At 42.6% G+C, this 71463-nt stretch overlaps 4 protein-coding genes across 7 annotated transcripts in view; 1 reads left to right on the top strand and 3 right to left on the bottom strand.

The window, feature by feature from the left end:
- LOC147334088 (uncharacterized) overlaps positions 1-4487 on the top strand; it is a 12825-nt gene extending 8338 nt beyond the window's left edge. The window contains exons 5-6 of the mRNA XM_086286692.1: positions 2797-2883; positions 4144-4487. Of these exons, the coding sequence (XP_086142818.1) occupies positions 2797-2883; positions 4144-4187 (131 nt within the window). The 3' untranslated portion in view covers positions 4188-4487. The remainder of the gene's footprint in view (positions 1-2796; positions 2884-4143) is intronic.
- Positions 4488-21026: 16539 nt separating this feature from the next.
- On the bottom strand, positions 21027-27646 carry LOC147334087 (high affinity immunoglobulin gamma Fc receptor I-like). The gene is made up of 7 exons (XM_086286629.1): positions 27616-27646; positions 23683-23718; positions 23242-23502; positions 22917-23162; positions 22642-22830; positions 22028-22120; positions 21027-21169 (listed from the first exon to the last, which is right to left on the bottom strand). Exons 1-7 carry the CDS (start codon positions 27644-27646, stop codon positions 21027-21029), a joined length of 999 nt encoding a protein of 332 aa, XP_086142755.1.
- A 3194-nt stretch (positions 27647-30840) lies between these two features.
- LOC147334086 (Fc receptor-like protein 4) lies at positions 30841-53118 on the bottom strand. Of its 3 annotated transcripts, XM_086286621.1 has the most exons (7): positions 53057-53118; positions 52645-52680; positions 41270-41530; positions 40945-41190; positions 40637-40858; positions 40281-40382; positions 30841-31101 (listed from the first exon to the last, which is right to left on the bottom strand). In XM_086286621.1, the coding sequence occupies exons 1-7, from the start codon at positions 53085-53087 to the stop codon at positions 31058-31060; spliced, it is 942 nt and encodes a 313-aa protein (XP_086142747.1). In that variant the 5' UTR covers positions 53088-53118; the 3' UTR covers positions 30841-31057. The 3 variants fall into 3 exon arrangements, with proteins under 3 accessions (XP_086142747.1, XP_086142749.1, XP_086142748.1); XM_086286623.1 differs by lacking the exon at positions 40281-40382; XM_086286622.1 differs by lacking the exon at positions 52645-52680 and having other exon boundaries at positions 53057-53112.
- Positions 53119-57684: 4566 nt separating this feature from the next.
- On the bottom strand, positions 57685-64478 carry LOC147334085 (programmed cell death 1 ligand 1-like). Of its 2 annotated transcripts, none has more exons than XM_086286793.1 (3): positions 60802-60965; positions 59805-60143; positions 57685-58117 (listed from the first exon to the last, which is right to left on the bottom strand). In XM_086286793.1, exons 1-3 carry the CDS (start codon positions 60854-60856, stop codon positions 57987-57989), a joined length of 525 nt encoding a protein of 174 aa, XP_086142919.1. In that variant the 5' UTR covers positions 60857-60965; the 3' UTR covers positions 57685-57986. The 2 variants fall into 2 exon arrangements, 1 of the variants encoding a protein (XP_086142919.1); XR_015128417.1 differs by lacking the exons at positions 57685-58117; positions 60802-60965 and adding exons at positions 61526-61585; positions 63971-64478 and having other exon boundaries at positions 60004-60143.
- Positions 64479-71463: the final 6985 nt, after the last annotated feature.

Below are 71463 nucleotides of genomic sequence, written 5' to 3'. Positions count from 1 at the left end.
TTCTCCCCTTCTTTCCCCCAGTCAAGTCTGTCCCGTATTCAGTAAGTGAAAATAAAATAAACAATAAAAGGTGAATCAAATGGACCATTACGGCAAGGCTGGGATGGTCAGTTTGGTAAAGTAAATCCGTTGGGCATCTTTCTTTGCCTTTAGACAACAATTCTGATGGCAAAAGAGCCAAACGGGACAGGCCAAAAAAAAAAAAAAAAAAGAGTAGCCGTTCAGTGGAGTCGAACCCCCGACCTTCCGATCATGGGGGCACCACTCTACCTACTGAGCTATCCCTGCCCCTTCTCAACTTTCTCCGAAAGCAACCTTTTAATAAAGACATGTGAGCAGCATATGAGGTTAGTTATAGATTGTCTTTGAGGATAAATGATCAACAAACTTTTCTCTTGTTGGTCAACACCATAATCCCAGACATCCCCACCACCAAACTGGACCATCTCTACCCCCAACTGTCACTCAGCAACAGATCCCCACAGCGCTGCCTTCTCAGCCCCCTACTCTACACCCTGTACGACTATGACTGTACACCAACTCACCCAACCAACATCACTGTCAACTATGATGAAGATAAAACCGCACACAGGAGGTAGTGAACATCTCCTGGTGGTGCTCATGAATGAACCTCAAGCTGAATTCCCTTAAACACCCTGGTAAAGAAGGCCCAGCACTTCCTCCGTGTCTTGACGAAGAATAACCAGAAGCTGCTGCTGGCCTTCTACGCTCCTCAGTGGAGAGCCCGAGAGAACATGTTTGCTGGGGTGTTGTTTGAACACAGGTAGCTGTGCACTTACTGGACACTCAACTGTAGCTCTCATGCTGACACAGTGAACATTACCATTCAACAAGCATTAGACGACAGCTGTGCTTCATTTAGCTACATTAAAGCTCTACACAGTACAGAAACTTGCCCACTCAAGCTGACAAATAATGTTCATTTAAAAGCTGAAATGGGAGAAAAAGCAACTGTAATTCAATCAAAGTAAAACATGGACTGGCATCAGTGAGTTTTGGGGGTATTTTTTTCTTTCCTTTTAGGAAGAAACTTTTTGGTCACCATGGATTACTTCTCTTTATCTACAGCTCACACTGTCTGTGGTGCACCACAAGGTTCAACCTTAGGTCCTATTTTTCTTTCTATTTAAGTTCTTCCATTTAAAAACCCCCCCCACAACATCTCCTTTATTGTTACACCAGAGCCATACAGATATCACTTCCCAAAAGACCCAGCAGCTGTTTTAAATGATCTCAGTCACGTGACTGTAAATGTTGTCATAAAGCTGGCATCAGCTTAATACTACAGAGATGAGGCCGACTGAATCAGCTAAAAACACATTTATATAAAACTCATTTTGTGTGATTCCATTACTTAATCTGTATCAGTAGGATCGGACGTCTGTGGCTGTGGTAGAGTTGGGTCATACCAGTCAGAAGGTCAGCAGATCAACCCATGACTTCTCCCTGAAACATCGATCGGAGTGTGACTGAGTGTGTGAATGCCAGAATGCTTAGGCATAGATAAAAGTACTGTATGTGCTTGTGACTGGGTAAATTAGAGTTGGACAAAGAAGTCAAACTAACAACTGAACATCTGCCTAAAGAACAAATATCTGAACATACCTGTAGAGTCCTAGTTATAATTAGACCATTCAGGCCTGTGGTACAGCAAAAGTTTTCAGTGTTGACACAATTGTACAATTGTAACCATGCTCTCTGGTCTTTCTGGGCTATGGGTGTGTGGTGGGCTTTCTCTTAAAATTATATTTTATTTAAAACAAACAAACAAACAAAAACACCAACAGGGCAGGACGGTGTGCACTCAACCTTTTACTCTATCGTCTCCTCGACACACATGGCACACAGGATACGTTACTCTCCATAAAACAGTCCCTTTGTAACCACTAGGTAGGAACAAAAATTACCTCCTACAAGATGCCTTGTATGAAGTAGTTAAATATGTAAAACAAATATGTAAGCCGGCTCGTTTTCTGTCTGAGACACGAGTTATTCCCATCATAAAAACAGAAGACAGATGAAGTTAAAAAAAAGAAACAAAAAAATGGTCTCGGGATGGTTTCTTGTGAGGAAGGACGTAGTGTCTTTAGAAAATCTTGCTGACTCTTGCGATGCAGACAGGCAGCAGACTTTAGAGGTGGTTCCTGTTTTTACGTCTCACACCTCCGCCCATCTGTCAGGGTGGAAAAAAAGAGAGAAGTTGGAATCAACAAGTGTTTGACGTTTTAATGTGGCTTTTTGTTAATTTCATGGATGATTCAAGTAACAGTTAAAGTGTGGGCAGCATGGAAACTGTGATTTGTATCTGAAGTAGTTCCTAGGAGCTTCTCAAGCAGTCCTTTAATACGATTCATTAACTTATCTTTTTTTAAATTTGCATGTCAAACCACAGCAGCAACTTCCTCCTGTAGCCTGAGGCCAGCTGCAGTGCAGTTTGCTTTGGGTTGGCTAACAGCGGAGTGTTGCAATAAGATGTTTGCTTCATGCGCTGTGGGGAAAGTGTGGCAGTTTGCAGTAAAAGAGCACGGCGGTTTTGTGGATGTCACCTTTGTTTTTCTCATAAACACCTCACGCTTCTATCCACTCACTCATTGGCTTACAGCAGAGGTGTGAAGGGGAGAAGAGATGTGAAAACCCCTTTGGAGTTTAAAAAATACTCATCACTTGTATCACTTGTATTCTTCATGATGCAACATAACAAATAAAGTGTTTTGTAGTAGCTGTGGTGTTGCAGTTGTTGTACCTGCAGTAATTTAAATGTGTTTTATTTTACAGAGAGCGACAGCATGGCGGTCTACTCCTCAGTGAAAACTAAAGACCTCAGTTATGAACAAGTAGCCATCAGCCCAAAGAGAACCAGAGGTACAGCTGCTCTTTATCTCTCACTTTAAACAGAGCAAAGCTAGCAGTGTCATGCTAAGCTAAGCTAACCATGTTCTCACTCAAGCTCAGGATATCAACCTTCGCATCTTGAAAGGCGCAGGAACCAAACAACTTCCTCCTCGTCTTAGTGTGATGCATAAGCATACTACACTGATAACAAGTTTTCAAATGACTAAACCAGGGTGTTTTTAGACAGAAGACGAACCAATCAGCTCAAGGCCCAACGTAAGATAAAGAAGCATTTTTCTTTTTTGAGAACGAGTTTCAATTTCAAGTGCTGCACCAATTTGAGACAAATTTAAGAAAACTGACAAAATAAACAGCCAAAATCAACCCACACAAGAAGGAAATATCTCAGTGGTCACATTTTAGTGAAGGGCAGGGGTTAATGTGTGATTTGGCAGGTGGGGAAACCTTAAGATTGGCTGTAGTGGTGCAGCGTGGGGAAAAGAGTTACTTAAAAGTGAATCACATAGTAATGTATCATGTGGTAGACTTTACTGTGGGTACAGGCTGTGACTGATATTCACTGATCGTTGTGAACTGAGCCAGCTGATTTAATCACGTAAAAGCAGATGTTTCATGAGCTGTCATAAATTTTAAACCCCTGATAATAGACAGCTAATTTCAAAGGTAGAATTTACTGAGTGAACATCATCACCTTGAATTTAGATCGATGCCTACTGCCTTTGCTGCAACCTACATGAAAACCACAGCCTGCTGTGTACAGTGCAGCATAGAGTATATATGGATACTTAAGTCTGTTTGCAGGATATTTCATGAAAAACAAATCAACAACACACCTAGTTACCAGTGGACCATCCTGGTACATTGTAGACAACATGTAGCCTCAGCTTTTAGTGTCAAACTGCTAATTTTGTCACCACAGACCTACAGACTAAATAGGGACGTTGATCATTTGACGCTTAAAGTTTGTTTCAGTTGGTACAAAAGTTAAAGCAGGGTAAAACAGTAAAAAAAAAAAACCCAGCGATGCCTCAGATGATGGTGTGGAAACTATTTCTGTGTTTCATGTGAGGATTACACTGTTTCCTCTGAAAATCTTGCTGAGTTGCAAACAGGCGGCAGACTCTGGAGCTGGTTCCTGTTTTTAAGCGTCGCTGCTCGTCCTGTCTGATAAAATCTGTCAGTTTAAATTTAAATGTCATTCAGTGACGCTGATGAGCTCATTACTGATCATTAATCGTGTTTCCTGTTGTTTCAACTGTTTGTGTTCAGACTTTAAACCAGAGTCAGAGGTCGTCTACTCTTCACTGAAGTAGTCCACCAGTCCAACCACAGATGTCCAGCTGCTGGTCTCTAACTGGTTCCCCCAGCACCTCAGACCAGAGGACATCCACATGTTACAGATTTTATTAAATATATTTTGTCTTAATCTCCTGTTGTTGGACCCGTGATTCATAATTTGCATTTTGATGCAAAATCAGCAATGTGAAATATTTATATAAATAATGTAAAATAGGGATATTTGTATGTAACATTAAAAAGTTCCAGATGTTTTGTGGTATTTATTTACATTTGTCTTGCTCCTGTTCCCACGCAGCATGGGGTCGGGGGTATCTCTGTGGCATTGATTAAATTTTGCTCTCTCATGCTCCTCGTGTGGTTCTGTGGGTTTCAAACATGGGGGGAGATGGAAAACTTGATTTGCTCCACTTTTGTTGTGGCTTACCAATACAAGCCTGGCTTCAGTGCAGAAAACAAAACAAAAAGATGTATATTAAACCACAGCCACAGACTCAAAGCAGCAGGCACTGCAAACTGCACAGAGCAGCGTCAGCATGCTTGATGGAGGAAGAGGTTTACTGCTGTAGGCATCCAGAAACCACCTGCACAGCAGCTGGCATGGAAACACTTTTACATTTAAATCAATATGGTTTCTGGCAGCAGTTTCTCTCAGTTTTCTCTCAAACATGAACATGTTTTGGGGTCAACAATATAACAAACCTGAATAGTTAGTTTTCATCATAGTTGCCATTTTACAGTTATGTAGAGAATGAAAGAAGAACCCCCTGTGCTGTCAGTATGTGAACCATGTTTGATGGTTAATTATTTATTATTATTGTCACACTCAGTATTTTAGGATAAAACATGAAACTGAAACATTTTGGTGTCTAATAAAATGCACACTTATGACCACGTGACTCTGACTGGCTCCTGATCCAGCACAGAGCTCAAACAGTTACCTCTCAGTAAAGCTGAAAAGCAAAGGCAGATTTAAAGTCTGCTGCCCTCTACTGGTTAAACCTGGTGTTACAACAGACTGCTTTAAAAAACTGCTTTAAACTGCTTTAAAAATGACAGCACTTGAACCTCTACTAGAAGATGTCACATTTTAAATCAGTTATCTTATACTTTCAAATTAGGTACAACACATAGATAGAAAAAAATCAATGACGGTAAAAGGATCACCAGTGTGTGGATAGCAAATTTCCCACGTGTGGGACTAGTAAAGGTTTATCTAATCTAATCAGGAGGTTAGAGTCACTAACATGTGAGATTTTACTGTTTATCTCACCTGGTCTTAGAATAACTGGGAGTTGCTGGAATAAAGCCCGTCTGTCCCTGATCAGCCTGCTGCACATCATTCTTTTGAGTTTTCTTTAATAATACAGTAGAATCTGCACATTTTTTCTCCATCTGACTGTACAATGTAAATAGATCTAAATCTAAAGATATGAAAAGGATCACAGATATGTACTCATCCAGGTCTTTAAGACATCCTTGTAACTAACTGATTAGCATCGTCTGGCTTCATCGATAAAGATGGCTGGGTATCTCCATTGCAATGAAAATAGGTTTTCAATGCCTAAAGCAGGGGTGTCAAACTCAAATACACAGTGGGCCAAAATTCAAAACTGGAACAAAGTCACGGGCTAATGTTAATATTTATTGAAATATATTTATTCCTCCAGATATAAGAATGAATCTTTTCTTATGGACTCAAACACGTTTTGCTGAAAAACTGAATATGGAACAGCAAAGCTTAAGACTAAACAATATATATATTAGTCATCTTAAATTGGTCATGTGATTGGTTTACCATGGCTACTATATTCCTCAGCCAATCAGCAGCACTCATGTGCACTCGCGTTACTTTTAACGCTGTTATTCCCATCACCCTCTGACTACAGAGGGTAACAGTGAGCAGTGGTGCACAGGAGCAACTAGAACATAGGTGTCAAACTCTGGCCCGCGGGCCAAATTTGGCCTAATTACATTTGGCCCGCGAAGCCATACAAAATTACTGACTACGATGACCTGGATGACTGAGAACCTTCACAGACATACAAAAAAAAAGAAATACAAAATTACCATTAGAGCTGGCCTGCCAGTATTATACAGTGCATGTACTGCTAATACTACAATTCCCAGAATGCTCTGTTGGTGTTTTGGCATGTCAACTGCCAAGTGGGCTCATTTTGACCCCATCTTCCAACGATAACAGCAATCCAAAGAAGTATTTTCTTCTAGAAGTAAAGTAAAGTAAATAAAGTTCTTATTATTAAAGTTGTCATTGTAATTTTGAGCAAAAACCCTCTAGGCCAGGGGTGGGCAATCTCAGTCAACGAGGGCCGGTGTCCCTGCAGGTTTTAGATCTCACCTTGGGTCAACACACCTGAATCACATGATTAGTTTGTTACCAGGCCTCTGGAGAACTGCAGGACATGTTGAGGAGCTAATTTAGCCATTTCACTCAGCTGTGTTGGTTCGAGGACACATCTAAAACCTGCAGGGACTCTGGCACTCGTGAAATGAGACTGCCCACCCCTGCTCTAGGCTCTATGCTGGCCATTTGGGCACCCCTGTTGCTCTGCACAGCCAGCAACCTGCCTGGTTCTCCACATAATCATGATCCGATCTCCTCCATCTCAGCAGCATTCAGTCCTGCAGTGATTATCTAACATCTAACTACAGTCCCAGATATATTTGTCTACTGGTCACATCTAGCTAGTTATGGTGCATGCTATAGCAGCCTAAAACGCAGCAGATATTCAGCTTTAAACTGATTTCTTTCTGACATTAGAAGTTTGATATCTTGAGTCAGGCTGGCTTAGCTTAGTTTAGCATAAAGACCAAGTAACTTTTAACTCTTTTCAAAGTTAAAGAGTAGCTGTACCTCTGGATGTCTTTGATCTGACGAGCGCAGTACAAAGTAACACATTTCACCACAGGGGACAAAGAAAACATGTTCTCACAACAAGAATACTATTCTTAGCCAAACCAAAAAACATGGCTTCTAACTGTAGGTAAGTAGAACCAACATGGTGGCTTATTCAGCAATGACAAGCCGCATCTTGTCTAATCATTCTTTGTGTATCTGTAACAGTGACACATTCTAATAACTTGATTTAGAATAAATAAAAACTTGTCCTTAACCACATACTGTAAGCTTTACATGAGTGGCTGGTGAATGTAAAATGAACTTCTTACGTGTCATGCCATGTTTTAGGTCTTTCAAGTATCGGGGATATTTATTTTTCACTATTTTTGGGCACCAAATCTTTTAATTCTTCTGAAGTACAATAAAAAAGTTAGTTAACTAAAGCTGTTTCATTGTGTTTGAGTTCTAATTCAACAGAATTACTTTTGACTGAGTTTCTAACTTTTTGACTCCTAATATTAAATATTAATTAATATTTAATATTTAATTAATATTAAGTGATTATAAATGGAGGTTTTAATCTAAACACTCATGAATCTTATCAGCTGCTAAACCACGGACCTTCTTAATATCATCATATTTAAGCAACACATTTCCAGTGGGGAAACACTGGCCCTTGAAACAACTGAATTTTTGTCAAAAGTTATGCCAACTATTTGACCTACAGTAATTATTATAGATTTTTCTTTAACGTCTGGATCTGTTCTTCTTTTAAAAATAGAAAACCTAGATGCTGCTGTTCAAGGAAGATTTGACTGGACCATGTTCTGTATCTCCATTGCTAAGTTGGCTGTTCCCTTGGAGGCTTTGAGACCTTGGAATAACTCAAGACACAGTGGAAAGATAATTTCTCTGGGAGAGATTATGTCTCTCAGCTGTCTTGGCAAGTCATTGGAATTCCCTTACAAGAGTTAAAGAAGATATCTCAGGAGGGAGAGGTCTGGGCATCTTTGCAGCCCAAACTAAGATGAACAGGAGAAAATCGATGGATGCAAATAAATGGTTGCATGGTAGAAGAGATGGGATGGGACTTTTTGCCCAGATTGTTTAATACAATCTTGGGGTAAGAGGATGCCTGAAGAATGAAGAAGTCTAGTGGTACTGAGTTTCAAGAACAAGGCTGATGTACAGAGCTGCAGTAACAACAGAGGGATAAAATTGATAAGCCACACCATGAAGCAACATGAAAGAGTTGTTGAAGGTAGGTTAAGTAAAGAGGTGATGATCAGTGAGCAGCAAAATGGCATTGGAGGCAAAGTTAAAGAGGCAAGGCTGGGAGAATTTGGACATGTGCTGAGGAGGAGTGGTGGTTAGGTTGGACAAAGGAGGTTGAAGATGGAGCTGCCAGGCAGAAGGAAAGAAGAAAGACAACAGAAAAGGTTAACAGATGTATTGCAAAGTGTTGGTGTGACAGAGGAGGATAGGGATATGGTGAGATGAAGGCAGAGGATCCACTGTGGTGACCGCTGTACGAGATCATTTTAAATAAATCATATTTCTACTGACACAGAGATTGGGATATACCTGTTAATAAATTATGCTTCTCTTTTGAAACAGTCCTGTGTTTAAATGACTGAAGGTGAATCTTTTTAACAGGAAACAGGAAGATGGACAACTGCAAAGCTGTTTGTTTCTGTTAACCAAAGCAAACAAAACACACAGTCCAGCACACCAATAACAATGGTCAACACACAACTTTAAAGAAAAACACTATAATCTGATTAGGATGATGACACAGTTAAATTGTAAAGTATGAAAGTAAACTCTATCAAAGTAATAACTGTGATTTCAGGGTTAAGCTTAAATATAACATCTGTAAAAAAGTGTTTTTTGTTTACACTCAGTTGTACACTTCTGATCATCTCTCACATGTTCCATGATGTTTTCAGATAAATCAATCATAATCATAGACAGAACCAAACTAAAACCAAACTTATAGCGACTAAAACCAAGTAAGCCTCTTGGAAAGGTAAATAGCAGAGAACATGTCCTCATAGTGATAAAGCCAGATTCCAAAAATATTTGGAACAACAAATACTCAGCAGTTATACATGTTCCATCTATGGGGCAGATGGTCTAAGCTCCAGTCTACATGAAACGAGGAATAACTTGAAATGGAAGATGAAAGCTGTATGATAGAATTACCACTAACCTCTTAATAAAAAGATGACTTTGTTCCAAAACAAGGTTTAAAAACAAGTTTGACCTTACATAAATATATATCTATTATGTCACAAGTTCCATTGCAATCCCAAATGCAATGACAATAAAGGCTTTAAACTGAATTGAAGAAATGTTAAATGGTCACTTGAGACTCCAAATGTGAGCCTCATTGCCTTTGATGTTAAGATGTCCAGGTTTACTGGCTCTTATAAAGTGGTTTTCTACTTTACTAGAGTAGAAAAGTAGCATTGCTGTTGCCCGATGGGGTCAAAATGATCACCCTTTGGCAGTTGTATTGTTAAATGTATTACCTCCTGAGCTACAGCCACCTTTAAATGTCTTGACACATTCTCAGTCAGCCAGGTAAGGAAATCTCAGAAAGATTTTAAGTCTTGCCTGCTAAAATTGCATTAAGGCTTAAAGTTTGCATTATTAGGGGCGTGGCCTTTTTGAGTGGCAGGTGGGGCCATCTGTAGCTGCTAGCTTAGTCTTCAACTCAGCTCAGTATCCTTAAACTGAACCCCTGGGACTGGAGCCATGACCATGACTGGAAATGACCACCTAATGCTGTTTCACTTTGCCATGCAAAGTACTTTGACACTCTGGAGAAGGCCTTTCCTCTGTATCATTGTTGTTGCCATTTGCATGTGAGAGCTTAGACTATGGGGAAGATTAAAGATGAACAAAGGGTGGTGGGAGAACAGTGAAGTGAGGATACACAGTGTAGAATAGAATAGAATAGAATTCAACTTTATTGTCATTGCACATGCACAGGTACAGGGCAACGAAATGCAGTTTGCATCCATCCAGAAGTGCTTTAGTGATATAGATATATTGCAATAAATATTAGCAATAATATAGATATGTGAGTATATTACAGAAATGGGTCTATTATGGTATGTTATAATGTACACGGTATGAAGTATGTTGTGAATATTCTATAACTATAAGTATGTACAGGCTGTAGTGAGTACAAGCTATGTACAGGCTATGAACAGGATATAAATATGAAAAACTATACAGAATATGAAATAAACAACTTTACAGAAATCTGAGATATACAGCTATACAGAAATGGGAACTATGCAAGTTGTAAACAGTTGTAGGATTAAAGATTATCGAATGTACAGAATGATTATTTACACAGAGCTATACAGTAGTGCAGTTAAGATAAGTGAGATATAATTCCTACAGAGGCTATATAAAGTGCTAGTGGTTGTGAGTGGTGGTTCAGTCAAGGTTCAAGGTTCAAGGTACTTTATTTGTCACATGCATAGTTATACAAGTATAACACACAGTGAAATGTAGTCTGACACGCTCCTCGACATGTGCAAAAATTGGGGGGGGGGGGTGTAGAGGAAGAACATTATATATATATATACATACATATAGTATATACACTGGGTGAATGTGCAGTAGTAGCAACTAGCAGGTGAATTCTGTACATTAATATGAATAGACATCTGACTATTTTACAGGATAGACAATATAAACATATTTAAAGTTAAAGGAATTGAAATGTACATTGTGCCTTGGTTTAGAGTGTCTGGAAGAGTCCTGTCTCAGTCAATTATAGATGATGTGAGCGGGCGGGTGTGTGTGTTTAGGGCACGGATGGCTTGGGGATAGAAGCTCCTCTTGAGTCTCTCTGTCCTTGCCCGGAAGATGCGGAACCTTCTACCTGATTGCAGAAGTTGGAACAGTTTGTTGCCAGGATGGGACGGGTCCTTCAGTATCTGCGCTGCTCTAGTCCGGCATCTCCTGGTGTAGGTGTCCTGAAGCGGGGGGAGAGCAATCCTGCAGCAGCGTTCTGCTGTACGGATCACTCTCTGGAGAGCTTTTTGGTCCTTCACACAGCTGTTCCCAAACCACGATGTCATGTTCTGTGTGAGGATGCTCTCCACAGCGCCTGTATAGAAAATTCTGAGGATCTTTGGAGAGACCCTGAACTTCCTCAGTTGTCGTAGGTGATACAGGCGCTGCCTAGCTTTTTTGGTCTGGACCTGAATGTGGGCAGCCCATGTCAGGTCTGAGGAGATGTGAACACCACTTGAAGGACTGCACCCTCTCCACTGGAGCTCCATTGATGATAATGGGCTTGTAGTCTCTGTGCTGACCCCTTCTGAAGTCCACCACCAGCTCCTTGGTCTTGCTGACGTTCAGCTGGAGGTGGTTGTCCTGGCACCACGATGCCAGATTCTTCACTTCATCCATGTAGGCCGCCTCATCGTTGTTGGAGATGGCACCCAACACCACTGTGTCGTCAGCAAACTTCACAATGGTGTTGGAGCCATGGGTGGCCACACAGTCTGAAGTGTAGAGGGAGTAGAGCAGTGGCGAGAGGACACATCCCTGAGGTGCTCCTGTGTTGATGGTGATGCTGTTGGAGAAGCACCTGCCCACCCTCACCACCTGAGTTCTGCCAGTGAGGAAGTCCAACACCCATGCACACAGACGGCTGTTAAGACCCAGATCCCTCAGCTTTGTGAACAGTCTGCAGGGCACTATTGTGTTAAACGCTGAACTGTAATCAACAAACAGCATTCGCACATAGTTACCCTGTTTCTTGTCCACATGGCTGAGAGTGGTGTGTAGGACGTGGGCGATGGCATCCTCTGTGGATCTGTTGGATCTGTAGGCGAACTGCAGCGGATCTGTGGTGTCTGGGATGGAGGAGGAGATGATGTTCTTCAGCAACCTCTCAAACACCTTCATTACTACCGAGGTCAGTGCAACTGGCCGGTAATCGTTCAGGGATGAGGATTTGCTGTTCTTGGGCACAGGGATGATGGTGGATCTTTTGAAGCATGTGGGGACCACAGACTTCGCCAGGGACTCGTTGAAGATGTAAGTGAACACACCTGCTAGCTGGTCAGCACAGCAGCGCAGCAGACGGCCGGTGATGCCGTCTGGCCCCGCCGCTTTCCTTGTGTTCACTCTCCTCAGTGCCGCTCGGACGTCATGCTCCGCGATGCTGGTCACCGGTCTCTCGCTGATGACGTCACTGTCCTCGGTAGTCAGGCGGTAGATAGCATTAGCCGCCTGGCTAACCTCGAAACGGGCGTAGAACCGATTCAGCTCGTTGGTGAATGCAGAGTCGGCGTTGATCGGCGCAGTGTCCCTGGCTTTGTAGTCCGTAATGGTGCGTAGTCCATGCCACATACTCCGTGTGTCGCCCTGGTGGAAGCGGGACTCCACACGTTCCCGGTACCGGCGTTTGGCATCTCTCACCGTGCGCCGCACGCCGTATGAGGCCGCTTTGTAGGCGCTCATATCGCCAGTGGCGAGACCCGCGTTGTAGGAGGCGGTCCTGGCGTTTACTGCAGTGCGGATCGATCTGTCCATCCACGGTTTCTGGTTTGGGAATGTGGTGACTCTCGCAGTGGGGATAATCTCCTCCGCTAGCATATTGACGAAGCATACTGCTACTTCCGTAAACTCGCTGATGTCGACTGCGCATGCTCTGAACATGTCCCAGTCTACGTCGTTGAGTGCGTCCTGTAGCGTAGCTTCTGATTGGGCAGTCCACCGTTTTACCTCCCTCTTGGTCACGTCTTCCCTCCGTATGCTTTGTTTATACTGGGGAATGAGGAAGATGGCGTTGTGGTCAGACTTCCCAAAAGCCGGGTGTGAGACAGCTTTGTAGCCCTGCTTGTATGGCGTGTAGCAGTGATCCAAAATTCGATCCCCTCTCGTTGGACACGAGACATGCTGGTAAAAGTTTGGCATGACTTGTCTGAGGTTCGCTTTGTTAAAGTCTCCTGCTACAATGAGGGCTGCGCCCGGGTCCTTGTTTTGAAGCGAGCTCAGCACATCATGTAATTCGGACAAAGCCATACCTGTGTCCGCTTGGGGTGGGATGTAGACCGCCGTGGCGATGACTGAGGTGAACTCACGGGGCAGATAGAAAGAGCGGCACTTAATGCTCAGGAACTCCAGATGTGGCGAGCAGCCGCTGGAGACAGTAGAAATGCTCCTGGCATCACACCACTTTCTGTTTACCATGAAACACACTCCTCCACCTTTGGTTTTGTTCGACTCTGCCGTTCTGTCCGCGCGGAGCACAAAGAATGAATCCGACGGAGTTACGGCCTGGTCCGGCACGGTGGGGGTCAGCCATGTCTCCGTGAAGCACAGAATGTTGCAGTCCCTCATGTCACGTTGGAAGGTGACCCTTGCTCTTAGGTCATCGAGCTTGCTCTTCCTGGGATCTTCCTTTCTAATGTACGCTCACTCGGGAATAAGATTGACGAACTGGCCCTGATGAGAAGCATGAACAGAGACTTTGCCTCCTCCTGTGTCTTATGTTTTACGGAGTCGTGGCTCAGTGAGAACATCCCAGACTGCGCGCTCAAGCTGGAGGGCTTCCATCTGCTGCGCGCGGACCGGCAGGCCGCTCTCTCTGGTAAGTCCAAAGGTGGAGGTGTCTGCTTCTACATCAATAGTGGCTGGTGCACAGATGTGACAGTGATTGCTCAGCACTGCTCTTCCTCTCTGGAATATCTTTTTATTCACTGCAAACCGTTTTATTCTCCGCGGGAGTTTGCTTCATTTATCCTGGCCGCTGTTTACATACCGCCAGACGCGGATGCGCAGGCAGCTCAGTGCGCACTCGCGGAGCAGATACTGCACATGGAGCGGACATTCCCAGACTCTCTCATCATTGCTCTTGGGGACTTTAACAAAGCCAATCTGAGCCATGAGCTTCCGAAATATAAGCAGTATATTAAATGCCCGACCAGAGAGGAGAGGACATTAGACCACTGCTACAGCACGATCAGCGGGGCCTATCGCGCGGTGCCCCGCGCTTCACTCGGACTTTCTGACCACGTCATGATCCACCTAATCCCCGCGTACAGACAGAGGCTGAAGCTCTCCAAACCTGTCGTGAGGACTAAAAAACTGTGGAGCAACGAGGCTGTGGAGGAGCTTCGCACGTGTTTGGAGTCTACAGACTGGGACACAATGAAGGCTGCTTCTAACAGCTTGGACGAGTTTACGGACACTGTCACCTCCTATATCCACTTCTGTGAGGACAGCATTGTGCCATCACGCACCAGGGTGAGTTATAACAATGACAAACCCTGGTTTACTGCTAAACTCAAAAAGCTGTGGCTGGAAAAGAGAAAGGCGTTCAGAAGCGGAGACAGGGACTGCTACAGAGAGGCCAAGTACAGGTTCACTAAAGAAGTGGACATTGCTAAACATCAGCACTCTGAGAAGATGCAGCAGCAGATCTCAGAGAATGACTCGGCCTCTGTGTGGAAAGGTTTTAGGAATATCACCAACTACAAGCCTAAAACCCCCCACTCCACTGATGACTTGCTCTTGGCCAACACCCTTAACGACTTCTACTGTCGTTTTGACGAGCCATCAGCCAGCCTTCACACCTCCAACGGCCCCAACAATAGAGGCACTTTGGACACTAATTCCCCCACCTCTCCCCCCTCCATAGAGCCATCACCACCTTCAAACTGTTCACCTACAACACCCCCCTCCTCACCCCACACAAAAGAGGATTTCACACCACCTCCTCCCACCACAACTCTTCATATTCATGAAGCAGATGTGAGGAAGCAGTTTAAGAATCTGAATGCTCGGAAAGCTCCCGGCCCAGACGGCGTGTCTCCTGCCACCCTCAGACACTGTGCAAACGAGCTGGCCCCAGTGTTTTCTGGCATTTTCAACTCCTCACTGCAGGCATGTCATGTGCCTGCCTGCTTCAAGTCCTCTACCATAATCCCTGTCCCCAAGAAACCTAGGATCACTGGACTAAATGACTACAGACCCGTGGCTCTGACATCTGTGGTCATGAAGTCATTTGAACGCCTAGTTCTCTCCCATCTCAAGACCCTCACGGCCCCCCTCCTGGACCCCCTGCAGTTTGCATATAGAGCCAACAGGTCTGTAGACGACGCCATCAACATGGCCCTACACTTCATCCTGCAGCATCTGGACTCCCCAGGAACCTACGCCAGGATCCTGTTTGTGGACTTCAGCTCTGCCTTCAACACCATCCTTCCAGACCATCTCCGAGGCAAGCTTTCCCAGATGAATGTGCCTGATCCCATCTGCCGGTGGATCACTGACTTCCTGACGGACAGGAAGCAGCATGTGAGGCTGGGAAAGAATGTCTCGGACTCCCGGACCATCAGCACCGGCTCCCCTCAGGGCTGTGTTCTTTCTCCTCTGCTCTTCTCCCTGTACACCAACTGCTGCACCTCCACCCACCAGTCTGTCAAGCTAATCAAGTTTGCAGATGACACCACCGTTATTGGGCTCATCTCGGACGGGGATGAGTCTGCCTACAGGAGGGAGGCTGAACGTCTGGTGTCCTGGTGCAGCCACAACAACCTGGTGCTGAATGCCCAGAAGACAGTGGAGATTATTGTGGACTTCAGGAAGCACACAGCCCCACTCCCCCCCATCATCCTGACTGACACCCCCATCACCTCTGTGGACTCATTCCGCTTCCTGGGTACCACCATCACCCAGGACCTGAAGTGGGAGCCCACCATCACCTCCGTCATCAAGAAAGCCCAGCAGAGGATGTACTTCCTGAGGCAGCTGAAGAAATTCAACCTGCCAACACGGACGATGATGCAATTCTACACTGCAATCATCGAGTCCATCCTCACCTCCTCCATCACCGTGTGGTACGCTGGAGCCACTATCAGGGACAAACAGAGACTGCAGCGTGTTGTGCGCTCTGCTGAGAAGGTGATTGGCTGCAGACTCCCAGCTCTGCAGGACCTGTACACCTCCAGGACACTGGGGCGTGCAGCTCGGATCTCAGCTGACCCTTCTCACCCCGGTCACAGTCTGTTTGACCTGCTCCCCTCAGGCAGGAGGCTCCGGTCCATTCGCACCAGAACCTCTCGCCATAAGAACAGTTTCTTCCCCTCTGCTGTCGGACACATGAACAATAACCGTATGACTGTTCCCACCACTAACACATGACCCTACGCTGTGTTCACTGCCTCATTCCATGTTTGGCACTGATCACCACCTGCACTCATGTATATATCATGTATATATCTATCTACTTAGCACTTTTAATTCTTATTCTTATTTTTATTTTTCTATGACAGTATGTTTGCACTGAAGCACCACAGCAATTTCCTAATGTTGTAAACCTGCTCAACATTTGGCAATAAAACCCTTTCTGATTCTGATTCTGAAAAAGGAAAGTTTTAAGCCTAATCTTGAAAGTAGAGATAGTGTCTGTCTCCCGAATCCAAACTGGAAGCTGGTTCCACAGAAGAGGGGCCTGAAAACTGAAGGCTCTCCCTCCCATTCTACTTTTAAATACTCTAGGAAAATGAAAGTAGTATCAATCCTTTCCTCTGAAAAAATTATCACTTATCTTTTTTACTTTTATATATAAATTTTTTTTGCTTGACCCACCACAAAATTTAGCAGCTTCCACTTTGAAGCCTCTTTTTTTTTGTATAGCCAGCACCAAAGAGAAATGCCAATGGAGACCAACCCACTCCACAATTTTCAAAGACAGACTCTAACATAACAAACAGTGGTTCAAGGTGTTTACATTCAAGAAACATGTGAAAAATGGTTTCTGTTTCCTGACTAAATGGATACAATTCACTTGCACCTTTTTTAACCTTGGACACAAAACTATTAGCAGCAATGGCCCCGTGCAAAATCCTCCATTGTAGATCACCTGACCTCTTATTCAAAGGGGGTTTATAAAAGAAGCACCATAGAGGTTTTTTACTATCCTCAACTTTTAACTTCTCTCCATACAGTATCTGTTCTTCCACTCAATTTCCTTTTATTTAACCATTGCACAGACAATTTATATAACAGTTTTCCACTCAACATGTGAAAATCTGAGTCTTTTTGGTTCACAAGCATTGGTCCTGCCATGCCTGTAAAATCAATATTCAATCCCAATCCTGGAAAAGGATCCCTTTCATCAGGAATCTCCAATCCACTGAAATAGTCCAACAGCATTTCCTTTTCAAATGCAGTTAACCGTCTAAGCCACAAGTCCAGAATACACCTGATAATCCGATTAGATGTCACACCAACCAAAGACGCTGCTGCTTCTGTGTTCTGAAGGTCTGGTCCTCCACAATTTGTCTTAGTTTGAAAACCTTTGACTCAAGCAGTCTTTTTGCAAAAGAAAGCCCTGTTCCATCATGTGCATCCAGCCGGGCTCCAAACAACAACGGTTCCTCTAGAAGCCAAAACAATGAAGAAGTAGGTTCCAGTCTTTTCCATGTGAAAATGGTCCAAACTTTGAAAAGTCCCTTATAAAACAGTGGCATGTCAAAAGAACATATCAAATTACAATTTAATAGAAACATTGAAGCATCCAAGCCCAACTCTCCTATTCGTCTTAAAATAACACTAGTTACTGGTTTCCAGAAAACATCTTCTTCCCTTCCCATCAAGTACTTCTGAATAAACTGCAATCTGAAAGCAGCAGTTCTGCTCTCCAGGTGAACCAGCCCGTGTCCACCTTCCTCTTTGGGAAAAAAAGCACAGCCTGGGGTATCCAGTGTCGGTTATCCCCCCAAAATAATTGGTCAACAAAGATTGAAGTTTAGACCATAAGCCAGGGGGTGGCTCCAGACAAGCTAATCAATGCCACAATACAGAAGCAACTAAGTTGTTTAATAATAATGGATTGGATTTATATAGCGCTTTTCAAGGCACCCAAAGTGCTTTACAATGCCACTACTCATTCACTCTCACACTGGTGGAGGCAAGCTACAGTTGTAGCCACAGCTGCCCTGGGGCAGACTAACAGAAGCGAGGCTGCCATATCGCACCATCGGCCCCTCTGGCCAACACCAGTAGGGTAAAGTGTCTTGCCCAAGGACACAACAACCAGGACAGAGAACCCAGGGATCGAACCGGCGACGTTCCGGTTACAGATACGCTTCCCAACCCCCTGAGCCATGGTCGCCCCAGCCATGGTAGTTTATAATCTAAACCCTCCCTCTATATGACATCTGGGGTAATAACCATCTCCACTTCCCTAATTTCCCCTCAACTGTCCCCAACACCCCTTCCCAGTTTCTGTTTACCATATCCTCATCCCCCAAGTACACACCCAAATACTTTAGACCACCCCTTTTCCACTTCAAACCACCTGGAAGTTGCGGGAGTCCAGTGCGCCAACCCCCTATTGCAAGAGCTTCGCTCTAAGAAAAACAATAACATCATCAGCATATGCAGATAGGTTAAAAAGCATGTTAAAACCTGCTAAACTCATACCAGCAATAGAACACCTAACATTATGTAACATCGGTTCAATAGACAGAGCATACAACATACCAGAGAGCGGACAACCTTGCCTGATTCCTCTGGTAACTTTAAAAGGTTTACACAAACAACTGTTTATTTTCAGTACACTTTCAATGTCTTTGTACAACACCATAATCTTGGCAATTAAGTCAGTGCCGAGACCAAACCTCTCCAACACACTCCAGAGGTAACGGTGCTCAACTCTGTCAAAAGCCTTTTCTTGGTGTAGCCCTGTCTGCAATTATTCGGGCTTGCAGTATAAAGGAAAAAAAGTACTGTTATAAAAAAATGGTTAAAATATAAATAGTTGATCAAAGGTTTAAAAATTATATGCTTTGGTACAAATGCAATTTCATTTACAGTTAAGAGTCCAATAAATAAAAGGGTTTTATGATTTAGAGTTCATTTTCTGTGCAGAATCAATATGTTTGGATGTAACCTAAGTTTATTTACCCATCTAATGTCAGTTATCTTAATGTTGTATTGTCATTGGTTGTTGTGCTGACGAGCCAGTCAATGTCACTCTGCTCTGCTATGGGGGCGGGACGAGTGGTAAGGTTTGTGTGAATCTGTGGGAGCGGACACAGAAGCTAAGTCCGAAGAGAGAGATGTCGTAAGGCAAACGTGGTGTGGATTTTACATCTAAGTGTATCATTGAGGTCGACTCAGGTCCTGATATTACTTATTTGTGATCTGCAAGAGGTAAATGAGACTGTGTGCCTTGACATTTGTACTGTAACTATTCGTTATAGTGGTAAAATGGCATGGTATGTGATGCTAACTAGCGGCTTGCTAATTAGCGCAGCTTATCGCGTTATGTGCTGTGATGCCATGCTGTAATTTTAGCTCTGTGATTTTCAGTCAAATTATGCTAATGCTAAATTGTTAAGCGATAGCATTTGGTATTGTAGCTCAAGTGTTTTAATATGTTTAGAAGCCGAGGGACGCTCTGAAAGGAGAGAGAGATTTCTGCCCGGATGGACCCTTCTGTTTTCTCGCCCCTGACTGTCTTCACTACTGGTGAACTAACTGCCTGTTTCTGATTGCCCCACTAACAAACTCATTGGACTCGTGAGTACTAACTGGAACTAAAGTGCACATATTTTGTTTATTGCTCAGCTTGAGTGAAGCGGCCAACAGTTTTAAGCCTCACCGCACCCGAACTTCGAATCAGGCCTGCAACAAGCACTGTGCTACCGGTGTAGTGTGGACAGGTTAAATATTCAAATGTACACTGTCTCCTGACTGTGCGCAACAAGCTTGGTTCCTTTTAGAGTTTTTCTTTGACTTTTAACTTTATGACTGTTGTGTTGTGTTTTTTTATTAAAGTGCACTGAGGACACACCAGTAGCCGTGGGACCTTTGGTGGTGGTTATTTTCCACACTTCCTTTGCTGTACAGCACCTGGGGTGTAAACTTAATTTTTGTGTGGTTTTCAGCTACTGGTAAGTCCAGTTCAATGTATGGTTTTATGTAATCCAGGACACTGTTAAAGAATAGGCTGTGCCACAGTCAGATTTCATCTTTTTTATTTGTTGTTTAATTGTGATAAATACAAATAAATGACATATTAATATTGGAGCCAATCTGCCTCGGTGTTGAGTCCTTAAACCTGTATCTTTTCTAGTTTTTAAGGAGATTTTATATTAACTGGGGGTGAAATACCCCTTGGTGGCATTGTCATTGTATTATTTTGATATAACCCTTGTTGACCACTTGGTCACATATACTTGTGGCCACACCACCATGAGCACACCTGATCTCGATGTTATGTTTTTTAAATACCATCCCCATGTTGCATAAATGTTCCCACTGTAAACCTTCACCAAAGTCCACAGAAGCAAATTTAACCACTCAGCAGCCAAACTGGTAATACCTGTCTTAAATATGGGCTACCAAACAGAAACTGGCTGTGTGCAGGCAGGCAGGGAGAAAGGACCCAAAATCTAGGACTCGGAGGCAAAAGTAAACTCAACAAGACTTTATTGCTGATAGCAACAGAACAGGAACTTCACTAAACTGAGAATCCAAAACCGAACTAAGCAGGCAGACAGATCACAGTTAACGTGAGAGTACGATGCGACACTGAGCAAAGGCAAAATAAAACAGGAAACAATACACAAAGACGGAGACTAAGAAACATGGACTTTAAACGGGCAGAACTAAACCTAAACCAGAATAAGCTGGAACATACTAAATAATACTAATCATCGTCATCATCATCATCTCCTGACAATAGATCAAGAAAATAACTAAAAATACAAAATCAAACCAAAACATGAGAACTCGAAATGTTGGGTCAATTTGACCCAGAACCGTGACACTGCCAGAGCCAAAAAATGAACTGGAAAAAAAAGTGCAATTACTCTAATGTCCACTTGAGGCTCCAAAAGCGAATTGGTTCCCACAGACAACCACGTTGTCCAGTGCAGTAAAACAACAAGTACACGGACCATCATCTTTACTATGATAACAATGAGCTGAAACTGTCTGACCCTCATCTTTGACCTCCCCACCCCCATGAAGAAAACACAACATTACCTGTGCTTCGTCTGTCTGGTTGTTTTTGATGACTGGATGCTTTGATGTTGTACTTGACATGAGTCAGGATGTCATCTTCTCCAGTTTCCTCTTGATCTGCTGAAATGATCCAACATAAAAAAAACTGTTCAATTAAATATCTAAACAGAGATTACATTTAAGAAAGCACAGACACTGTGCTCCATCCCCGCAATTTGGACATCACAGAGTTACTCGATAAACTGAGATTTTCATCGAGCATGGTGCTCAGACTTAGCCAGCATGTACTGTACATGTTTGGTTGTAAGATTGTAACCCCTTTGTAGTGGAGACCTGTGTTTGGACATTGAGAAGAGGTAATTTCTACATCTCTTAGTACTGTTTTGCCTGCGTTCTGCCTCTCTCTGTATGACCCACACACAGAGGGATTCAGTAGCTCTGAACATGCTAATAAGCAAGACGTCTGGGCAAAACTGCTTTCCGCTGATTCTCTGCAGCTTTATTTCTCTCTGTGCAACATTTCCTGGCATTTGGAGGTTGTCTGTTAAGTCTGCCTCTTTACTCGGAATCAATGAGATGTCACGGAGGTTGACACGCAACATGGCGCCTGTGTTCGGCTTGGCCGCTGTTGCTGCTCCGTGTGTTTGTCGACTGCTTCAGTCGACACCAAAGTCCTTAGAAGCAAATTTAACCATTTAGCAGCCAAACTGGTAAAACTTGTCCACATATGGGTGAGGTTCTGTGCTATAAAGTTTAATCAAACTATCAAACAAACTTCCAGAGATGGAAAAAACTGACAAAAAATGCAATTACTCTAATGTCCACATGAGGCTCCAAAGGTGAATCAGTCACCACAGACAACCATATTGTCCAACCCAGTAATCCAACAAAACAACAAGTAAAATGATCCCCATCTTTACTACGATAACATGGAGCTAAAACTGTCTGAACCTCACCATGAAGAAAACACAAAATTACCTCTGCTTCGTCTGATTGGTTGTTGTTGATGACTGGATGTTTTGATGTTGTACTTGACATGAGTGATGATGTCATCTTCGGTTTCTTCTTGATCTGATGAAATCATTCAACATAAAAAAATTGTTCCATTAAATATCTAAACAGAGATTACATTTAAGAAATTTGTTACTGCACAAACAGAAAACTCCATGGCTGCAATGTCACATTTTCAGAGAGGTAAGTAATTGATAAACTGAGCTCCATGCAGCACAGTGCAGAGACATATTGCTCACATACCCTATATCCACTGTTTAGGTGGTGGTAACCCCTTTGTAGTGGAGACACGTGTTTGCTCATAAGTAAGAGAACATTTATACATTCCTTAACTCTGCTTTTCCTGAGTTCTCTCTGTATGACCCACACAGAGACATCCTCTGATGCTTTTTATCTCTTTGTATGACCCCAATGGGATTGGGTAGCTTGGAGATCATTTGGAATGCTAAATAGTAAAGTGGCAACACTACCGTGTTTGGAAAGACTAGATTGGGCTTAGTTCTAAAAATGAGTCAAGTAACATGCAAGCATGCATCAAGTAACGACCGCACACATAAAAGTGCAGGAAGTTTGATTCTCACCTTCAGGTTTTCTGTGAACACATTGTTTCACCAGCAGAACCAGTAACACCAGTAGAACCACAGCACAGACTGATCCAACACATGACAACACAGGTATGAGAGGGGAACCAGGGCTAGCAATGGAGGCAGGAGGAGAAGTGGATGTAGGTGGAGGTGTGGATGTAGGTGGAGGTGTGGTGGTGTGTTTGCCTAAAATAAAGCAAACACAGTCATTAAGTTGTCGTCACATTGTGAATGTTGAAAGCTGCAGAAACACAGACAGGTGAGTGTGTCACCTGTGACAGTGATCCAGCTGGATGGAGACTCTCCATGACCGCTGATGTCACACTTGTAGAGGCCTTCATCAGACCTGGAAACATGCTGGATGGTCATGTGACCTGTAGGCTGCTTCCTGATGAGGGAGCCATCTTTATAGAAAGCAGCTGGGAGGTTGGAGGGAGTGGTCTCTGTTTTACAGAGCAGAGTGACGTCATCTCCCTCCATCACAGGGAGGACAGGACTCTGCAGGATCACTGATCCACCTCAACACAGAGACAAACTACAGCATTTCATCCATTTACACACAGCTTCATCAACACTAACTCCACACACTCAGCTTACCAGTGACTGTCAGGTTAACCATGTTACTGATGGGACCCTCTCTGGACTCACACCAGTAAACTCCACTGTCCAGTAGGAAAAGAGTGATATTACATGAAGAACCAGCACCTTCTCCCCACCCATCTCCACACTGAGTCCTCTGTCGTTTGCTTGTGTTTCTCCTCAGAGTCCATCCAGCAGAGCTGTCGTCCTCCTCACAACTCAGAGACACAAAGTCTCTTTTAAAGAACTGAGAGCTGCTGGGTCTCACAGTCAGACGAGCTGTGAGGGTTAAAATGAAAAACTTATAATTTTATATGTGATAAAATGGTAAAATCAATGTTTTGCAGAATCCTCATTTCATCACTTTATATGTGCGCTACATTGTGAAACATGAACCCAATCAGGTCATATCAGTGAGCATTTATCAGGTTTAAACGGTGACAGAAGAAGGTTACTGACCTCGGTTTGTTGTGCAGCTCAGCAGTGAGATCAGAACTAAAGAGAAATGACACTCAGGTTGATTCGAGGTGAACATAAAGAACAACTCCACACAAACAGCTGACAAACACACAAACAGCTGTGTTCATATATCGAGTGAATGATTTGATCTTTTCACTGCCTGCTGTGTTTCCTCGACTCCTGAGCAAAGATAAAGAGTCAGTTCAGACCTGCAGTTGGTCCTCGTGGTGTTTTTAACGCTGATAGAGCCTCTCAGTCTCGCTATTGTTCTCTGAAATCTATAGAAGAACTATGGATTTGATCAACTGGTCCCTTCATGCAATTGACACTCTATTGACAAGAAGCCTAGGTGCAGGAGCGCCTGAGTATCCTGGAGGGATGTTCCCTGCTGGATACATGATGAACAGGTGTCAGAAGTGACGTGTTGTGTTCCTGGCGGGACTGTCTATCAAGGATACTGAAGACATCTACCTATTTGGCACCATGATAACGGGGTTCTTCCTGTTTGGAGCTGGCTTGGCTTATCAGAAATTGAAGAAAGCTGTAACTACTGTTGAAAACCCACCTGGCTTGCAACTATGATCGAAAGTGTGGGAAGAGTGGTGAGAGCTCAGACTGTTCTTACTGAACGAAAATATGGGAAAGATCTTGGAAGAGCTCACAGCTCTTAATTCACTAGCTGGGCCAACATCCTCATTTCTGTTTGACAGCGTTTTAGTAGGAAAAAGTGATGCTTTGACATGAAATGAGCTGTGGTTTGGGGAAGGGCTCAAAAGGGGACTGGCGATGGCTCCCGGGCCTGGCAGATCCACATTTACTAAATAGAAGTGAAGCAGTTGAAGAATGGAGACGAAGGGAGGGAGGGTGGGGCACGTAAACGAGAACGATCAGCTTGCAGAACTAGGGGAGCCTATAGAGATGACAGCCGGAAGGAGCGTGTTTGGAAGCGTGGTCCTGCTCCTGAAATTCTGATACATGCTCTCCAAAAGAGAGATACACCTGAAGACCAGTGATGGACATTAAAACGACTGAAGAATTAATGCAGTTTGTTCACCCTATTTCACATAACCAACATCTCTCATGCGGATACACCTCCACCCCAGACGGCACCAGCTGCTTAAAGGTTGACAACAACATTCTTCCAAAAGATAGGATAACGAGACTGAACTGACTCTCTGCCCTATTCCTCAAGGCCGCCTGCGTAGGCCGTGGACTTTTGGTCTTTGAGTAATAGGCGAAAGGACACTTTCTCAAGCTGAACTCAGGAAACAAACGCACAGTAATACTGATACGCCCTCACCATTGCCCTCCCTTCTACGGATCCAATGCCTCCTCCCACGCTTACCTCCCACCTGATAGGGACAGCTGCTCAGCCGGAGGCGCGATGAGGTAGCAGCGTCCATGATATCTGTGCTTCTTTGTGTGCTATGGAGTGGTTTTTTTTTGTTTTCTGCCAACAGGGGAGTCATTATGAGCAGAAATCCTTATTTTTTCTCCTGAATTGCCCCTATGTGTTACATATTTCATTGTCTATCCTTTTTTGCTACTTAGCCAGGCCTGTCTCCCCACCATAGCTGGACTGGCCATCGGGCATACCGGGCATTTGCCCGGTGGGCCGCTGGCGATTTTTTGTTTTTATGGGCCGATGGATTATTATTATTATTATTATTATTTAGGAAGGGTATATATAATGAAAGGTGTTGGATTGGCCAGTTGGTCATGATCGACTCTGGGCTGGACCAATTACAGCCGAGGAGGCTGGATGCACCCTCCCCCTTGTTTAACAATCACGTGATTTTCGCGCATTGCATGCCGGGAACTCGTGGCAAAACAATCCAAGTACCGCATCAAATGCAAACATTTGCAGCACCGCAAAACGTTCATTCTCCGGTTCCAATACCTTCTTTTTTTTTCTTTGCCGCACAAAAAAGGAATGTACAAAACAAAAGGAGAACAATGCCGGTCCGTACAAAGACAGACTCGACGAAAAGACAAAGAAAAGATACGAGGAAAAATCAAAGGAGTGAAAGAGTGGACAAAAGACGTCAGCGTGCTGCCCAACTTTCACCACGCTCAGATTTATAATTATACGCTTCTTGGAGTGAGTGCATACACTCATGAAGTTTAGTAACTTCAGGTCACTGCAACAAGCCCAGGTACAGTTTACCGACGGATGGGTACAGGACCTTGAAATGCACCGTGTAGAACGAAAGACTATTGTACGTATCATAAGTTTACCAGTCTCACAAATCGTCTTCATAAATACACATTCATTAACAGTTTATTAATAGGACCTTTGAGCTCAACGGTAATTAATTAGTAGTGGAAATAATTTCTGGTAGTGTAACAGTGTTTATCTGGTATTATTCCACTTGCCACAAATATCAGTGTAATGGGGAAACAGCGCCCCCCCTCTCGGTGTGGCTGGCTGCAGTAATCGCTGCCAGTCTGCCGTAGCCATACGAGAGGTGAGTTGTATTGTTCCGCACACAATATAGCTAAGTAGTACAGACACATAAAACATGTTTGATTAGCTGACGAGCACCGAGTGTAATAAGTGCTTAGTGGACACATGTCCAACACCAGTTTTATGTACTTTTCATTTGTTTATTAATGTGTGAAACTGTATGCTAAAGCGGAATGCTAATGAGATGTTCTGCCGTAGTGTGCTGTGCGGAGTGGTGTGTGGCGAGCCTGTGCACTGATAATACACCGTTGTTTCCATTCAGGTACATCATTTGTTGTTGCTGTTATTTTATTGTATATTAGAAATTGTAATATTGCTGCAGTAATCGCTGCCAGTCTGCCGTAGCCATACGAGAGTGTGCTGTGCGGAGTGGTGTATGGCGAGCCTGTGCACTGATAATACACCGTTGTTTCCATTCAGGAAATAAAGTGGCAACGATCGATCAGAGACTCCTTGTCTTTTTAAAAACACTACACAACGCAGAGTCGAGGAGTCTGTTTGGGCCGAACTGTTGCAGCGGGATGAAGGAGAAACCGGTTACAGTAGCATTACAGAAATGTAGCAGTGACAATAATATTGTATGTTGTAATCGCAATGGACAATTAGTGATACAAAACAACTGTTTTATCCTGTGAATAAAAGTATATGGTTTTGTCAGTGTACCATGGTAATAACAGAAGCGAAACGCAATATTGTGTCAGGACAATTCACTATTTATGCACAATAAACAAAGGAGCATAGCGCGACAATTTCTGTTCAGCGCCAGACTTGCTTGTAACCTATATCACCAATTATGTTAAGAAAAATGACGTATTAACTACTACAAAACTCTGACCTTTGTGGGAATGCTTGGAGCAGACTAACATGTGAGCTGGAGTGTTCTGAGATGTTATATTTGGTATATCCAGACCATCCGTCGGCTCTTACTTCGGAAACATGGCTTAAAAAATTTCACTTCAACGACGTAATCCAATAAAAAAAAAAACGATCTCTTTACCCGTCGGCTTCCCGTGGCTGTCATGCGACCGACTATTGCAGTTAATAATACAACAGCTTCTTGGCATTTTTTGGGTTTCTTTTTATTGCTGTGTAACTGATTTCAATTGAAAGCCTGCGTGCGCTAGTACCTCTTGCCACAAGTTCCCAGAATCCTTTGCGGTTTTATCCCTGAATGACGTCACATTTTCAATCTTTATCCTGGTGGGCCGGTCTCTAGTCAAAATGCCCGGGCCGATTTTTTGTCCCAGTCCAGCCTTGCTCCCCACTGTTTGTATATTGTATGTATGGTTGACTAGGTCTGTCATCTCAGCTGCAGGCAGCTGCAACCGACAAATGCAGCTTATCCTTATTTCCTTAACTTGAATTCAGCCTGATTTGTTTTTCATGTCTTCTCCTCCATCATCAGTTATCAGGAGAGCAGACAGTCAAAGTACAAGAATTCAAACAAACACAGAGATTCTACTTACAGAGCAGACACAGCACAGATGTTTCCTTCATCGTCCTTCTCACTCATTTGAGCTTCTTTTCATTTCTGTCACTGTCACCAAGTAAAGCCCGCCCTCTTCCTCTGAGCACCAGCTTTCTATTGGTTCAAACACTGAAGTACAACACAAACATTTTCCTTTGTGTAAAAAACCCTGAAATTAAAAGATAGTGGCTTAAAGCTTCTATGCAAACAAAGACCAGGAAAACATAAGTGTATACAGAAAATCCACTGTTGTCTATAAAGCAAAACATATATACATAAGAAATGTTTTCACACAGTCTGATTATATTTAATATCAGTGATGCTCTCTATCATTCATTATTTCACATAAATGAAAATGAAGAATTTCAAAAAGGAAAGAGAATGAAGTCCTTTCTGCTCTCAGTGATCTGTAGTTTGGTTGATGAACAAATCCATGTCCATGTAGTTACGTCCCCCTCAGTGAGAGAGGCAGATGTGAGCTGAAACACAGGAATCAAACCAGGGACGCTGCTGTTATGGAGCTGAACTGGAACCATTCAGACACTGAGGCCCTCTGAACACATTTTAATTACAGCTGTGCAGAGACACATGAACAGACCTGAACCGCAGACTACAGATAGTGACACGGTATGCTGGTCGAGTATGACTGAGCTATGACTGTTTTGGATTTCCAGATCAGGTTGTAATAACTTTAATAAACTAAAGAAGAGCTGATCAATTTTCCAACACAGTGTTGACTTCAGTTTGATTGAACCAAAGGTTAATTCATCTAAACATTACAAAAACAGACAAAAACATTCATTTTCCTTTATGGGTGATTATAAATTAATGAATAATGAACGAATAAGCCTTTATTTGTCACATGAGAACAGTTTGAGAACAGAGAAAAACAAAACACCTCAGCACAGAGAGCACGTGACTCTTCACACCTTACAACATATAAAGGATGTGCATTGGAGGTGTTTTGAGAGGGGTAGGAGGGTGTGTGTGTGTGTGTGTGTGTGTGTGTGTGTGTGTGTGTGTGTGTGTATCCTGTGTCAACTGAAGAGAGTGTCATTTCACCCACTTTTAAGAAAAAGTCAACAGGCCTCCATGTTGCGTTCTGTAGCAGTCTGAGTACTCACAGCCCGTCCACAGCAACACTAGATGGAACAGGATGATAGAATCACAAGATGCAATGGATATGTGCAAAATGCTGAGTATTGTGCAAAAGTAACTTAGTCTCTCTCTCTCCCTGTGTGTGTGTGTATGAGAGTGAGAGACTGCAGTTAAGTGCTTGGTAGTCATGAGTATGGAGGTGTGCGAGTGTGTGTGTCATTCCAGTCACTGAGTGTTCAGGAATCTGACGGCTTGGGGGAAGAAACTGTGTGTGGGGTCCTCCACAATACTGGTGGCTTTGCCGATGAAACAGGTGCTATAAGTATCCGTGATGGAGGGAAGAGGAGCTCCAATGATCTTCTCAGCTGCTCTCACGATCTGTTTGAAGTATCTTGTCTTCAGTGTCTCCATCGAGAGTGCCGCCAGGCACACGCCACTCCCCCATCCAACCAGCCTAACAACCTGCATAACAGACTATATCAGCTTCTGTGTGGATAACACTGTATTGACCAGGAAAGTAGACCAAATTAAAACAGTTTAACAGGTTTGATTCAGAAGCCCTTCCCTCCCCATCCACCAGAGCTCTTCACACCTCTCTGCAACCCCCAACTGACTATATTCCTGAGGCTCATAGCTGGACTGGGCATCGGGCATACCGGGCATTTGCCCGGTGGGCCGCTGGCGATTTTTTGTTTCTACGGGCCGATCGATTTTTTTTTTTTTGGAAGGGTATAAATAATGAAAGGTGTTGGATTGGCCAATTGGTCATGATCGACTCTGGGCTGGACCAATTACAGCCTAGGAGGTCGGATGCACCCTCCCCCTTGTTTAGCAATCTTATAGATGAACTAAAGAAAATGGAGAACAAAAAAAGGAAAGGAGGTGCAGAAAAGATTAGGGCCAAAAAGAAACAAGCCCTTCAGGCAGACGCTGCCAAATGTGTAAAAATAAGTGAATTGTTTGGCGGTAGCTATGGCATAGCTTCCACAGATTTAGCAACATCAGCAAGTGGTGGAGGCCAGCAGGTGGATAAGGGAAAGGGGAGGCAAGAGGAGGAGAGACCCGAGGCGGCCGGTCATAGTGGCAGAGGAACTGAACTTCAGGTAAGAAGTTATGACCTGCTGCCTATCTGTGTCAGATATAAACCAAGTTTAGTTGTAGTTTGTTTTCGTTGTGCTGACTTTTTACAGGCGCTTAGAATAACTGGTACTGCGTACTAGCTAGCATGACGGAGTTTATATACTGCTGGGCGGGTGCTATGAAGTTACTGATAGTAAATTTTATTTTATGCTTAAGGTTAGTTTCTCAAACTCCTCAAAATCTTAACAAATTGTGCCAATCCTTACATGCTGCACCAGGCTGATTTATCATCAAAAGTGGAGAAGTCTGTGACAGAGGAGACAGAAGAGCAGCAGAGAGAGATGGAGAGATGACTTTATGTCATCCATGAGGGATGCATTTGACATGTGTTTCACATATTATAGCCCAACAAGTTACTTATAGCAATTTAAATACGAGCAATCAGTTTTTGGCAGACAATCACTTTTTGGCACAACACCGGCTATTGCAGTTAATAATACAACAGCTTCTTGCCATTTTTTGTGTTTCTTTTTATCGCTGTGTAACTGAGTTCAATTGAAAGCCTGCATGCGCTAGTACCTCTTGCCACAAGTTCCCAGAATCCTTTGCGGTCTTACCCCTGAATGACGTCACATTTTTGGTGGGCCGGTCTCTAGTCAAAATGCCCGGGCCGATTTTTTGTCCCAGTCCAGCCCTGCTGAGGCTCATTTACTAATTAAGTAGTACTTCCCACGGGTCACATCTATACCAACATATTTTCAAAGTACAGCTGCAAAATGTCAGATATCAGTATCAAACACACTGAAGCTTTTCAGTGTCATTTGAAACTACCGAGTGACACTTCTGCTGTCTTTAGTCTCACACTTTTCTGCACTGAATAGAGGTGTGTCAGTTAGCCAAAGCAAACTCAAGTCAGATTTTCCATCTGATACCTCGGCAAAACCCACAGAAACACACATGGAAAATAAGTGAGAACAAACATTTATTAATCTTGTAGAGGAACTAAATTGCTACTTCAGCAACAAGATCAAGATGTAACAAACATGAATAAAATATAAATAACAGTGATCTTACTGAGGACTTAAAAACATTTGTAACCATACTGTTGATTTTGCAGCAAAATACACTTTAAAAACGCAGATAAAAGATAAGACATTACGCAAAATACACACAAATCTGCATACAAATCTATTTAGCATGTACATATCCTGTGTCTGTGGTGCTGGGGGGACCAGTTAGACACCAGCGGTTGGACCCGTGGACTACTTCATTGAAGAGTAGACAACGTTGGGCTCTCGGTTAAAGTCTGAGTACAAAGACACACACACACACACACAGTTTAAACAACAGGGAGCCTAAGGAAAGCAACAGAAAATACTGAGAGAAATAATAAACTAATATGATCAATAACTAAAACTAAGGACTAAAGACTCAAAATACTAAGGAAATGCATGAAGATATAAATGTAAATCATAAACAAACATTTAAATACTGACTCAATAATAATCAAAAATTCACAAGTTCAACTCAGAACCATGGCTACAAAACCAGGACCATGCCAATCCCAAATTATTTATTTCCACTTACACCTGCCGTTTTGAGTGTACAAGTGCATTCACACTTAAACGTACGGCTACTTGTGATGCACGAAATATCTTCATTGTTTGCTAATAACTGTTTTTTTTTTATGTGTGTGTGTGTTGGAGTACGCTGAAATGTTGCTGAACTAATCAAGTTAATGTCTGAAAAGACAATTGCTATAAACTGTGGCAACATAAAAATAAAACACATGAACTCTGACTTTGTGTCTGGAATTCACGCTAGCAACATAGTACTACAGTGGTGCCCAACTTCACCCAACACACAGAACTATGTTGGACTGACGTTGTACAGCCAGTGCAAGCCCTGGCCGAAATCACGGCAGAGCATCAAGAGTAGGCAGTAGCACATTGTATCCCTGCAGATTACCTACAGTGATTTCTAGGCTTGTTTGAGGCCATGCAAGTGGCATGTAAATGTCTGGAAGCACAATGGGCGGTGTGGTTACTTCCTCTGCTGTCTCGGGAGGCCCAGATACCAGTGCTCAGCCTACTGTCAGTATCTTTTGGAAGTCCATAATGCTGTGCTGGATCACTTTGGCTATTCTCAAGAACTACTGTCACCACCTTTGCAGCTCTTGTCTGAAAGTGGGGAAGTGACCCTTCTCCTACAAACAAAAGATGAAGAATGTAGCAATCAGGGAGCTGCAAACGGGAATGGCTGAGGAAGGAACGGACATGCTACAGTTAGATCCTGGAGCAGGTGGTACTGTGGCTTCTAATTAGAAAGGTGGAGTCGATGGACTGCCACTGGCCAGTGAGTGTGAAGACAGCCAAGACCTTCGTAAAAGGGTGGATATGTCGGGACATCCAAAGGGATTGTGGGCATTCTCACAGGAGGAGGCAAGCCAGTGCTGGCCCCAAGAAAAAAGCCTTTTGGCCCTTCATAGACACATCCATTGAGGTTAAATGCAAAATGTAATTCAAAATCCTGCTCCTCACAGTCAAGGTCTAGAATGATCTGGTCCCGTCTTATCTTAATGACCTTATAGTACCACATAACCCAGTTAGAGCACTTTGCTCTCGCTCTGCAGGCCTACTTGTTGTTCCTAGAGTATTTAAAAGTAGACTGGGAGGGAGAGCCTTCAGTTTTCAGGCCCCTCTTCAGTGGAACCAGCTTCCAGTTTGGATTCAAGACACAGACAGCATCTCTATTTTTAAGGTTAGGCTTAAAACTTTCCTTTTTGCTAAAGCATATAGTTAGGGCTGGACCAGGTGACCTTGAATTCCCCCGTAGTTATGCTGCAATAGATGTAGGCTGCTGGGAGATTCGTATGATGCATCAAGTTTTTCCTTTCCAGTCACCTTTCTCACTCACTATGTGTTAACAGACCTCTCTGCATTGAATCATATCTGTTATTAACCTCTGTCTCTCTTCCACAGCATGTCTTTATCCTGTCTTCCTTCTCTCACCCCAACTGGTCGCAGCAGATGGCCGCCCCTCCCTGAGCCTGGTTCTGCCGGAGGTTTCTTCCTGTTAACAGGGAGTTTTTCCTTCCCACTGCTTGCTTTTCTATTTTTCTCTGTATGTATAATTGTAGGGTCTACCTTACAATATAAAGCGCCTTGAGGCGACTGTTGTTGTGATTTGGTGCTATATAGATAAGAACCTGTGTGCAGATAAAGATAGTGTTGGGAAGGTTTCTTTCTGAGATTAGAAGTTTAATATCCTGAGCTTGAGTCAGGCTGGCTTAGCTACCAACTAACTTTCAGCACTGTTCAAAGTTAAAGAGCAGTCGTACTTCTGGGCCTCTTTGATCTGATGTGTGTTTGTCCATAAGTGGCGCCTTCCTAGTTACTGCAGATACAATAGTAGTAGTAATGGAATAGTATTAAATAGTTGCTATAGCAAAATGTTATTTATACTTGTTTATGAAGAAAATAAGTCCCAACCTTTACAAACATCAGAAGCTTTTCACAGTTTTTCTCAACTTCTTAACACCTCTGCAGAGAAACGCTAACAGATGACAACGATCTGCGTGATGTTTGTGTGAAAACTGAAGGTGAGCAACCACAAAGCTGCCATTTTCTCTCAGTGCAAAGTGACACATTTCACCACAGAGCACAAAGCAAACGTATTCTAACAACAAGCTGAGTATTCTTCATCAAACTAAAGAAGGCTTCCTATAGATAATTGGAATCATTAAAGCGTGGACTGTCATGCAGAAGTTTAAAGTGAAAATGATGGAACCAAATAAGCTGTTATTTTTGGGGGGAGGGGTGTCATTCATTTTGGCATTTAAGATATACGATCACTAGTCACAAGTCAAGGTAGTGCTGATTACACCACTCTTTTGGAACATTGTAGATTTATTATTATAGCAGTTGTCTATGTGACGAGAGAACATGTAATGATCTGACATATCTGTCATAAAGTATGAAGTGGAATGAATAACGATGGCTCATTCAGCACCAACAAGCTGCATCTCCTACGGACACATGTATAGTTGTCCATGGATGCTTCCTGTTACCTGTAACAGTGACACATTCAAATAACGTTATTTAGAATAAATAAAAACTTTTGTCCAACCACATACTAGTAAGCTGCACAAAAGTGGCTGGTGAATGTAAACTGGAACTCCTTACATGTCAGGCCATGTGTCATGGGCTGTATCCCAATTCAGGGTCTGCAGCCTTAAAGTACGCATTTCAAGGCCGATTACGTCACAGCGGCGCGCCGAAGGCTGTCCCAATTCAAAGGCTGCTCGAAATGCGGCCCTGAAATGCGTTTTTCATTTCCCTGAATTTTAAGGCTGTGGCAGTGTAGACTTCGTGGCCCAACATATCCCAGAATGCATAGTGCGGCGGTGGGTGTGGATGATTTTGCCGGAAAAAAAAACGGTGGATGAGGGGCGCCCGAAGAGTAAACTTTAAGTAAGTACTGAATATTATGTCACTTTTTGTCACAATTAGTGCGCATGCGCCAACCAGCGTGCAGCCTGTTACAGTCGCTCCTGCTTTTCTCTTAGTTTAGCTCTTTTTTCTTACGTATTCTTTTTTTTTCTGACTTGTATTTTCCTCCGTTTTCTATCTCTTACTCAATCATGTGGATTGAGAGAGTTTTTGTTCTTCTGGTGGCCGTGGAACTGTTACTTTTATCATGGAACGGGACCGCGGCACATCTCCTACACGCACGGACTGTTTACTCCAGAGATCAGCTGATCGCCCTGATGCCGGCCGGCTCGCTGGCCAGGCCCGCAGAAGTGCCCGCAGAAGTACCAGCTGAAATTTGGAGGAAAACACATCGGGGATGCAGAGGTCAAGGACAGAAGAGAAGAAAAAAGGTGACGGTGAGACAGCGGAGGCTCGAAGCGAGGAGGAGGTTTAAACCGTGTTTGCCGTCTATCGTGATGGGAAATGTGCGATCGTTGGCAAGTAAAATCGACGAGCTCTCAGCACTGGTACGGAGTCAGAGGGAATACCGAGAGTGTAGCCTGATGTGTTTCACCGAATCATGGCTGCACCAGGTCATTCCCGATGAGAATGCTTCCGTGGAAGGCTTCCACACTGTTCGGGCGGACAGGGACAGCATCGCTAGCGGTAAGCGTAAAGGAGGTGGGCTTGCTGTTTTAGTTAACAACCGGTGGTGTAACCCTGCCAACATAACAATCAAAGAAAGGATTTGTTGCCCGGACACTGAACTGTGTGCTGTTGGACTCAGGCCGTATTATTTACCCAGGGAATTCTCTCACGTCATCTTGGTGGCTGTTTATGTTCCCCCCTCTGCTAACCCCACAGCTGCATGTGACACTATCCACTCTGCCATAGCTCGGCTACAGACTCAGCACCCGAGTGCCTTTATTGTGATCTCGGGTGACTTCAACCATGTATCACTGGACAATACACTACCAACATTCAAACAATATGTGGACTGTCCCACCAGGGGAGAGAAAACTTTAGACTTATTGTATGCTAACGTCAAGGATGCATACAGCTCCTCCTCCCTCCCCCCACTTGGTAGGTCAGATCATAACCTGATTCACCTCACGCCCGCTATGTGCCAATTGTGAGGAGGGAACCTGTGACCACCAGGACTGTTAGGAGGTGGTCAGAGGAGGCAATAGCGGAACTACAGGGCTGTTTCGAGGTGACCGACTGGGAAACACTCTGTGAGCCTCACGCCGAGGACATCAATGGGCTTACTGAGTGTATCACAGACTACATAACTTTCTGCACCGACTCCATTGTTCCAGCTCAGACTGTTCATTGTTACCCAAATAACAAGCCGTGGGTGACTAAGGACATCAAAGCCCTCCTCAACAACAAGAAGAGGGCTTTCAGAAGGGGCAACAAAGAGGAGGTGAGGAAGGTCCAGGTGTTACTAAAGGACAAGATCAGAGAGGCTAAGGACAATTACAGGAGGAAGCTGGAGTGGAAACTCCAGCAGAACAGCATGAGAGAGGTGTGGAGGGGCATGAAGACCATCACTGGATTCAGGCCAACCAACAGCAGGGGAGCTGAGGGAGGTGAGAATAGAGCCGACGAGTTGAATCTGTTTTTCAATAGATTCGACACCACAGTGTCTGCTCCCACCCCCACAACCTCACCTGCAGTCAGCCTGGAATCCAGAGCCACACCACTGTGCCAGCCTCTCTCTTCACATGTTGCCTCCTGTGAGATTCCTGACACCCCTCCCCCACCCATCACCTTCACTCAATACCAGGTTGAGATGCAAATGAGGAGACTTCACTCAGGCAAGTCTGCTGGACCAGACGGAGTGAGTCCCCTTGTCCTCAAGGCCTGTGCCCCCCAGCTGTGTGGAGTCTTTCATAAACTGTTTATGCTGAGTCTGAGTCTGCAGAGGGTCCCGGTGATGTGGAAGACATCATGCCTCGTCCCTGTACCAAAGACGCCTCGTCCCAGTGGCCCCCAGGATTACAGGCCCGTGGCACTGACCTCCCACATCATGAAGACCCTGGAAAGGCTCATCCTGGACCAGCTGCGACCCATAGTAAGACCACATCTGGATCCCCTTCAGTTCGCTTATCAGCCTCGTCTCGGAACAGAGGACGCCATCATCTACCTGCTCAATCGTGTCTACACCCATCTGGACCAGCCGGTGAGCACTGTGAGGGTCATGTTTTTTGACTTTTCCAGTGCTTTCAACACCATCAGGCCGACCCTCCTGGGTGATAAGTTAGCAGCGATGCAGGTGGATGCTTCTCTGGTGTCCTGGATTGTTGATTACCTGACAGGAAGACCACAATATGTACGTCTCCCACAGTGTGTGTCTGACAAGGTGATTAGCAACACAGGGGCACCACAGGGGACTGTCCTCTCCCCCTTCCTCTTCACCCTCTACACCACAGACTTCAGCCACTGCACAGAGACCTGCCATCTTCAGAAGTTTTCTGATGACTCTGCGGTGGTTGGATGCATCAGCAGGGATGATGAGACAGAGTACCGGGCTGTGGTCGACTCCTTTGTCACGTGGTGTGAGCAGAATCATCTGCAGCTCAACGTGGCAAAGACCAAGGAACTGATCGTGGACTTCAGGAAGACCAGGAAACACTTGACCCCTGTTTCAATCCAGGGGGTCAGTGTTGACATTGTGGAGGACTATAAATACCTTGGAGTACACATTGACAATAAACTGGACTGGGCTAAAAACACCACAGCACTTTACAGGAAGGGCCAGAGTCGTCTCTATTTTTTGAGGCGACTGAGGTCCTTCAACATCTGCCAGAAAATGCTGAGGATTTTCTATGAGTCTGTTGTGGCCAGTGCGATCCTCTATGCTGTTGCATGCTGGGGGAGCAGGCTGAGGGTCGCAGATGCCAACAGACTTAATGAACTGATCCGTAAGGCCAGCAATGTTGTGGGGATGGAGCTGGACTCCCTCAAGGTGGTGTCGGAGAGGCGGATGCTGTCCAAGATAAAGACAATGTTGGATAACACCTCCCACCCACTCCATGACATGTTGGTCAGTCACAGGAGCTCGTTCAGTGAGAGACTGAGATTACCGAAAAGCACCACTGAACGACACAGGAAATCATTCCTGCCTGTGGCCATCTCCCTGTACAACGCATCCACTTAACACACTGTTTGCTGCTACAACTACACATGTTTCTTTTCCAAATATTTATTTATAAGTGACTTATGTATGTATGTATGTATATATATGTATATATTGTACTATTCTTAGTTAGCATATTGTCTGTCTTGTCTTATTGTTGGTTTATAATGGAGCACTGTAACAAAAAATAATTTCCCCCAGGGATCAATAAAGTATTCTGATTCTGATTCTGACTTATTCATGTGCAAATATTTAATAACGAAGAACATTAAAACATTACTGTTGGCCACATGTCGGCAAAGTTATGTGACATTAGTGACGTTTGTACTAACTTGGTTTTAAAGCCTTTACTTTAAAATATACACCGTTCAATCGCTGAGCTTAATCCTGCAGAGAATGATCAAAGCTCATGTAGCAACAAAGAAAGAAATGAACAAAAGATTTTCTCCTTCATTTCTGTCAAACAAAGCTGTATGACACGTTTCCAGCTGTTAGTATCATGGTTGCTAGGCAACCTGGGCAGCGCAACGGAGGCTAGACCGTCCCATTACACAAGCCTCGCACTTCCGGCCTTAGCGATCCTCAAGTACGCGGCCCTGTCTCTCTCTCTCTCTCTCTCTCTCTTCCCCCCCCCCTTCCCCCCCCCCCCCCCCCCTGGGCGGAGCTCACTGTGGGCTCCCGCCCTTGGCCCACACACCTCACAACAATCAGCTGTCATCACCTGGAGCACTATTTGAGGCTGGAACACAGATCTTCTTTCTAGTACCTGAACTATATATTTTCCACAGGTTTTTTTTCACTCTTCCTCTTAAAGCTGTTTTATTGTGTTTGAGCTTATTGATCATCCACCTCAACAGCGTCCCTTTTTTCCTAACTTTGTGACTTGTATTATTAAAATGGGTGAAGTGATTCTAATTGGAGGTTTTAATTTGTACACTGATGAATCCCATGAGCTGCCCAACCACGGACCTTCTTAATATCATCATATTTAAGCAACATGTTTCCAGTGGGTAAACACTGGCCCTTGAGGTAACTTATTATTACTTAGTTATTCCAGTTAAATAAATTGATCTGTCCTCCTTTTAGAGAAATCAAACCTAGATGTTTCTGTTCAAAGAAGCTTGGGACACCAAGTTTGACTGGACCATGTTCTGTATCTTCATTGCTAAGTTGGCTGTTCCCTTGGAGGCTTTGAGACCTTGGAATAAACTCAAAACATGGTGGAGAGATAATTTCTCTGTGAGAGATTTTGTCTTTCTGTTGGCTTGGCTTGGAATTCCTTTACAAGAGTTAAAGGAGGTGGCTCCAGAGAGAGAGGTCTTGTTATCTTTGCAGTCTGGACCAAGAGAAGCAGGAGAAAATGGATGTATGCCAATAAATGGTGCATGTACGAATTCTCTTGTGGACACACAATTATAATTGTTTGCGACTTTGTTCCGAAACAAGGTTTAAAAACAAGTTTAATCGTTCAGTTATGTCACATTCTGTTGCATTTCCAAATGCAATGACAATAAAGGCTTTGAACTTGTGGTATCGCATCAAGAAATTAGTTGGTTATATAAATATATGAGTATGCATAATAGTTATTATTCATAGATACCTACATCCTAAGTTCCTGTTATTCATCTGAAAGAAGCAGAATGAGAATGAGTGTGTCGTTACAATGGTAATGCCAGGAGAGGCAGTATTGGTTCTGTGTTACATTAATGTTGTAAGGAAGTGGAAGAAGAGTGTGTCCTGTAGGAGGCAGTAGAAAATGGATACTGATGTTCTGTACATGCGCTGAAAAGAAGGTTCAGTAAACCATTTGCAACGATACTCCATTGTAAGTCTCAGTTATTTCATTTTTAATTTTTGAAGATGCAACAGAACTGAATTGAATAAATGTCAAATGTTCACAAATGTTAAATGTTCACTTGAGGCTCCAAATGTGATGTTAAAATGTGTAGGCTTACTTCTACTTATGAAATGGTTTTCTACTGTTCTAGAGTAGAAAAGTAGCAGTGCTGCAACTGTTGCAGGATGGAGTCAAAATGATCTCCCTTTGGTGGTTGTCGTGTTGTAGTGTGTGGACTACCTCCTGAGTCACCCAGATAAGGAAATCCCAGAAAGATTTCAAGGTTTGCCTGCTATAATTACATTAAGGCTTAACGTTTGCATTATTAGGGGCGTGGCCTTTTGACTGGCAGGGAAAGCTGCCTGTAGCTGCTAGCTGTCTGTTAGCCTTCACCTCAGCTCATTATCCCAAAACTGGATCCCTGAGACTGTGGCTGTGCTGTTGGAGGTTTTGGGGGCATTTTAATGTAAGTCTGTACAGTAATATGGCTGCTTTGGGGTAAATTGTACAAGAACACTGAGCTCCAGTATTGGTGAGTTAGCATCTAGGATGTTTGTGTCTCTGTGATGCTCCCATACAGTTCACGGAAGCGGATTTAAAACCAAGCTAGCTAACATTAGCTGATAACTTTACAAAAAGCTGAAATGGTCATAATGTTGCTCATTTGTTTCCAAAAATAACTGTTGATTGAGAACTATTTAAAAACATTATTTAGATTTGTTTCATAGTAATAGCTTTCTCAAAATGTCTTTCTTTCCTTAGTGGAGTGGTTAACACAGTGTCTGGGTAAGTGGAAGACAATTGGTTTGATTGGGAAATGGTATCCCCTGCAACACTTTGAAAACAGGTGGAGGTACCCACTTGTGACAAAGAAATGGCAAAAATAGTTTCTTTATTCATTATCTCATGTCTTCACAGTCTCCTGAAATTACGGAATATTTCAATTTGTATATACTTCAAAAACCAAAGTAATCTTGTCCCCACCCCGGAAGCTACTACAAAAACAAACAAAAAGAAGACGAGACCAATATTACCTCTGCTTTGTCTGATTGGCTGCTGCGGACAGTGTGATGTTTTGATCTCACTGTATATGATGTCATCAATGACTTCATTTTCTAAAGTGTTTTCTTGTCCTTCTGAAATTATTTTTAAAAAAAGAACAATTTACTGTATTTAATGTACTGTACAGAATTTAATTGTTAAAAATGTGAGGAAATTATTTAGAAAAATCATTTCTACATTTTACAATGTCCAGAAATAATGACTGTGCACATTATTCAGCAAAAGAAAACCATGGATGTAAGATCAGGAAGTACCTACAGTACATTGCTGTGCTGTCTCTGTGTAATCATAATGAATGTGAACTTTATTCTATTAGTCTGAGACTCACCTGCAGGTTTACTGTGAACACATCGTCTTACCAGCAGAACCAGTAACACCAGTAGAACCGCAACACAGGCTGATCCAACAGATGACAACACAGAGAGAACAGCAGGAGAGAGTGATGGAGGACGAGTGATGGAGGTGGAACCAAGAGGAGGTGTGGATGTAGGAGGAGGTGTGGATGTAGGTGGAGGTGTGGATCCAGGTGGAGGTGTGGTGGTGTGTTCCCCTAAAACAAAGCAAACACAGTCATTAAGTTGTCGTCACATTGTGAATGTTGAAAGCTGCAGAAACACAGACAGGTGAGTGTGTCACCTGTGACAGTGATCCAGCTGGATGGAGACTCTCCATGACCGCTGATGTCACACTTGTAGAGGCCTTCATCAGACCTGGAAACATGCTGGATGGTCATGTGACCTGTAGGCTGCTTCCTGATGAGGGAGCCATCTTTATAGAAAGCAGCTGGGAGGTTGGAGGGAGTGGTCTTTGTTTTACAGAGCAGAGTGACGTCATCTCCCTCCATCACAGGGAGGACAGGACTCTGCAGGATCACTGATCCACCTCAACACAGAGACAAACTACAGCATTTCATCCATTTACACACAGCTTCATCAACACTAACTCCACACACTCAGCTTACCAGTGACTGTCAGGTTAACCATGTTACTGATGGGACCCTCTCTGGACTCACACCAGTAAACTCCACTGTATGATTGGTAAACCGTGATGTTACATGAAGAACCAGCTGGTTCTCCCCACCCATCTCCACACTGAGTCCTCTGTCGTGTGCTTGTGTTTCTCCTCAGAGTCCATTCAGCAGAGCTGTCGTCCTCCTCACAGCTCAGAGACACAAAGTCTCTTTTAAAGAACTGAGAGCTGCTGGGACTCACAGTCAGACGAGCTGTGAGGGTTAAAATGAAAGTTGTATGATCTGTTATGTTTGTCTTATGATGAAACAACAGTGAAAATGATGTTGCATTAAAATTAGTTTGTATTTAGTTATTTACTAAAAGTAAACAACTAAATACTTGAGACATGAGAACAATTACATAATGTGTATGTGTGTGTATTTGAGGTTTTGGGGTGAATTATCAGTCCTGATAAAAATTTTGCCTGCCACCAAGGTGCAAGGTGGTGACATGGCTCACTGGCCAAAGTGCTCATGGCTAGACAGAGTCTACCATCATACCAATGTTACCGAGTTGCAGTGTCCTTCTGCCCTGAATCATCATACACCTACGATTTCCACTATGTTTCCTCAGAGGCCCACTGGGCTTGTTATAGGATCTCTGTTGCCCAATATTCAGTAGAGGGGAGAAAGTAAGTGCTGCAAAACTTTGGCTTGGCATGGATTTCTGATTCTTTGGAGCCACTCTTAATCATGCAGTTAGATATGAGGCATCTACTTGTCTCGCATTGGTCTTCTCTACACATAAAAGCAACTGAGCTGATATAGCAGTCAGGGAGGGATATCTGCTTTAGGTGTTCTAACTGCCTTCAAGTCCACATCTGCAGCTCTGCTTCTGACAGCACTGGACAATCCCACGTTCTGGGTCTCCTCCACATGTCTTCCACTGAGATCTTGGCCTCAGGGATAAAGGGAAGGATGAAGCCCAGAGATGTGAAAGACCTGTATAGATATTATTTAGTGCATGTAGGTACAAGGGGATCATGTGGGCAGTATTTGTATCCAAAAGTGTCTGAGTGGCAGAGTCCATCCACTGAATCCAACACTTTGCTTTGGGCCTTGCTATTGGTGATACCAAATGGAAGAACCTCCAACTCATAGATGCAGGTAGAGGCAGATCTGTTTGCCTTTATTTATGAAAATAAAATATTCCCAGAAGGATAATAGCACTCCAGGATGCACTATCAGAAGAAGGCAGTGATGCTTAGGGCCAGTTTATCCTGGGAAACCTTGGGTTATCCCATCCCTGTGAATTTTACTTTAACATGCACTGACCTAAGACCCTGTTAAAGACTAACGGGGTCTTAGGTCGGTGATGATGTTATTTTGTTCCTGTCGAATCCTGAGCGATCTGTTCCTGTACTTTTAGACCTGGTGAGGTCATTTGGGGAAATCTCAGGTTATACAATTAACTGGCAGAAGAGTGAATTTGTGACTTTAACTGCAAACCTGGATGTTGACTTTTTGAAAACTTTAACTTTTAAAATTATAGACAGTGTGAAATACCTGGGTGTTATTATGCTTCTAATTAGTTATTAGTTCCTTGGTGGGACGCATCAATGCAATTAAAATGGTTTCTCTCCCTAAATCTTTTTGAATAAACAGTTTTTCAAATTGATCATCTCAGTGGTATTATCATTTGTCTGGGGCTTGAAAACTTATAGAATATCAAAAGCTCATCTATGTAAGTCTAAAGATGAGGGTGGATTTGGTCTGCCACATTTTCAGTTTTGTTATTTTTGTTATTTTTTTTATATTTTTATTTTATATTTATTATTATTTTATTATTGGGTTGCAAATTTGCACTGCTCTTGCTCTTGATGAAGGCGGTCGCACTTTTCTCTGGAACATTCTCTCACAGTCTGTTCTCTAAAACCTAAAAGAGGAATTGTGGATTTGATCAACTGGTCCCTAAATGCAATTGACACCCCTTTCTCAACGAGAAGTTTGGGCTTGGGTGAGCCTGAGTGCTGAAGATATCTACCTATTCGGAACCATGATTGCTGATCGGAGCTGGCTTGGACCTGACTTATCGAAGAATTAAGAAAGTGGAACCGGCTGTTCAAACCCCCACAAGGCTGCCCGCTGGGATTAAAACGATGGGAAGAGGCGTGAGTTTCTCAAATGGGCTCATTGGGTGCAGCACGGATAAGATCTTGGAGAGGCTACGACTGCTTTGAATATTCAGAATAAGATCGCTGACTGCAGACTGGATACATCTCAGAAGGGCTAGCCCGGAATAACATCTCTGGGCGCAAATTGGATGACATCTCGGGGAGGCACACTGCCGTGAGTTCTCAGAAATCGGCTCCTTGAGCACAAGAAATGACAACATCACAGAACGCAAGTATGGCGAAGCTCGCGGCTCTCCAACGGGAGATTGAGAGACCAGTGTTGGACTGTAGAACTGCTTTGAAATTCATATGAGCTGTTCACACTAAAGTAAAAAATACCATCACTTATGCGGATACCCCCTTTGGCGCCAGCTGCAAGGCTGGAGCTGAACAACAACACCCTGATAACGACTGTGTTTAGTCTGTTCCTTCCCATTCCATGCAAGGCCACCTGGGTTGGCTGGAAGACTGTTTACTTAGCCTGGCAGGGTGAAGGACACTGTCTCAGCTGAACTATGGACACACACACATACACTGATATGCACACACTCATCCCCCCTCCCTTTCCAAACGCCTTCGATGCTTATTCCCTTCCGATGCTGCACCCTTTACCCACCCCTGTTGCTTGTCATGTGTTTCTTTGGTGTATTAAGAGTTTTTTCATGTGCTTTGTGCAGAGGTGTTTTTTTCTGTTCTCAAACTGATCTCCCTGTTGGAGCTCAGTCTGGGGGGAGTTATTTTTTCTCCTTATCTTTCCTCATGTGGTGCATTTTCCATTGTGATACCTCTCTGACCTCTCTTCCCCATGTGATGTTTGTGTAATGTATGTATGGTCAGAGGGTAAGATGGCGCCACCATTGCGTGCAATAGGTCGGCAGCCTTATGAAATTTCCCCTTGTGGGACTAATAAAGGTATATCAAATCAAATGCCAAAACGTTTGCTTATTGGCAGGAATGGTACAAAAAGGTCAAGTCTGCTAATACCCTCCCTTGGGTGGTCATAGAGAGTGGTGGGGTTGATAATAGTTCCATTCCAGCTCTTCTCTTTTTATCTTCAAATACACGAACCAAGGTCAATAATTTTATAGCTTCGAACTTCGCTAAAATCTTTAGTCAGATCAAAAAAAAGGCTGCGCTCTACCAGAAACTTGATCCATACTCCAATATATTGTAATAATGCATTTCCACCCTCATGTTTAGATCAGATAAAGAGAGATATTAACAGGAAATTTGTGTCATTTCCCCAGTTGCAGAACAAGCTCTCTCCCTGCGTCACATTTTTTCTTCATTATTTACAGATGAGAAACTATGTTCGACATCTGTAAATTCAAAGTTTTATTTGTCACGTACACAGTCATACACAGTACGATATGCAGTGAAATGCTTAGACAACTGCTCATGACCTAAAGAAAAAAAAAAGGAAAGGGCTATGAATAAGATAGGAAATAAATATGAAAAATTAAAGTGTAAATTTAACTAGGAAGGAATAAAATATAAAAAATTAAGGTTAAAAATGAAATGACTGTACAACACAAAATTAAATTATCTTTTCAGGAAGAGGGACCAATTTTTTCATTTCTTTGGTTTCCCGGGTTCTAGAAAGTTGGTTTCTGGCTTTGTGAACGCTTTTTCAGGATATTTGAATATTAAATCTGACTGTTTGAAGACGGCATCGGAGGAAGAGTTGGGTTTGCAAATTGGAGATGAGGTGTGAGAGAGGAATCTGTGTAGGATCCACTCTTGCTCTATAAACACCAGTAATTTCAATTCAAAGTGCTTCACAGTCTTCAATATCCAAAAACTAAATTGCAGAGTGTCTGTGAAGGTTCTCAGTCATCCAGGTCATAAATTGCAGAGGATTTTTCCTTCTATTGGTCCGATACGTGATCGTTGTAAACTTGAAGAAGGCTGTCTTATGCATCAATTTTGGACATGCCCCAAATTGTATAATTACTGGCTGGATATCTTTAAATTGTTCTCTGATATGTACAACTGCACATCAGAGCCGGACCCAGTAACTGTGTTGTTTGGCTCTTCCTCTTCTCTTCTATAGCTCTGCTGCACAAACTACAGTTTTGTTCAGAATGGTAATTGCTATGAAACACATATAATAATTCTCTGGAAGTCTGTGTTAGATTTGTGTTCTCATGAGTAAATATATTAATTTATTTTATGTTGTGAAAGACGTTTTCTGATTGTCATTTTATTTTGAAAATAATTTTATTGTGGTGATTATAGATTACTTCACTTCCTGTTCCTGTTGTTCCGAAGCGCGAACTGCTGAAGTAATGTATGGTTTTCCCTCCTGTGTTGTTAACAATTAAAGAAACGGGAAAAGTAATCAACCACCAAGTGTGTGCATTATTAAGAGAACATGACCGAAGAAGAAGAAAACTCTTCGAGCTCAACAGGTTATGGGCCCAGGCGTGACACAACAGGAGGAAGATGGCAGAGGTTAGTTTTCAACGGAGACGAAAACAGTTACGAACTTTGGGAGACAAAGTTTCTTGGCCACATGCGGATCATTGGCCTAAAGGACACTATATTATCAGTCTGTCTGTGAAGGTTCTCAGTCATCCAGGTCATCGTAGTCAAAGGAGCTTGCAAAGAAAAGCGTCTGGACTTCTTTAAGTGGCTTGAAGACGTTTCACCTCTCATCCGAGAAGCTTCTTCAGTTCTAAGGTCAAATGGTGGAGAGTCCCAGATATAAACCTAGTGGGAGTATCCCCCCACAGAGGGACAAAAGGACCCCCTGATGATCCTCTAATCGCCTGAGCCAAGGTGGGAAACTGGGCGTGGGCCCCAATCAGCCAGAGTTTCGGGTGTGTTCATTGTGAAACCTGGCCCCACCTTATCATGTGAATTCCTGAGGTCAGATGGCCCAGGATGTAAGTGGGCGTTAAGGCGTCTGGGAAGGGATCTCAAAACTGGATTATAGATGGCAGAGAGTTGGTGTCGTAAACCCCCGCCTCTGTTCAAAGATGGTCGCTCACAGTGGACATAAATGGCTTCTTTCACTCCTCTTTCAAACCATCTGTCCTCTCTGTCCAAAATGTGAACATTGGCATCCTCGAAAGAGTGTCCTTTATCCTTAAGATGCAGATGGACTGCTGAGTCTTGTCCTGTGGAGGTGGCTCTTCTGTGTTGTGCCATGCGCTTGTGAAGTGGCTGTTTGGTCTCTCCAATGTAGAGGTCTGAGCATTCCTCGCTGCACTGTACAGCATACACCACATTGTTAAGTCCATCTGCATCTAAAGGTCAAAGGTCACTCTTTCGAGGATGCCAATGTTCACATTTTGGACAGAGAGGACAGATGGTTTGAAAGAGGAGTGTCCACTGTGAGCGACCATCTTTGAACAGAGGCGGTGGTTTACGACACCAACTCTCTGCCATCTATAATCCAGTTTTGAGATCCCTTCCCAGACGCCTTAACGCCCACTCACATCCTGGGCCATCTGACCTCAGGAATTCGCATGATAAGGTGGGGCCAGGTTTCACAATGAACACACCCGAAACTCTGGCTGATTGGGACCCACGCCCAGTTTCCCACCTTGGCTCAGGCGATTAGAGGATCATCAGGGGGTCCTTTTGTCCCTCTGTGGGGGGATACTCCCACTAGGTTTATATCTGGGACTCTCCACCATTTGACCTTAGAACTGAAGAAGCTTCTCGGATGAGAGGTGAAACGTCTTCAAGCAACTTAAAGAAGTCCAGACGCTTTTCTTTGCAAGCTCCTTTGACTATATTATCAGTCACTAACCCAGATGCAGAGAAGAATGCTGAATGCTACGCTGAACTGATACAGTTTCTCGATGATAAAAGTCTGTCACTGGTAATGAGAGATGCGACTGACGACGGAAGAAAAGCTTTAAAAATACTACGTGACCACTACGATAGTAAAGGCAAGCCCAGAATCATCGCACTGTACACAGAGCTGACGTCTTTACAGAAGAAACCAGATGAGACAGTGACAGATTATATTATCCGAGCTGAAAAAGCAGTGACCTCCCTAAGAAATGCAAAAGAAGTCATCAGTAATGGACTTATTATCGCTATGATTCTAAAGGGGCTTCCTGAAACTTACAAGCCATTTGCTATCCACACAACTCAAAGCAGTGAAGATTTAACATTCACACAGTTCAAAAGCAACCTACGAAGTTATGAGGAAACCGAGAAATTCGACAACAAAGTAAAAGCAGATAATGTGATGAAAGTTGATTTAACATCAATCACCTGCCATGGATGCGGAAACCGAGGACATTTTGTAAAAGATTGTCGCCAAAAGGGAACACCTAAGTGGTGTAGCTACCATAGAAGCTCGACACACAGTGATGAGACATGTAGAAGAAAAACCAAGTAAAGAGATGATGCGAAACTAACTGTAGTAAAACAAGAGGACAAGAAAGAAGAGCAGACTTTTGTATTTAAAGTTAGTCAAAGACTTCTGCCTACTGACATAATAAGAGAAGGACTAATGGTGGACTGTGGTGCTACTTCACACATCATTACGGAGAAGAACAAGTTCATAAAGTTTGATGAGACTTTTGATCCTGAGAAACCCTACATGGGGAGACGCCAACGTTTCTCTACGGGACATACAAGGACACTGTACCACCATCACACTGAGAGATGCTCTGTTCATCCCATCCTACCCTCAGAGCATATTTTCAGTGAAGGCAGCTACAAACTATGGAGCACAGGTGATCTTCAAGAAGGGACAGAATGAACTGGTGAACAAAGATGGGACAGTCTTCTCCATTGAAAAATACAACAGACTCTACTATTTGAAAACGGTAAACAATGAAACATCATACAATGACATGATGTCCTGTGACACTGTTAATCTGGCTTGTGATGTGAAAACATGGCACGAAATTTTAGGACATTGTAATGTTAGTGATGTGTTAAAGCTACCCGATGTTGTAGATGGCATGAAAATCACAGGCAGTGGCATGTTAGATTGTAATGTGTGCACAGAAGGGAAATTCACTAACAACAGAAACAGACAAAGCGACCCAAAAGCGAGTGAGCCATTACAGTTGGTGCACACTGATCTAGCTGGCCCCATTGAACCAAGTGGCCAAAGTGGTCATAAATACGCTATATTATTTACAGATGATTTTTCAGGGGCAGTGTCAGTTTACTTTCTAAAACAGAAAAGTGACACCACAGAGGCCACAGCAAAGTTTCTAGCTGACTGTGCACCATACGGCAGTGTTAAGTGCATTAGATCGGACAATGGCACCGAGTTCACAAGCAGTTCCTTCCAGTCTCTTTTACGGAAAAAGGGCATAAAGCATGAGACATCTGCACCATATTCTCCCCATCAGAATGGCACAGCTGAGAGGCAATGGAGAACTCTCTTTGAAATGGGGAGGTGCCTTTTACTAGAAAAAGAGCTGCCAAAAGAATTATGGCCTTACGCCATTCAAAATGCAGCACACACCCGCAACAGATGCTACAGTAACAGGACTAAAAGTACACCATATCAGATGTTAACAGGGAAAAGACCAGATCTCTCAAAACTGTGGATATTTGGGTCAGACTGTTATGCATACACACATAACCACAAGAAACTTGATCCCAGATGTGAAAAAGGAATATTTGTGGGTTATAGTAAAAATAGCCCAGCATACCTGGTTTATAACCCTCACACAGGAAAAGTGTCAAAACACAGACTCGTGAGATTTATCAAGAAGAACACTGTTGAACAACAAACACAGACTGATGAATATAACACAGAAATTCAGACTTATGAACATGTAGTGCCTTTAAAAGAAAGTACAGAACAACAAAATGAAAATGCAGCAGAGAACAGACCTCCTAGAGAAGAGGAAACCAGCACAAATGAACCAAACCCTGACATAGAAAGACATGAGGGTGATGAGCAAAACCAAACTGAGCGCTATCCTAACAGAGAAAGGAAACCTCCTAAATATTTAGAGGATTACACATCTAACTGCAAAGATTTAGCAAATGTAACCTCTGTAAGTGTTGATTATTGTTACAGAGCAACCTGTGGAATCCCCCAAACCTATAAAGAGGCGCTGATGTCACCAGAGGCACCAAGGTGGAAACAGGCAATGACAGACGAAATCAACTCTCTGAAAGAGAATGACACATTCGAACTGACTACTTTACCTACTGGTAGAAATACCATTGGAGGAAAATGGGTCTACGCCCTCAAAGAAAATGAACAAGGACAAATATTCAAAGCCAGGTTTGTAGCAAAAGGTTACAACCAGACACAAGGAATAGATTACCAAGAGACATTTGCACCAACAGCAAACATGACATCTGTGCGAACCCTAATGCAAATAGCAGTCCAGAATGATCTTATTATCCACCAAATGGAAGTTAAAACTGCATATTTGCATGCTCCCATTGAGGAAGAAATATACATGGAACAACCAGAAGGTTTTGAGCAAACAGAGTCAGGAGAAAACTTGGTGTACAAATTAAAGAAATCCCTTTACGGGTTAAAACAATCAGGTAGAAACTGGTGCAAACTCTTGAATGACTACCTTGAACAAAATGACTTTGAAAGAAACCTTTCTGATCACTGTGTATACAGAAAGAACATTGGACATGAAACTCTACTGGTTATCATCTGGGTAGATGACTTGATCATTGCAGCTAGCAATACTAACTTGTTAAATACATTCAAAGAAACAATGAGGTCAAAGTTTAACATGAAAGACCTGGGGAAAATATCCAGTTTTCTTGGGATACAGTTTATACAAAAAGAGAGTGAAATCAGGATGAATCAGAAGAGGTACATTCAAAGAATGTTGGAACGCTTTGGGATGTCTGAATGCAAACCCAGATCCACACCGTGTGAACTAAAAATGGACACCACTACATGTGGAGGAAATGATGCAAATGAGACTGTTAACTCAAGAGAGTACAGAGAAATAGTGGGCAGTTTGATATATGCCATGACGTGTACGAGACCAGATATAAGCTGGGTTGTTAGCAGACTATCTCAAACACTAGCTCAACCCACGAGAGAGGACTTAGTAACGGCAAAACAAGTCCTCAGATACCTAAAAGGCACAAACGACTTCGAACTGATCTTTAAGAAAAGCAGTGAGGATCTAGATCTAATTGCTTACAGTGACTCTGACTGGGCATCCTCTGTAAAAGACAGACGCAGTACAACAGGCTACTGTTTTGCACTTACTAAAGAGGGACCAGTAATATCTTGGAAAACAAAGAAACAGCCTACAGTGGCACTCTCAACATGTGAAGCTGAATACATTGGTCTTGCAACCACTACTCAGGAAAGCATGTATTTAACCCAACTGTTAAACGGCATGGACAGAAAAAGGTACACATGTACTAAACTGTTTGGGGACAACCAAGGGGCCATTGCATTGAGTAAAAACCCAGTGAACAGACAGAGGTCAAAGCATATTGATGTGAAATATCACTTCATTCGTGAAGCGGTAAATGAAAGGAAAATCTGCATTGAACACTGTCCATCAGAAGAAATGGCTGCAGACATACTAACAAAACCAGTTACAAGAGTGAGACTCAGAAAGTTTCAAAAATGGTTCTTTGGAAATGCATGAGATGCTATGGGCTAGCAGCATGAGAACAAGGGGGGGGGGTGTTAGATTTGTGTTCTCATGAGTAAATATATTAATTTATTTTATGTTGTGAAAGACGTTTTCTGATTGTCATTTTATTTTGAAAATGATTTTATTGTGGTGATTATAGATTACTTCACTTCCTGTTCCTGTTGTTCCGAAGCGCGGACTGCTGAAGTAATGTATGGTTTTCCCTCCTGTGTTGCTAACAATTAAAGAAACGGGGAAAGTAATCAACCACCAAGTGTGTGCATTATTAAGAGAACATGACCGAAGAAGAAGAAAACTCTTCGAGCTCAACAGTCTGACATTGTACCTCAATTAAAATGTGGCTAAGAGAACTGACTGCTCTGCTACACATGGAGAGGATCAGCTATATATTAGAGCAGGTGTCGAACTCCAGGCCTCGAGGGCCGGTGTCCTGCAGGTTTTAAATGTGTCCTTGATCCAACACAGCTGATTCAAATGGCTAAACGACCTCCTCAACATCTCTTGAAGTTCTCCAGAGGCCTGGTAATGAACTAATCATTTGATTCAGGTGTGTTGACCCAGTGTGAGATCTAAAACCTGCAGGACACCAGCCCTCGAGGCCTTGAGTTCAACACCCCTGTATTAGAGGATAAACTTAATAAGATCTTTGATGTGTGGCAAACTTTTTTAGATAAAACACATTTATTTTTGATTGATTGTAAACAACTTGAATAACTTAGTCCACCACCTAAGCGTTGTATTTCTGTTTATTACCAGTGTTGAAGACTAACAGGGTTTAAATATCTGAGACTCTTCACCTGCTGGTTTTTATAACTTAAGAAGCCTCTTGGATGAGAGGTAAAATGTCTTCATCTAAGTCCAGTCACCTTCTTTCCTAGCTCAGGAAAGCTGGAGCAGACCTATATATTCCTGGTCTCACTTGGAGCTTGATGCTGCCATGTCACTTTGTAATAACAACTCAAGCGGACTCCGGCAGGACCACAGTGGATTTACGCTGGAGCCATAAAGCGTCGGGGTGATGAGACGCAGATATTTAAATTTAATTTGGACAACAAGCTGTTGTCCTAAGAGAGAACAGGTCTTCATGTTATGCGTGCCGAATACTGGATTACAGTCAGTGCTTTGGAGTACTCCGGTGTGGCTACTAGAGCTCGCTCAGGTCTCTTGCTGATACTCTCTATGTAATCAGAGAGCTCATCATGTTATTCATCTCTTTTTCAGCCTCACTAAATGGTGTACTGATGGATTGCCACCATTATGATAAAGTAAAGGGAGACTAGCACCCGCTGATGTCCTTAATAAAACAGACTGGGATAGCACTGGGGGTGAGGTCAAGTGCTGTATGATGCCATTTCTAGTGACCTTTCTTGACCTGCTTAATCACACTCAAATTCTCCAGTGACTGAAAAAGTCATTCCGACTTCAGTCGGCGGCTCTGTTCTCTCAGCCACAGGATGCCCATGTCAGCAACATTACCACACTCACACCCTGTTTGGCTGAATGAGTTGTGCCATTAGGCATGCATGCACCAAGAGCATGACCCAGTGACAGCAAAGGGGATAGTGATGTGCACAATTTTGGTCTGCAATGTCAGTGCTTCATAAAAGGTTGTTTCATTTTTTTTACTGACCTTGGTTTGTTGTGCAGCTCAGCAGTGAGATCAGAACTAAAGAGAAATGACACTCAGGTTGATTTGAGCTGAACATAAAGAACAACTCCACACAAACCGCAAAAAACCTCTATGTGTGCTCGATTAAACATATCTGCTAATGCTTTGCATTCTGTGTTTTTTAACATTTCTTAACACATATAAGTTGTTTTTTTCACCACTAACTTGATATTAATGACGCTGCTAAGTTACAGTGTTTCCTCGACTCCTGAGCAAAGATAAAGAGTCAGTTCAGACCTGCAGTTGGTCCTCGTGGTGTTTGAACTTGAATTCAGCCTGATTTGTTTTTCATGTCTTCTCCTCCATCATCAGTTATCAGGAGAGCAGACAGTCAAAGTACAAGAATTCAAACAAACACAGAGATTCTACTTACAGAGCAGACACAGCACAGATGTTTCCTTCATCGTCCTTCTCACTCATTTGAGCTTCTTTTCATTTCTGTCACTGACACCAAGTAAAGCCCGCCCTCTTCCTCTGAGCACCAGCTTTCTATTGGTTCAAACACAGAGGTGGGAAACTCACTTTTTTCCTTTTTTAACAATAGAAGTTATAAAATAATGTAAACATATATCTAAAGGTACACTGTAACACTTCAATTTTATTTCAGAAACAAAAAAGAATGAATCACAATTCTGTTCTTTTAAACTTGGACATGTAAAAAAAGTTTAAGTTGTGCACTGTTGTGACATAATCTAAATTTGACCAGTGAGATTACAATTCATGTCTATGATGCCCAAAAGCATCATATTCAACTTCATTGAATAAATCAGATGTCCTCTGCTCTCAGTGATCTGTAGTTTGGTTGATGAACAAATCCATGTCCATGTAGTGGACGTCCCCCTCAGTGAGAGAGGCAGATATGAGCTGAAACACAGGAATCAAACCAGGGACGCTGCTGTTATGGAGCTGAACTGGAACCATTCAGACACTGAGGCCCTCTGAACACATTTTAATTACAGCTGTGCAGAGACACACTGATGACTGACTGGAACACTATGATTCACATTTTACATTCACACCATCCTCACACATGGTTTATATTTGGCCACTAGAGGGAGATGTTGCACTTTGAATACCAACACAGATACAAGCCGATCACCAGTGATGCTTTCAGAGTTTCTTTTGGCATGCTGTGCATGTACTGTTCATAATAAAATGGTTGTTTACTTTATTTCAAATATAGTCAGAGTTACAATGAGATCTGGACTCTTTGACTGCAGAGTTCATTCTACTTTCTGATCAGGCTGTAATATTTCTACTATAAGCTGTTTATTCTAGAGACAATGAATATATTTCATAAACACAGTCAGCAGTAAAAGTACAGTTTGATTACAGTCTGTACTTTGCTGATCCACAGACCAGCCAAGTTTTAGGTTTCCAGAGTCTCTTGCTCTTGCAAAAGCTGTCAACCCAGCAAATGTATTCATACAGAATTTTTTTTACATAGTTTAAGACATACAATACAGATCAAAGTGATGCTCATGAAATACAGCATGCATATATTTCCCATTTTTAGTTAGAAGGAGATTTTGGGAGATTTTGTGTAGTAAAAAAAAAGGTGCTGACATACAAACTGAGAAATGGAGTTTATCTGTCTTGTACAGAGTCTATGTACAGTCTGTGGGTGGAGGATGACACACAAAGATAATCACCATTAGCTGATAAGTTAGCACTCTCACACTCTAATTCTCATCCCACGGGGACAGTCTCAAAGTTATTTGAATGTTTTGTTACTTATCTTCCTGCCTGTCCATAAGTTGCTTTGGACTGATTCTACATCACATAGCATCAAGATCAGCTGGTTAAACAAAAACGTTTATAGCCACATTAATCAGCTGAATAATGATTAAAAACATTGAGTGCCAGTATATGCAAATCTTAAGTATTAGGTAATTGCATTCAAAGTATGCAACGACGACAAGGATAAACAAAAGAGGGGGGATTGAAGACTCAAATAAAGTTTCATTGATGCAAGAAAGGAAACGTCTGACTCTGCAGCTACATTTAACACATTTGTGTGTTTGGTTTTATGATACTGCACTCTAACACTCAGTGTTCATGATCCATTTGTCTGCTGTAACTCAATGAGTATCACATAGAGTACTGCTGAGCTATAATTCATAGTATTTTATACGTTCATCATCACATAAAGTGTTTCTGTTGTCAGTTGGCTCAGTATCTGTAATTATTCTGTAACAAACGCACTCACTGATTAGGATATCATGAATCAGTGAGAACACTGAACTTCATGAACAACAGTTTTGTTCTTCCTTTAAACTAATTTCATGAAAATCCTGCCGATGAACAGACACAGCAGCTCCCAGAGTGACACTAACACAGTCTGGACAGGTGTCATGATGATGCTACAGACAGCAAGCAGCCCACAGGCTCAAGAGCCAGTTCTGTGAAAGTATAATAAAATGGATAAACAGTGAGACCAAAGTTATTAAGGTACTGTTAGAAGAATTCTCTTATAAAGTGAGACACTCAGAGTAATGAGCTTCAACGCATTTATTTACTTGCAAGGAAGCAAAAGCATTCACAGTGAAAGACAGCTGAGTTTTATTTATGCACTTCTTACAAAGTTATCCTGGGAACAGATGTGACACTCTCATAGAAAGCAGTTACACAGTGTCCACGAGTCTAACTGTGCTTTGGATGACAGATAGCACAGGGACCACAAGACCTGAGAGGAAGAGATTAGAGGGAAAGAGAGAGCGATGCATTCAGCTTGCTGTAAAGAGTGCTGCGTAGCTCTATTTTCAGAGTGTTGCATAACTGTAACACTTTTCTAGCACTTAGCAACTAATCCATTCACTCAATAATCGACAAATTCACAAGAAAACTCATATAAACCAAAACATTCCACAAACAAAAATGGAGTTTCATACATCATTCCTTCAAAAGCAAAACAATGCAAATCATTTCAAATGTGTGGGCACATTTCAAAACAAATAAACAGCTTTGCTTGTTGTAACAAAAGGATCCTCATAACTCACGTACTTGATACTGTTTGGTTGAAACACCCTAAAACCTCAGGATACACTTTGACCCAGGTTAGCAGCATAACAGCAACTTTTATTAATGTGTGGATTAAGACATATTTTTAATGCTAAAGTATAATTATTGTTGTTATCCATGAAACTTCAAATTTACTGCTTTACAACAAAAGCAGAAATTTTAACAAAACTAAGTCACATTACTTTTTGGTTGATTAAGATGCTAAAACAGGAAACGTTTGTTTGTTTCCCTGACAACATTGGATGAAGATGTAGATGAACAAACACTGTAGTTCACATAGTCTGCAGGAGGTTGGATCAGACCTGCTCAGTGGTTTGTTTGCACTGATTCCAGGTCAGATCAGCTCTGCTTCACCTGTATGGGCTCAAATTGTGGTCATAAATATTTTGTACTTGTAAATCAGGATTTGTATGTGTAAAAACAATTTGTGTGTGGACTTAGCCAAAAAATACGTGTGAAACTCTGCACTCAAGTTTCATGTAACAAGTATAAATTTTGACCCTGTTTTTCTTCCTTTCATCTGATTGGCCAATGTCAATCACAAATTTAACTATCCAATCAGAGAACAGATGGGTTTGGCTGTCGGAGGGGCGCTTTATGGAGCTTCAGGTCCTTGAAGGGTAATACAGTTTGAAGCTGGAGGATCTCTATATAAATATCTGATAGCAGTTAGGGCCCCTAACTTTCAGCAGCTGTTGAAAGGATAAAGTTGTGGTATATCAGTGGTTAGAAATACCATTATTACTTTAGGATTCGTTTAACACAAAGTCAGGGCTAACCCGGGACCATTGCTGTGAGTCACAGTGCTCAGCATAAAGGTCCTTTCACATCGGACGCAGGATGTGCTGCTAATGCTAACTGCTAACTAAAAGCCAAGGATCCAGAATTTGTTGCTGGCTGCTGGGCTCTGTGGGTGTTTTCAGCAGCTCTACCTGTACTAGATGCACCTGCTTCTTGTCTTTTCTATCTCTGACTTTATGTGAACTACAAGAGTTTGTTTTTTTGCTGGTTCTTCAAATGTTCAATAAAAACATGTATGCTAATTCACAACGAAGAAAGCTTTGTAACCATCCCCAATAGTGAAGACTGTCATTTCCACAATACTGCCCCGCCCCCCCACCCTAGGTCCACAGCGCTGTTGAAAAGGCTCTGGAGGTCCCTGTATTAAGCATGTAAACCTGTGACACATAAATCACCAAACTTAGACACCACAGACTGTTTTCCTTCGTGGTGATGAAGGGAAACGCTGGGCTGGCATGTATAAGGGCATTTATTCCCTTCTAGGACCTGAAGCTCCATAAAGCACCCCTTCAATAGCCAAACCCACCTGTTCTTTGATTGGAGAGTTAAATTTGTGATTGACATGACATTGGCCAATGAGATGAAAGGAAGAAAAACAGGGTCAATATTCGTACTTGTAACTTGAAACTTGAGTGAAGAGTTTCACAAGTATTTTTTGACTAAATCCACACACAAATCTTTTTTACACACACACACACACACACACACACACACACACACACACAAATTCTTTTTACACATACAAATCCTGATTTACAAGTACAAAATATTTATGACCACAATTTGAGCCCATACACCTGGTTCAACAAGTCAGAAAACTTCAAATGTAAATAAAGCTCCACAGACAGAAAACAAATGAATCAAGACTGAATTAAGAAAAACATTCAGTAATACTGTTTGTAAAACAATGAACAAACACATTTGCCACATAAGACAAATCACTTCACAGGCTGAAGTGATGTGTGAGCGGTGTTGTGAGAGAGAAATCTGCACCTCTAAGGTAAATAAACCAAAGTGTCTGAGGACAAGGAAAAAGCACAGCTTTCTGAAATGTTTGCGTGATGACTGATATCATTACTTCATCCTGTGAGACTCACTGTGGCTCAAAGTAAGAAGGAAACAGCTGGAGAACAAACTGAACCTGATGTGCAATCGACATGGCAAACAGACAAGATAAGATGTGTTTGAAATAAAATTTTATAAAAACTCTGAATCATTTCATTTAATATCTTATTGTTATGTACTGACTTTATCGCTGCCTTACAGTTTTTGAGTCTCTGTAGTTCACAGAGTGTCTGACAGACAGAAACACACTAACACAGTCTGAACAGCTTTGATGATAATCAGAGGGATTTAACATCAAACCAACTCTGGGCGTGTTTGATGTCTGTCTGCTGGATGATCAGATCCTCTGTCTGTACCTCAATGTTCACTGACAACACAGAGTCTGAACAGCAGCAGGAGAAAAACTCTGAGACATTTCAAACAGGCTGCAGTTCATCAGGACGCTGCCTCTGCTGTTGTTTATGTTTTCTGTAGATCAAAAATCCAACAACAGCAACAACAAGAAGCACAGCAGACACTGACACACCGACTTTCCATCCTGATTGACCTGCAGGTAAGAAACAGATGTTCAGAAAAAACAAGCATAAAAAACAAACAGGAATAGAACAGAACAGAATAGCTCTTTTTAGTCGTTGAACACGTAAAACCAAATGTGCTGGAATAAAATATAAATAGCTGAGAGCAGGAATAAATAGCAAACGGGAGAAATATCTATAACAACAAGATAAAGGCACATATTAGAGAACAACATAGTTGCAGCAAAGTGCTTTAAAGTAGTGCAAAGAAAAGACTTTGTCCGAATAGAGTTCATGTGTGTTTGCCTGAGTGATGATGGAGGTACTCAGACCATGGCTCAGATCGGTGATACGGGTCTGCAAGAGTGGGATGTGGAGGGACAGTGTTGGTTAACAGTGCAAATGGCCGAGAGGAAGAAGCTGTTAGTGAGTCTGGAGGTTTGGGACTTGATAGACCTGAGGGGTCAACAGAGGGCAGCGGGTCAAACAGGTGGTGGGCGGGGAACAAAGGGTCACCTGTGGTGGTCCTGGTCTTCCTGAGACAGGAGGATCTAGTGATGATCCCCAGGGGTTGCAGAGGGCAGACAATGACTTTTTGGGCAGTGGTAATTACCCTCAGTGCAGCCTTGTTCTCAGTTGTGGCCCTGTGTAGCAAACACCCAGGCAGCAGGAGAACACACTCTCCACTGAGGAGCAGCAGAAGGCCAGCAGCAGCTTCTGGTCCAGGTTATTCTTTCTCAGGACAAAGAGCAAGTGCAGTTGCTGCTGGGCCTTGGGAGTTGGTGTCCAGGTGAGATCAGTGGAGTTATGGGTGCCCAGAAACCTGAAGGTGGTGACAGATTCCAAGAATCCATCCATTTTCTTCCACTTATCCTGGGCTGGGGTGCGGGGGCAGCAGCTTAAGCAGAAAAGCCCCGACCCAGCCACCTTCTCCAGCCTTTCCAGAAGAGCACCAATGCATTCCCACGCCAGCTGATGGATATTATCTCGCCAGCGTGTCCTATTTCTACCCTGGGGCGTCCTCCCTGTGGGACATGCCCAGAACACCTCACCCAGGAGGCCTGAAACACCTCAGTAATAAGTAAATAAAAGTTTATTTGTATAGCACCTTTCAAGATAAAAATGACACAGGCTGAGGAGTGTGATCCCCTACAGATGGTCGGTCAGACTGACTGAGGATGCTTAGGAAGTCTGTGATCAAAGAGCAGGTGGCAGAGGGGATCTGAATCCTAACATAACTCTTCCTGATCTCCATTTGGCTCAGTGCTCTGTGAAAGGTGTTGATGCCGGCATCCTCCGTGGACCTACTTGCTCTGTAAGCAAACTAGTAGGACAAGATGGTAGTTCGTATAGTAGTATGCAGTGGCACAGAACTCCAGACTACTGCGCACCTTTTTTGTATATTTGATACCTTTTTCTTACATTTTCCTGCAACACACTGATCACTTTCAGTTGTTAGGAACTAATAGAAATTGCCCACCACCGGAACTTGGACTTTGGACGGACAGTATCCTACCCGAGATTGTAAAAGCACCATGTGCTGTGTGGGTGAGTTTGGGAACAGACGGCACAGGGAGAGAAAATAAAAGCAGGATGCAGAGCTGGCTATCATATCCAGCTGCGATAACAACATAATCACTTCCAACTTATAATCAGTAAACAGCAACCAGGAAGCAGCTTCACCTCTGATCACACACACACTCAACTCTACTCACTCACCTGGAGGATCAACATGCAGGTAGACACTGGTGATGAGACTTAAACTTTCTCTCTGTCTCTGAACACGACAGTCGTATGTTCCAGTGTCATTAATCATCACATTGTTCAGAATCAAAGACACGTCTCCATCCTTCATCTGTCTGTCCCGTAGATCCACCCGGTTCTTAAAAGATGGATGCTCACCCTCTGGATCGAACTGCCCATTCTGCTGCAAAAGAACATGTTGTGGCTCCAGGTCAGCTCGGCTCCACTCTACAACTATGATCTTGTTGATGCTGTTTGGAGCTCGACATGTCAGAGTCACGTCCTGTCCACACTCAGCTGTGATGGTTTTCTGGTCTGAAAGAGGAAACAACACAGGAGAAAGGTTAAAGGTCAAATTACAACGGTTCACTTCTACAGCAGCCAAACAAACAAAAACACACCAACACATCACTTTTAATTTAAACATTTGATGAGCTGGGACAACATCCTCATTTGGATTTGACAGTGGTGGATGGTTTCTCAGTTTAGGTCATGCTTCATAATAAGTGCCCAAATGCAGGACTTGTTTCTAGAAGGATGTTAGAGTCACCAGTTCAAGCAGATGATGTTCTTTAGGATTATTTGTCACTCCTGCTTATATGTTGTAGATTGTAGCTGCTTTAATCCACAAAGAGCAGAAAAGCATCAGAAGCAGCAGCCTGATCACAGCCTGAACACAAAGAAAACAAATCTACTGGAGCTCACAACACTGGTTATTATGGGACTCTTTTAGAGGGCACTCTTTCCCCACACTGCACAGCTACACCTGAACTTCAGCTTCCTCCACCTAAAACTCCAAATTTGACCCTTATTATTCATAACAGTATAACTGTGCATGACAGTAGCTGTGTTTTGTATAAACACTTATACAGTGAAGCGTGCTGATAATATGAATAGTATGAAAATTGCTCTCAGGGAAATATATTTAATATGCAGCCATTACTTCCTGTTTTATGTCAAAGTTAAATCTCACCTGCAGACACGAACACGGCAAACATCAAAGTGAATGACGTAATTACAGCGGACATTTCCGGTGTTCTGACTCTTAGTTTGTTCTAAATGTCTCAGTCTGTCCTGGGATTAAAATTTAGGCTGAAAGAAAGCAATTGGATCAGTAAAGTTTGTTTTAAGGAAGTTGTGACGATTGGTACGCTGCACTGCGGGGTCGAGTAGAAACAAGCGCGTCACACCAGAAGAGGTGAAGTCGAAAGAAAGTTTTATTCTTTCTGTTCTTGAACCATCCTCGCAGGAAAAATCTGAACCTGCTTCATGTGTCAGTCATCATGTATGAACCGTTTTTGTCTTTGAAGCAGAAGTTTGTTTTGTCTCTGCACCGAGTTTGTTTCCCACAGCAAGTTTCGAGCTCACATCCTGCTGCACCTCTTCCTGCTGCGATTTAGGCTTCAGCTCCGAGCAGCTTATCAAACAACACCGCGACACAACTCTGACTAACCTGAGAACCAGCAGCAACTTGCACCAGTTTACAAAACCAGTAGCCTGTAAATCACCAGTCCATCCAGTGCTGTCCGATTAAAGAACAAAGACTCATCAGTTTTAGAATTTGAGGTTTTCTGCTAAATTTCCTCCTTTTCTATGGAGGTGAATTGTAAAGTGAAACCTTCAAACTGATTTTTTTAGCTTTTCTTTTAGCTTAAAAGACTAAACGTGAGTTTTAGAAAAAGAAAGAAAACACTTACTGTTGTTCTGAAGGACGTCTGGAACCCTCGAAGGCCTCTGTGGTCATCAGGGTGGAAAATCTGAAAGAAAATAAAACACACATTAGATTTCTTTGTCTCTGTCACACAGACACGGACGTCCACACAGCCCCACTAGGGTTGCCAACCGTCCCTTAAAAAACGGAATCGTCCCGTATTTCGAAACAAAAGTACACGTCCCGTATTGAGCTAATAAGGGACGCACTTTGTCCCGTAATACAGTGAGAATCAAAAGTAGTCTATAACTTTTAATGGAATTAACGCTTTGTTTGAAAACATAATTCCCAGCCTCTCTCCTGCTTTGTGACCAATGAGCTGACAGCACACTTACGAGTATGACAATTCGAGTATGACAATTCAGATTACCGCTCATCTCATTGGTCAAGGAAAGGTCGCTTACGGAGAAAATACCGGAAGACAACAGATGACCACAACAAGAAGCATGGCCAACAGGGAAACAAACGCCGACACTGCGGTGCAAGTCTCGGATGACAGTACACCTAAAGCTGGGCAGACACTGTGCGATTTTTTCAGTCACGTTATTCAGCTCCTGCTCAAACTGCACGATTGACTCGCAGGGATTAGAAGTTTGCAGGTCACGATGCAGGGTCTCACACTATACGACCCGATGCTCTGATGCGACCTGAGTGCTCACACTGTGCGTCCATAAAATGAAGGTTATAACAGAAAATCTGTAGCGCTCTCTCTGTCTCTCACTCACACAGACACACCACCACCATCAACTTTGCTAAATTGCTAATGAAAAACATGATCAGGCAGCTGTGATTGAGCAGCAGTGTAGATCCAACTATTTTCACGGTTGTTGTGGTCGTGATAATTTCTGAGGCCACATCGAAAAGGCTCGGATGAGCTTTCCAAAGTTCTACAAGTTGTACCTCCATCGCTTGTGTCCAGATCACACGCTGCACAGCCGAGCTGCTCCGTCTTTTTCGCCGACATTTGTGTTTGCGCGTGAGCAGTGTGACAAACTGCGGTGACACCCTCCCGACCAAGCGATTGATGATCGGGAGCTGGTCGTGAGGTGTTAATCGCGTCTCGTTACCCCACGTATACTACACGATACACGACGCACGATGAAGGCCAAAATCGGGCCGATCGCCAAAACGGTCGCACGACTCAAAAATCGGCTCAAAATGGGCCAAAAATCGCACAGTGTGAGCCCAGCATTACACTCACACAGACACACACACCACCACCATCAACTTTGCTAAATTGCTAATGAAAAACATTGATCGGGCAGCTGTGATTGAGCAGCAATGTAAATCCAACTATTTTCACGGTTGTGTGCCTCCATCGCTTGTGTCCAGATCACACGCTGCACAGCCGTGCTGCTCCATCTTTTTCACCAACGTTTACGTGTTTGCGCGTGCGCAGTGTGAGCGCCTGTGGTGACACCCTCACGAGCGATTGATGATCGGGAGCTGGTCGTGAGGTGTTAATCACTTCTCGTTACCCCACGTATACTACACGACGCACGATGAAGGCCAAAATCGGTCCGATCACTCAAAAATCGGCTCAAAATGGGCCAAAAATCGCACAGTGTGAGCAGCAATGTTTGTTCCCCTCAGACAAAGGGAAGAATGGGAAAAGGAAAACACCTGGCTGGAAAAAGTTAATATGGGCATGTGCAGTGAATATCAGCGCTATGTGGCCAGAAGTGTGATAATATAATTTATTTTGTGTAATAAACAACTGCAAGGATAGATGATTACAACAAATTGATGACTAATACATAAAAGTAATACATAGATGAATAATGATGATGAGTTATGATGCGTAATCATGGGAGCAAGCGGGTTTACAAACAGGAGCAGCTGATTAGCATTAGAAAAGCTGAAATAATACCTCAGCTGAAGCCAATTGTACTAAATGCACTAAATGTGCACTGTTACAAGAATATTTTTCTTTCTATTGTTTTCTATTATTTTAAGTTAAGCAGGACAGAGTTCTTTTAAAGAAAGATTTACTTATATTCTCAAAAGTTAAGCAAGACAGGCTTCTGTTTAAGAAAGAGACCTGTTTTACTGTGTTAATGTTGTCATTGTGAGCTAAAAATAAATGGCTAAATGATCACTTGTTTCACATGTGTTCATATCACAAAGAATAGAATATGCATGTACTTAAATCAAATTCAAGTCAAATGGTTAAAAAAATAATTTCACACACAAAAAAAAAGCTAGAAAATTCATCACACTGGGAAGGGTGAAGACAACTGGGTCGCCCGGCCCTGGCCACGAGGTGTCCCTTATTTATTTTTCAGGGAGTTGGCAACCCTAAGCCCCACCCAGCCTCGTGTCTCCTTCACACACACAGACAAACTAAATCAATATAAAAACAATTCTTTGAGAAACATAACAAATTTAACCAGAGTGACACTCAGTTTGTTTTATAACAGTTAAATCTCACCCGCAGAGACAAACATGAAGCCTCATCGAACATCAGCAACGTGGAGCAGAGTGACGCAGTTACAGCAGACATTTCCGTGTCTCTGCTGCTGCTGATCTGACTCTTAGTTTGTCCTAAATGTCTGAGTCTGTCGGTATTTTCACCGAATAACTGAACCTGAGTTTAAATCTGACGACACAAGTTTAAATTTAAGGTTTAAAATAAAGCTGAAAGTCACTGACTGTTAGAACAGATCTGTCGTTCAGCCGCTCGGTCTAACTCCACACTTCAACGGTGTAACGTCTCGTACGGAAGTTAAGTTGAAGTGACGTCGACCAATAAAATTATCGAGCAATGATTTCATGGTTCAGGATTTACAGGTTTAACGTCCGCTAGAAAGGAAATGACATTTTAAATGAAGTCTCGCTCAGTTTTGAAACAGTTTTTCTGTTTAAACATTTTTGTGGGTGGATGTTAACCAAACTGTAACCATGACAACTGAAACTTTTTACCTAAAACACTGAAAATGATGTTAGAAAAAGACAGCAAACACTTACTGTTGTTGTATGGAGATCTGTTAAACCCTCAAACACTCTTCTAATCATCAGGATGCAACAAAAATCCATATAAAGATAAAAAGTGTGAGGTTGGTATAATCCATCTGCTTTCTCTGTAGGTCAAAAGAAACCTACTGAAGGTTTATTCAACACAAGCAATTAGAAAAAATAGTAAATTAAAATACTGCGTGGGTGAACTCGACTGTGTACAACCAGCTGAACTAACCTGTCGATCGTTTTGCTTTGACTTCCTGTTTTGCAGACATCTGCTTAGCAAAACCATTCAACCCACAGTCGACCACAATTGCAAAGTGACAGACGAATTAAAGTAAGAGGAAATGAACCTGTAGAGAAAACCTTTCACTCTGTCTGTCAGTTAATTGAAATAAACTTGTTCTAATGAATAAAGTCAAAGGTCACGACCTCCTGCACAGCTCTTCTGGAGAACTTTGTCCATCTTTGATTGTCTTTAAGTTGTGTTGGAGCCACAGAGAGCAGATCTTTGTTCTTCATGGAGAACCAGTGAGGCTGTTTGGACTTTCCTATGAAACATCAGTGCAGGAGTCTCTCAGTACATCTGTTTACAGTGAGGACAAAGAAGCAGCAGAAACACACACAGAGGAAACATGTAGAGACAGGCAGCAGCAAATAGTCCGCAGGGAGAGAGGGCATGCATCAGCTGCAGCACTTCCTGGAAATCACATGATTGTAATCACTAAACAGCTAAAAGAGGTCATTAACACTTAATGTTGTTCTGAAGGGTCTCTGAGACCCTCAAACACTCTTCTGATCATCAGGATGGGAAAACAGTTTTGGAAGTTTTATTCCACACAAAGAAAAGTTTTTTGAAAAATGAAAACAGTTCTTTAGAAAGCAACAAGTTCAAATCTGTGGGTAAACTGCACTGTGCTCCAAGTAAGCACAGACCAACTTCCTGTTATCTCCCTTTGATGTTATGTCTATACAGACACGTCTTGTATCTGCAGTGCCCATCACATGTCTGAGTAAGAAATCTTGATGAATGTAGCTGAAATATGTGTGTGGGTTGCCATGACAACAGCAGAAGAGCGTCTGAGATCGTAATAGTTTTTCTATTTGTTTTCTTTATTTGGTACTCATGTTTATGTGTTATATACTTGTGCACTTTGTGAAAAGAAGTAAGTGGCTGGGATGGATGTCATATTGATAGCATCTTACCTGTTTCTAGTTTTCACGGTGCGCCGTGATTGTGAGAGGAATAAAAAGGAATTGTGGACGTGAAGCGTGGATTCTTTTGACCAGAGTAGATACACAAAGCAACAGGAAGTGAACTTGTTCCATAAAACAGGTTGAACAGATGTGCAGAGACAACGCCCCACTCTGTTTGTGAATTTAGATCATCTTGGTCTGATTAATAAAAGGTCGTGACCTCCTGTACAAACACAAAACAGAAAAAAGGACAAGACTCTACAGGCCTCAGTGATCAGGGAAAATCTTGAAGTTCATGACACACTTAGAAAAAGACTGCAAGCTGCACTACATGAGAGAAATCTCCATTGGCAGGTAAGATAAAGAAACTATATATATATATAAACTATTTTACATCTTTATAGTGAAAAAAAGAATATAAACAATACTTGTATGTGCACGGATATGTTAAGAAGTATATTTGATTGTTTGTTCTACTTTTTAAAATTTGTTTATACAGTAAAACTGTTAATTTTCATTTGTTGCCTCAAGGCCACACTGTGCAGTTAGCTTAATTTTTTTCATGACGTCACCACGTTGCGGAGCGTCATTTACCTGGCAGTAAACACGGCGCCTAACGCTCAAAAGTTTGGTTGTACTTTACGAGAACAGATCACAACAGGGCATCTTGCAATACTTGCAAAGTAGATATTTCATTTAAGAGAGGAAACACTACATATACGCAAAAGCATTTGCTCACAAAACACGTGATGACCTTAAATTAACGTGTTTCTAATTCCGCTCCGGACTCGTGAATCTCAACCCAGCAGCAGCGGTAACGTTTGCACGTCCTCTCCCGTTAATGCGGCAGGTAAATAATCAACTAACAGTGCATATTATGTTAGCGCGATCTGCCTTATTACAAAACCTGCTATTACTGTGCATTTAGGTGACCATGATGAGAGAGACAGAGTCTGTCTCAGATGCTGGCAGTTCTCGCTGCAGTCTACCGGTAGCGTCCAGTGTTGGGGAGTAACGGAATACATGTACCGCCATTACGTATTTAAAATACAAAATATGAGTAACTGTATTCCGTTACAGTTACTGTTTAACAAGGTGGTATTCAGAATACAGTTACTTTGTTGAAATAAATGGATTACACTGCGGTACTTTCCTGTTTCATATTGTCGCGGGTCAGGACTGTTTGGGTTTTGTTTGACAGCTACGTTCTGTTGTTCCAGGCGGCAGCGTTACGGTTGCCATGGTTACAGGGCGACGCTCTCTCTCTCTCTGCGACTGTGTGTTTCCTGGGTGAGAGAGCGCCTTTTTGTTGTTGTTGTGCTAAGCTAACAAGCAGAATGCTACAAGCATAGCTCTAAAGAATGTAGCATCATGGGCAGTGTAGTCCGTGTTGCAGGGAGAATGGACTGCCATACACGTTATGGGTCTGTGAGCGCGAGGAGGGAGAGAGAAAAAGGGGAGTGGAAAGGTACGAGTTGTCGTCGAGCAAAAACGGGAGCTGGAAGCATGTAAATATAATAATAACCACTGCAGCCAAGAAGAGAGCCTGACGAGCCCAGTTGTAAGTAAGCTATTAAGACTCAACTGTACACTTTGTTCGTGTTTTCCTCCGAAACAATAAGCTCCGTTGGAGCAGTCTTTCAACGCCTCTCTCTGTCTCTCGCAAGCAAAGTTGACCCACACAACAAAGTAAAGCTATTTTTCGGCTACGAGCCGACAGGGTCCGTATTAGTCAGAGGTCCCTTTACTACAGTTCGGAGTCGCGGACCTTCAGTAATAGTAATAAATCACACAGCAATAGTACATTCACGTAGTTGTAAAAAGCATGATAATATATTAAGTAATCCAAAGTATTCAGAATACGTTACTGTCATTGAGTAACGTAACGGAATACGTTACAGAATACATTTTGGGGCATGTATTCTGTATTCTGTAATGGAATACATTTTAAAAGTAACCTTCCCAACACTGGCAGCGTCTCTTTTCAGCATAGACGAATGTCACCGAGCAGCACCCATCGAAGAGCTGTGGATCTCTTAAGATCTCACTGTTGGGTTTGTAAGGCCATGATACTCCTAAATTTCTATCTTGTTCAAAGAGAAGATAAAAAAAAAATTTCTAAGCTAATCGACCTTAGTGTTCTCCTTTTTTAAAAAGAATCGATAAAGAATCGAAAATTGAATCGAATCGTGAAAATCTTATCAATACCCACCCCTGGTTGTGGGGACACAAATCTGGTTACACAGTCACATTGTGAGGTCTAGCCTACTAAATCATTCAATGTTATTACAAGCTTTTTTTTTTGTAAAATAACAAAATATTAAAACAACTTAAATATTCTTTATAGTGCTGTTTTTCCTTTCTATAACATGTTAAACACAATATTGTGCTACACTCACTGGTGCAGAAAATGAGACTCACTGAGTCTTTTTTCCTGTGGATGGATAATCTCAGGGAAATATAAAATGTTGATCTGATCTGCATGCACCTCTAAATGCCAACAATGACTTCAGCTGAACTTTGCTAAGGAAGACAACAGAAGCAATCAGAGACAAAGAGTCTGCAGTCAGTGATGCTGTACACAGTTTATCTTTGAGTTACCATGGTAATTCAAAGATGAACACACCATTATTCCCAGTTCAGTTTCAATGTATTCTTTTTTTTTTACTCGAGTGTTTTTTATGATGTTTTTACAAAATAAACGTCTGAAGAGCTAAATTATGATGATTGTTCCAAACTAAGAAAATGAAACGATGGACAGAAAATTCAGCAGCAGCTACTAAATTACCAAAGTGTTTCCAGCAGCCCTCCTGTGTGGCTGCAGTTACAGCCACACAGTTGTACAATCAGGTTTTGTGTGCTTTATCCCTTTTTGTGTTTTTGTGGGCTGATCAGCCACTATTTAAGGTTCCCCTTTGTCTCTTAGTTAGGTCCGTTTGTTTGAGTTATCAGCATTGTTTGTTGTCAGCTTTGAGTAGAGTTCTGTTATTTTGACCTAGTGATGGCCAAATAAAGCTTCCTGAAGCACGAAGCTTGTGTTGAAAAAGGGATCATTACTAGAAGCTTTAAAACACAGCCCTCTCTGGTGACATCTGGTGGCCAAAAATATGAAGAGCAGCTTGAATCTACAACAAAAACACCAAAACAAAAACGAACTGCTTCACTATGACTCTTCAGAGTGGAGTTCTGTTTGATATTGGGCCACCATTGTGTTGCTTTGAACATGTATTTTTGGGGTGTGTGAAAAAGATTGTTGTTCATTTCTTTAATAAATAATTTTGATGAATAAACTTTCCTTGTTTAAACATTCACCATGGTGTGCTCTTTCTTAACTTCTTGATTTCGGTAAATACAATAATTGAAAAATACAGATAATAATGTACAACTCATGGAGCATGCTTCTGCTCTGAGGTCCCGCCTCCAGGTATTTATGCAATTAATCACTGGACAGGTATGTTTATAAATAATGTATATTAGGCCAATTTTCTTATACATATTTTTGACCTGGAGTAGAATTGATTGTAAACTGTAAAGGGAAAATGCTTCTGAACTTGCAAAGTAAAAACACGATGCATTTAAGGTAAGCCTGTTTCATTTCTTTTAAGAAGAGGATTTGTTTCACTGTGCGATGGCCGACTCTGTTTCTTTTCATGGAGATAATTTCTCCAGCTTTAAAGAAAATCCTCTCACACGGGACAGAAGAGGCTGGAGTGCACAGAAATGCAAGGTGGTAGAAGTGCAGTTATACAGTCGTTCTGGGTCCCACAGACTATCAGCTAAAAAGAATAAACAAATTAAATTGCTGCACATTTTGTAGAATAACATTTTAAGATTATTTTAAAAATACACATGTTTTTATTATGTTATTGTTTTGTCAAGTGGAAGTGTTTCTAATGTAAAAAGCAGATTTTTAACATTTTAAGTTTTTCATGTTTTTAGATAAAATAAACACAAAACAAAAGTAAACAACAAGAACTGAACTGAAACACTGACCAACATCAACTCAAAATACTCCCACATGACAGAACCTCCTCTCTTCCTCGCTGGCTCCATATCTCTCAGTAGAATGATCAGTGGTTTGCTATCTCTCACCATCAAAACACTCCAGAAATCCCACAAATGGTTCACTTCCCTAAAAACCACTGAATCAGTTACGTTCTAAACGAAGCCTCAGAAGTCACTGGTCACGTGACTCTGGCCAAACAAATGCAATGTCTGTTCTCTACGCCATGTCAGATCATTATTGTAATGGAGGGAGGTGGGAATGGTAGAATTTGGCACCTCTGGCTCCAACTCACCTCTTTCCTTAAGCAGACTTTTTTTAATGTGTGCGAGACATGAATGATGGGCCCTGGTCAGTCAGTGTGTTTCAGGCTGACAACTTGGAAGATGACCTGAAACAGCGCCTGCACCAGACTATTTGCTGAAATGGTGCATACGGGCACTGCTTCAAGATACGTGTGCATTCCAGTGAAACGGCCCGATGAGGTCCATCCCAACATGTTCAAACCTCCATTTTTTTGTAGGGGTGCAAAAGCGCTTTTAGAAAGACACTCCGGGCAGGACGCACGCCAACAGTGTGCATCCGCTCGATTGCCCGGTCAATAAATCAGGCCTTTACTCACTCCAGAGTTTTATCATATCCCGTATGCCTTTCCAAGGGGTTATCATGAGGAAAATCGTTGTCCGGCAGCTTTTAGGCACCAAGAATTGTGTGTGCTACTCTTCTGTGCACGTGTCACAACTCAGTTGATGAAGCCTATCTTTCATTAATACAAATTTGCATTTGCAGCACTATGGGATATTTATAAATGTCTCCTTGCACACATCTGACCTCCACCCACTCTGCCTCGAGAACTGCGCCCAGCCCAACCAGGTTTTTGTGGAGCAGAGTCCGCTTGCTGCCCAAATCCACCATGGCCTGGTGTATAATATGTCAGCAGGACAAATGTGAAGAAACACATCAGAAGGGAAGAGAGGAGGAGCAAAGTGTGACCAAGAGGAACCATCAAATGTTCCCTTTATTTAGGTGTGCACAGACATGTCTATGGTCATCAAACAGTCAGCAAACACTAGAATCAGTCAAAGGAATTAAAGGAAAGAAGGAAAACGGTTGGATTCTGGAATTTCTTTTACTCATTTGCAGTCGGGCTGTGAGAAGTAGAGGTGCTGAGGCTGCAGCAGCACCACTGGTGGCTGTTAGAGGCTGTGCATGAACTCAAACCTGCACTTCCTCTGTCATCCACCAGTGGGATCTGCAGCTCCTCAGCAGCCATACTTCCTCTGACCTGGTGACCTTTCAGTGTAAAGATGGCTGCAGTGTGAACAAAGCAGCATGCAGGCCAGAAAGACCGAGGGCTGGTGGGATTTAAACAAATGAGGAACAGCTGGAGAAATTTAAGTGTCAGAATTTTGTATTTAGGAACTTGACAAACTCATTTAGATGAACGGATTATACAGAATCAGGACATTTCAGCAACTCTACATCTAATTTTACAGAACATGTTGATCTCAGTTAGTTTGAAGTGGAGACTTTTTCATATAAACATTACACTGAGAGAAAAACACCTTTATTTTATTTTATGCATCATTGTAGACTTTGTTGTTTCTGCTTACAGGAACAGACTCAGATGTCAGGTTGATCTCTCAGTCTGCTGCAGAGAGACTGAAGGCTGAAGTGGAGAAAGCAGCATGATGCCGTGACAGAGAAATCTGCACCTCTAAGGTAAAATAAACTGAACTGTCTGAGGAGGAAGCCAGAAAACGCAG

This window comes from Aulonocara sp. 'chitande type north' Nkhata Bay, linkage group LG3 (genome assembly GCF_057382095.1).
Source record: "Aulonocara sp. 'chitande type north' Nkhata Bay isolate Kocher_YH1m ecotype deep benthic linkage group LG3, A_spYH_male_GT1.1, whole genome shotgun sequence".
Lineage (NCBI taxonomy): Eukaryota > Metazoa > Chordata > Actinopteri > Cichliformes > Cichlidae > Aulonocara > Aulonocara sp. 'chitande type north' Nkhata Bay.
The sequence above is the reverse complement of the archived record's forward strand: the minus strand, read 5'-3'. Positions and strand labels throughout refer to the sequence as shown.

Bases quoted from the DNA above. Each gene is read 5' to 3' on its own strand.
- LOC147334086 (XM_086286621.1), bottom strand. From the start codon at position 53,087: ATGAAGGAAACATCTGTGCTGTGTCTGCTCT. The intron at 52,681-53,056 runs GTAAGTAGAATC...ATTTCTCTTTAG, and splicing joins ATCTGTGCTGTGTCTGCTCT to TTCTGATCTCACTGCTGAGC. The intron at 40,859-40,944 runs GTGACACACTCA...GCTTTGTTTTAG, and splicing joins CAGCTGGATCACTGTCACAG to GGGAACACACCACCACACCT.
- LOC147334085 (XM_086286793.1), bottom strand. From the start codon at position 60,856: ATGTCCGCTGTAATTACGTCATTCACTTTGATGTTTGCCGTGTTCGTG. The intron at 60,144-60,801 runs GTGAGATTTAAC...TTCCTCTTTCAG, and splicing joins TGCCGTGTTCGTGTCTGCAG to ACCAGAAAACCATCACAGCT. The intron at 58,118-59,804 runs GTGAGTGAGTAG...TCTTACCTGCAG, and splicing joins CCTGCATGTTGATCCTCCAG to GTCAATCAGGATGGAAAGTC.
- LOC147334087 (XM_086286629.1), bottom strand. From the start codon at position 27,646: ATGAAGGAAACATCTGTGCTGTGTCTGCTCT. The intron at 23,719-27,615 runs GTAAGTAGAATC...ATTTCTCTTTAG, and splicing joins ATCTGTGCTGTGTCTGCTCT to TTCTGATCTCACTGCTGAGC. The intron at 22,121-22,641 runs GTGAGAATCAAA...TGATTTCATCAG, and splicing joins TGTTCACAGAAAACCTGAAG to ATCAAGAAGAAACCGAAGAT.